Genomic DNA, 71,180 nt, shown 5'->3' on the forward strand with positions numbered 1-71,180 from the left:
TGACCGCTAGTGACACAGCTATGTTAGCATAATATATACAAGCTAACTTTTTTCCACTCGATAAAAGTTAACGTGAGTGTTCTCGGTGGTCAGGAACAAATGTAATCGCATGGCAGGATGCTGTAAAAGGACCAAACTTCAGCCAGGAGAACAACTGAGATAATCCATCCACAATACGAGGTTAGTCATTCATATACTGCTGCATGGGCTGGGCTGTAGATTAGCGGTAATAAAAGCCGAGGGAGGTCAACAGTGATCACTAACTGTTTTAGGAGCTTTTTGAGATTAAATAGAAGAAAATACAAAACATTAAACAAGTTAACAACACAAAAGCCATATTAAACGCAGACTACTTTAGGCCCAGAAGTAGAATTCGTCACGTCATCACTTAACGACCGGATATGTTTCCTGCAATAAAGTTACCAAGTTAGTCTGTTACAAACAAGCAATCCAACATTGTTAAATACGCTGCTATATGGCCAAAAGTATTGGGCCACACCTCTGACTCAATGAATTCAGGTGTTTCAGTTCCATGACTACAGGTGTATAAAATTAAGCATCCATGCAGTCTGCCTTTGCAAGTATTTGTGAAAGAATGGGTCTGAACAGTTCACTGCTCTCACAGTGTGGTACCGTAATACTATGTCAGACAACATAAGCTGAGATAAAAGCCACCAAGGCTCTGCACCAGTGTTGGTCAAGTTACTTGAAAAAAGTAATCAGTAACTAATTACTGATTACTTCCCCCCAAAATTAATCCCGTTACTTTACTGATTACTTATTTTCAAAAGTAATTAATTACTTAGTTACTTAGTTACTTTTTAAAAACACGATTTACAACCTGAATAGGTGATAAAGCGATAGATCTTTCAGCCCAATTCTACTTTTTCTACATAATCCATCATACAAAATGTAATCAAATGGAAAAGTCCCTTTTTAAAACTTGTTTTATTAGTTTTAATCTTTTAACTTTATGCATCAAGCAAAAATTTTATTATATGCAACATTCTCTGACTGGAAGAAATTTGTTTAATATTTAAACCTATTTTCTGCACATTCCCGCACATAAAATATATTTTTTTTGTGTTTACACTCAGTCTTTCAAATAGATGCAAGTGAAACACAGCAGAAAATAAATAAAATCAAAGACTCAGCGGCCCTTTTGCTCTATTTTCACCTGTAAAGCAAGAGTGGCGTAGGCGGAGGTTTGCCCTGGGGCAGGTTTTTGTCACTTTTTATGGAATCAAACTTAAAGTAAGGTCAGTACTTCCACGCTTTAAACGCTGCATGCTCATACTCTCTTCTGCACTCGATATATTATCCATTGTTGATCTGCACACAGCTGCTGTCACGAACGTCGCACTTGCTTACCTTACTGTCATGAGACATTCTCGCAAAAAAATCACGGTTTTAGTAACGCAGTAACGCAGCGTTCCTACGGGAAAGTAACGGTAATCAAATTACCGTTTTTGCAACAGTAATCCCTTACTTTACTCATTACTTGAAAAAAGTAATCGGATTACGCGTTACTGCCCATCTCTGCTCTGTACAGCTCCAAACCTCCTCTGCCACTGACATCAGGATAAAAAATGTGCACTGGAAGCTTCATGGTATGGATTTAAATCGCTCAATATGTATGTGGCCAAAAACTTTAGTCCATGTAGGGAAGTTTACCACAGTTTACCACAGTTTACACAGATTTACACAGTTTAGAGTCAGTCAGGTCAGCTAGTGTGATGGCAGAGAGGGCAGCCTTTACATTGTAGAAAGAGTCACATTATTTTATTCTGGGGTGACAGTATGAGCTTCTGAGCAGGCATAAATATTGATATAAATATATAAAAAACAAAAGTAAAATACATTCATGAAACTGTCAAAGTTGCTGAAAACTGAGCAGAAGAGAAAGAATTATGTGATGTCACATTTTCCTGAGAACTGACTGACTGTGATGACTCCTCCAAGTGCTACATGCTATGTTGTCCTGCTAGTTGATCCTGCTGTCTGTTCTCAGCCGTCCTCCTGTTTCACTGGCATATATCCATCACCAGAGGGCTCCACCGACCTGCCTGTTGACATCAGAGCAAACCCCTGTGTCATGTGACCTGGCTGGAGCTGCAACGCTGGACTCAGTCGTGGCCCAGGCAAGTTCAGAGGCAGTTGTGGAAAAGAGAGCAGGGAGCATGGTAAAGCACTGGAAGGATGAGGCGGAAACAGGAAGCGTGTAGATTCAGTGGACTTATCAACATCCTCCATGCCCTCATCCTGACTCAGCTGCTCCTCTCCCCCACTGCTAACACCTGAATCCAAGCTGGGAAGCTCCGGGCTGTCAGCCTGCTGTTTCTCCACTCGCTCATAATCAGAACAAACCTGGATAGACTTGCCAAACACACCTCCGCTGCTTCCAAACAACCTCTGAAAATCTGCCTTTTGTTTATTCCCTCCCTCCTTCTCTTCCTCACCCTCAGGTTCTTCATTATGGCTATCAGTCATATTGATGCTATCTGCCTCCATGCTCTCTTCACTGACCTCTTCACAACTGCACATGCCTGAATCTAGACTCTGGAGCCTAAATCGATCATTGTCGAGCCTCTCAGTTTTCTCGTAGTCTGAAATCACCTGCACTGGCTCACTGTTACTGCTGCCTTTGAGCAGCAACATTAACTTCTCCTTTTCTTTCTCTCTCGCTTCATCACTTTCCTGTTCTGCGCTTTTTCCTTCACCCTGAGTACCAACAGGACCATAAGGCGTGTCAACCGCACAGGGCTTCAGATTCCCAGCAGTGAGTGAGGAAATAGGAGGAGGGCTACAAAGCTCAGAGTAACTTGGGTTAGTGAAGCTGGAGCTGGTGGAGTCATAGCTGCCTTTGTTCAACACCATCTTCTCATCTGGCTTGTAGGCCACAGCAGCATCCACAGGTGAGATTAATTCTACAGTGATAATTTCCACTGGTTTCAAGAAGGAGTGAAAGTATTCACTGGAGAACCCACTCTGGAGGAGAGAAAGTCACAGAACAGAAGAGATTAGAAAGATTTGAAATATACTAGATATTCAGTCTGCACTTCAAGACCAGGATTAAAAAGACGAATGGATCGGTGATCAATTTTGTTTGTCTGGTTAGACTGTCTGCAGCACAACTTTCAGTAATTCTCTTTTTATGTTGCATGCTGTGTCTGTTTATGAGCTGCAGTTATCTCATTTTTATTTGTAGATGGTTATGACAAAGTATTGAACTGAAAACTAAAGAAGATTCAGTATTCGACTGTAAACGACCACGGCTGACCCAGTGGCATTTTAATCATTCTTTATTAATACTTGATGGTTGCTGTGCACACGCAGGACCCACTACAGTATTTAAGTAGGCGGGGCATGATTGCAGATGCCATGCAGGTGCGTCTGCCGTCCCTGCACGGCACCGCAAGCCACGGCCTGCCACATCGACTTACAGTCATATGTGGCTGACACACAGCTCAAAATAAATGCTAACGATAGCTGCTAGTCATGTACATTTACTGCAAACATGTTCACCATGATAGTACACAAATGTTATTTTTTACTGCCCTGAAATGGCAGCTTCAATTGTTTTTCATTTTAAACTGTAAACTGTAACCTGATTACATGATTTAACAGTAGAGAGTAAAGAGGACGCATCTACAGCCTGTATGCTTACCTTAAAATGTACATTCTGCAGGGAGGATTTTCCTGGGTCTGGTACGGGCTGACCTTTCATTGTCTTTACTACATAAACCCTGAGGCAACAAAATTACAATCAAAACCGAAGCTGTCAAAAAGAATCTTTTTGTTTTTAATACATCATACCAGAATAACTAATCATAATATACTGCACATTGAGATATTTTTGGAAAAGTTTGCTTACCAGTGTTTTTTAGTTGTGCAGAGAATGACTGCCATTAACACTACAACACCTGCTGTAATTATGCACACAACAAGTGTAGGAACATCTGAAAAATACAAAAAAACCAAAAAACAGAATAGAATAACTTTATCGTCCACACTAATGGAAAATTGTCTTTGGTTCACCAAGTCAAAAATCAACCAGGCAATAAAATCATAATAAAAATATTGGTAGGAATCAGACCACATTCAAACCTAAGCATAAATAACACTCCAATATACCTATAGAAATACTTCACAGTATATGATGGATTTTTTTAAAATATTAAATGCTTTTGACACAAAGGATCTCTTATAGACTTTTTTGCTAGCTAGAGGCATCTTGTAACGTCATCCTGACAGCATTAATTCAAAATCAGAGTGAAGAGGGTGTTTGGGGTCAGTAACAATAGACCAGGCTTTCCTTAAGACAGCTTGAAGATACTAGATTCCAATCAAGGCTGCTATCGACCAGTAATTGTTCTGGTAGTTCTAACAATCATGTTACAAAATAACAAAATATTCTCCAATTAGCTTTCCTGTAAATGGAATGAGCATAAAAAAAATAAATCTTGTCCTTAAAATGTGTTTCCAGATACTTAAAGATATTAATGACTCTCACAGACTGATCAGAAAGTGAAGCCGGTCATGGGGATTGGGTAATTCAAGACAAGCTTTTTCATTTTTAATAAGGAAATAATGAAATTTACACCCTTCTTTCAACCTGCATCCCTGAGCAAAACCATTAGGGCTCGAGTTCCTATAGAAGACCAACAATAGCCATATCATCAGCATATTTTCACATTTTCACTTTCCTATCTTGGAGCTGCACGTCATTTACATAAACAGAGAATAACAATGGTACTGACTGTACTGACTTCATCAGGTAAAACAAATACAGAATTTCTGTGGGCTTTAGTTGCTCTTATAAAATGTGTGTCCTTGTTGTACTGAAACAGAAGACAGAGCCGATCACGTTAGCTTAGAAAAATGAGAGAAGGCAGGACTGAATGTAAAAGAGAACTCTGCAGAGTTTCTTAAACTAAACTATTTGTCTTTGGAGCCATTTGGCAAAAAAAGTACCTGATGGTGGTTTTCTTTTTCCTACTGGTGACTCCCATGATGCAGTGGGGCTCCAGTCACTCCAGGCTCCCTTGGGTCGAGGTTTAACAGACCGCACACGAACTCGTACCTCGTACTTCTCGCCTTGTATCAGTTTGTCTGGGTCCAGCTCTGCCCTGCACTCATTCTCGCACTGAATGTCACCTTTTTTCTGAAAGGGGGGATCCTGACAGACAGAAAGATTTTTATATCACTTTATTTACTCTTGCTATGAATTCACACAAACACAGGGCAAGGATCATGTGTACACACTATTTAAACGTGCACTTTCAGGATCTCGACTTCATACCCAAACTCATTCACATTGTGATACAAAATCTAAACTTACACTCCATGACTGATCCTGCTGCTTCCACTGCACTTCACTTTCGTATGAGTTGATCATTTCATGTTCGGGGTCTTCGGACAACCAGGAAACAGAGGTGACGTTGACTTCTGGCTTCGAAGGAGGATTCACCTTTACTGTAAGAGTGTGCACATGAACACACACACACACACACACACACACACACACGAATCAGACAAATATGTTCTATGGGCTCCGTAAATAGGTCATATTGTAAGTAACAATGAGGTAGTATAGATTACACTCACTGTGACAGGACGGCATGTAGGAAGTGTTTAGACTCTGCTTCATATGAGCACAGCTCAGATTCATGGACAACACATGGAGAGACCGAAACTGAAATAAATTGTTTTGAAAAATTAATAAAATGATCCAAAACTAGTGAAGATCTAAATCGATTGGTAAATTTAAAATGTTTTGATTCAAATCTACAGATAATAGTTTCGATGTAAATCTAGAAGTGATGTATATATGCTTGAGGCTTGAGGTTTTCCTTGGTGTCACAGAGTGAAATTCACAAGGGTGGGACCAGTTATGCTTCTTCTTCATTTCTGACATATTATTATTTCATATGTGCAGGTATACCCGCACATATTAGAAAAAAAGGGGTCCAGAATGCTCTCTCAGTTTAGCTTCTACGTTTTGAGAAATTAGCATTTTCACACAGTAGTCTGTGTCTGCACAGAGGCCATAATTAGCTTTAATTTCACTTCATGTGCAAAAAAGTAAAAATAAAAAAGAAGCCTGATCCTGGAGTTGTACTTCCTGAAATTCATACATAGATACTCTAATATTAAATGGAAAGCAGTGTGCTTTAAATGTCCTGCTGGCCATATGCTCATCACAGGATTCTTCACAGCTGTCTATACCTTAAAAAGCAGATGATTCTTTTTTTCTCTCTTCTACAGATTTTAAACATATTTTTAATAAACAGGGTATCCACCAACAATGCTAGTTGTTTACACACTCACAGTGTATTCCATTTCAAAGATGAGGGAGCACTCCTTTAGGTCTGGTCTGGACATGTCAACAGACTTTAGGTGACAGGAAGTGCTGTAAGAGCTGAGAAGAAGAATATTCATTTGATTTTGCTGTAGATGATGTTACTGATGACATTTGTGACTCGTGTATTGTAAGTATTATGCATCTAGGTTTTCTTTTTGTGATTGAGGTCCTTACATGTAGGGACCTTTATACTGAGCATGTATGGTGCATGCAGTGTCATCAGACACGTATTTGCTGTTCCACAAACATGTGATGTTTCTATTGTAGTCAGTGTAGCAAGTGAGATCTGTGAGAATTAAAACAGGAGAGATTAAATGAAAATGAGTAAATATGTCAAACAACAGATCTTAAAATCAGTTAAACATGAATAAAGAGGAATAAAGACTAACTCTCTGGAAGCCTGGGACACTCATCACTTGTGCAGAGCAGCAGCAGAGGCAGCAGAATAAACAGGGAAAGTCTTTTCTTATTTCTCTCCATTTGTTAAGTCCTTTGAGGCCACTGGGATGGTTTGTTTCCAAAGCTCAGTGACTGGAAGATTTGAAGCATTGTAGTCGCTCCAGACTTTGGCTCACTGCTTCCCAATTTTTCTCATCCTGCCCAGATAAAAAATAAATAAATTTAAAGTGTTTATTAAATCATCTGGTTGACAAGATGCAACAATGTGACAGAGATACACATAGAAAAAAAACTGCTGCCTACAAACACATCAAGAATAAGTTGTAACATAAGCAGTCGATGGAAAAACAGAAATAGAAGTGTTTCAGATCCTGCCCCACTCCTCTGCGGTTCCACATCTGTACAAATGTGACATTTGTTCTCTTGCAGTAACAGGATAAATGAACAATGATGATTTGAGACAACAAAGTTCCAGTGTAAATCAGGCTTATGCATCAAAATCAACACCAAATACAATGTCATTGATATTTCCTTTTTCAGGGTAAAACAAGACCAGCTGTTTTTTCTGAAAGGCCACACTCATACAGCCATTAAAACAGGTAATGAAAAGAAATACTCTGGTCAAATTCTCATTTTACACTCAGCCACGCACACTCAAGACATGCAAAACCTTTCATCAGCTTCCTTTTTGGAACATACAACAGTCTGCCTTTTTCATCCCACCCACATTTGTGCAAAAATGTCAGCAGTTTCCATTCAATCTCCACTGGAATTCAGCACAACTATTTAATAAAATACAGTTTAAATATCAAACAGTTCTCTTAATAAAACAATAATAATAATTGTGTCAGCTACACAAACCCAAACAGATAAAAGGAAAAAAAAAAGGTTGAATTCGTTGCTTTTCAATTCAAGCAATTAACACTGTAGAGGATCTTACTTTGAATCGGCACTGCTCTCCAGACTAAAATGTGAACTTCTGATTAATTATTCTTCACTTCTGAGCATCTGAAGCATGTCAACACGTGTTTCTTACTTCCTATCATTTCTTTCAACTGACAGATAAGGTTAAATTTAGTACCTGATGACACATTTAAACATGCAGTCAAGTAAAAACTGGCAGCTTCTGCGTTAATGTTTCAGTTTTAAACTTCATCATCATTTATTAGTTTGTTGACTACAGCCTGTTGGATTTTTAACCGTGCACAGCAATGCACACAAAGGGCATGCTACAGCTAATACTTATAAATGTATTAGCTGCAGCTGCTTTTGCATGTGGACCGCAATGACATTTAAACTCTGTGAAAAACAGGATGAAAAAAAAATGTGTTTGTGTGGATTCGTGGTTCTTGTGGTTTTGCAGCCAAGTGCAAGCTGACCCACAAACACCCAGAGCCTGACCTAAAACTTTCACCTTTTTTTAAAAGCATTTTATCTCATTGATATTCAAGCGAACATTTCTTTTCATTGTGATTAACGCAAACATATTAAGTTTATACTGCACAGCGCTGACGTAGATTCTTTACATGTTTAGATTCACATTCATAACATAACATGTATTCTGCTTTGTAGCATGATAGAAAACCTAAACCTGAACCTGCAGCTAAAACCCTAAATATTATCTTCAGCCACAATCCATAGAATAACTGTCTAACAAACTACGTTCCAAGTGTCATGCAGAAGTCAACACTTGTGGCAGTTCGTGGCAAGTATACCATGAGTTGCTGCAGTTTAAAATGCAGTGGAACATTTTAAAAATCATTTACTGATAAATATTTGTGGTGCCAGTATCATTTCTTTAAAAAAAAGAAAAAAAAAAGAAGAAAAAGTGTTGTTCTCCTTTTTTTTTAGCCCAAACCGCTGCACACTACTGTTTTTCTTCCATTTCCGTGCACAGGGGAAAGCACATTATGTTGGTGCTTCTACGGTCACCTGTTTGCAAGGTTTAATAAAGGTCAAAATGTTTTTCTGAGAACTCAAATGTTCCATTATTCTGACAGGTTCACTTCCTGCTAACGGCACTTCTTAAAAAAAACTTAATCTGATTGCATGCAATGAGCTCAGACTTACATGATTTTAATAAATGGAGTATACAATTTCCAGTCATGCACATTACAAGAAAGTGCTTTAGTAGTCAGGAAGTTGATAAGCTTAACAGGAGGCACTTTGTGTAAAAATTAACAAGATGTCAGTTGATACAAAAGGTGAGGGGGGGAAGTTACACTAACTACATCCTCTTAAAATGTACTATTAGATTGAGTCATGTGCTGCAGCATAAAGCAAGATCAGTTCCATCCTGACATTGAGACTCTCTGATAAGAGCTCTTCTAGGGTGACAATGTTGCATGTAGTGATCCAAGAAGATAACAGCCTTGCAATCTTCCAGAATAAAAAAGAGAAACACCAGTATGGGATAGGAAATGAAGTAGATTACTTATTGTGTCAAATTATGATATGAGACTGCTTATATTTTATTCGTTATCTGATCTTCCGCATGCAAATGGTCTGACAACATACACCTACCTGACACCGCTAATGCACTGCTGCTCCTCAGTGTGAGGAATCTGTAGAAACTGACCTTTCACTCTACCAGATCTATAAAGGTCGCACTGCAGTCACATCAATCTGTAGCAGACGGCTCAAACAAGGCGCATGTTTGATGTGGGTGTTTTGGTTTAATCACAGCTAACTCTTTCTTCTTGCGTGGGTAGAAGTCCTCTGCAGTTAAAGCATTCAGACAGACTTTCAAAGAACGGTGAGTCTTTTAAATGCAAAAGATTCATCATGAAGTTCCATGAGCTTCTGTGCCCACACTTACCTTTATTCAACTTCAACAATATCACTAGTAAACACTGCACACATTTTCATAGCTATGATGACAGAGCCAAGCTATATTTATCTTTGAAGCCAGGTGAAACTGTCCATTTAGTCACATTTAAGCATTTCTTAAAGACATAAAGGTCTGGATTATGTAAAATTGTCTACTTGTAACCTCTGGTGTTGTGTATGGAATACAGAGCATGAAATGATTCACTGTAATTACTTTGGATAGGAATGCCTCAGCCTCAATTATTTCCACTCTGACAAACCATCTTTTTTACCCTTACAGTGTCATCAAAGCCAAGTCTTATGGACAGCCTTGTTTCAGCTGAGTAATATTGTCCAATTATGTCCAACGTTTCTGAGTTCAAGTATCTCGGGGTCTTGTTTGCGAGTGATGGGAGAAGGGATCGACAGACGGATTGGTGCTGCGGCTGCAGTGATGCCGACGCTGCACCGGTCCGTCGTGGTGAAGAGAGAGCTGAGTGTAAAAGCGAAGCTCTCAATTTACCGGTCGATCTACGTCCCTACCCTCACCTATGGCCACGAGCTGTGGGTAGTGACCGAAAGAACGAGATTGCGGATACAAGAGGCAGAAATGAGCTTCCTCCCTAGGGTGGCTGGCCTCTCCCTTAGAGATAGGGTGAGAAGTTCAGCCATCCGGGAGGGGCTCAGAGTAGAACCGCTGCTCCTCCACATCGAAAGGAGCCAGCTGAGGTGGTTCGGGCATCTGACAAGGATGCCTCCTGGGCGCCTCCTGGGTGAGGTGTTCCGGGCATGTCCCACTGGGAAGAGGCCCTGGAGCAGACCCAGGACACACTGGAGAGATTATATCTCTCGGCTGGCCTGGGAACGCCTTGGTGTTCCCCGGATAAGCTGGAGGAGGTGGCTGGGGAGAGGGAGGTCTGGGCCTCTCTGCTTAGGCTGCTGCCCCCGCGACTTCTTCCGCGATAAAGCGGAAGAAGATGGATGGATTGTTTGTTTTTGGTTAGACTTCAACAAGACTTTTTCTGTTATGGTGGATTTTTTATTTTAAAAAGTTCATAAGACTGAAATCACAAGTCTGTTTTTAATCAAACCTGAAGTCATGTGATTAATGATACGAGTCAAAGTCATACTGGACAATCCACAGACTTCCCCAGCTAACAGGAGATTTGAATGATTTGCGTCAGTTGACCACTTATCCAATTGTGGAAAACCCGCTTTGTTAATAACTTCAGAAAATCAAGATTCCTCTTCTTGCCTCTTCTTATCAGACACTATCTTAATACTTTACCTTCTAAGAACCATTTTTCATGTGTTAAGCACTAGTTCTCTTCATATCATTTGTCTACTGACTTTTGGACTTCCCCTACACTGGTCCGACAGCAAAGTGAAAAAGTTGACACTCTTTGATCTCTTTTTTTTCTCTTTCGTCTCTTTCTCTCTTTCCTTACTCACTTCACTGACACACGAGAAAAACAACCACAAACTGAATACAAATACACACTAAAAACTTAAACCACATCCTAACCCCTTTGTCTTCCCAGAAAGGTATGTTTGTTTCCAATAACAAAAAAAGCAACCATTCACAATCCAGAAAGTCTGCTCTTCATTTCTTGAACTACTTTTTTCTTGAAATTACTGGTGCAGCGGTTTCTGAAACCACAACTAGTGGTGAGCTGGAGTAACATGTTTTATTCATTTCTGTGGGCATACAGATCAGAACTGCTTCATAATAGTCATCATGTTAAGCTTCAGTCACATGGGCTTAAAGTCCGGTCCACCCTGTCAACCTACATGACTGACAAAAATGTCACTCATTAGATAGTTGGTGTCAGGAAATGCAGATTTTCCCTAAGCAACTGGTGGTTACCAGAAAGTTGCTGACCTGTCTGGGTATTTTTTCTTTCCTTCTTTTGTTTTTTGGCTGATGTTCAACCAAAAAGAGGCAGTAAAGATGTTTGTTGCTCTCTGACTATAAGTAGCTAAAATGAGCATGGTTGTCAGTTGGTGGAACCTTGTCTTGTTTACTGTAAGTGATTAATTGAAGTATCGTTATTATTATGATGTCAGAGACAAGAATCTGCCGAGTAGTTTTTATGTGATCAGATACTTGGAAATGAGATGGTTGGATTGATTATGCCGCTATGGCTTCAGTTCTTAACTGAAAGGGTTGAAGGTGGGATAAATTAGCATATCATAGCCGCAGTCTAGGAGTAGGCGTATCCTGAAACAACAGCGGCAGCAGCAGTATGACTGTTGAGCATGCAGGGACACATAATTTTGTAGACATACAATAAATCCCCTAAGCTGTTTCCTCTAATGCTGCTGGCAGGCAGAAATTTGGGTGTTTACAGCTTACCACGAGCTTTGTGAAATGTCTGAATTTCAATTTGTTTAATACTGTTTATGTGTAAAATCAACATGATAAACTTGCTTGTTAGCATGCTGACACATTTCAAACTGCAACCCCCAAAAAAGCTGTTGTGTGCATGGACAACTTTTGTTTATTTGACAAAACTATCCACATGTCCTTTTAGAAACCCTTTAACTCTGGCGTCCTTTCCTTCTCTCGCTCCTCCACACTATTTTGTGTCTTTGCTATTCTGCCACCTCCCCCTGCCTCACCCCCCCACCTATTTTCCTGTGCCATTTAAAGTGCACCTTTCCGAGTTAGCGTTTTTATTAAAAAGACAGCATTAGGTATCTTACTGGGACTAGTTTTTATATCTAAATATATTTCTGTCTACTTGGACCTTTTAGGTGATCTTTAGTGCAGAATATATTACAATTACAATATAACTGTGAAAAGTCTTGTTCACAATGATATTGTGGAAAATACAGTGAGAACTCTTGCATAAACACAATAGGTGAGCTTTAACTTGTTATGATTTTATGAATTAAATACAGAAAAAAGAAAGCCTTTTCCATTCATCACATGCACGTAACCAGCCACTTCTAATCTCGCTTCAGAGTAGACTTTATCACTTTCTCCATCACACTGCAACACCATCTTTCTTCACCGCAGGTTCATTCATTCATAGCAACTAAAAAATGTGTTTGATCTCTCTTAGAAAAGACCAAGTAAACCAAGTAAAAATTGAACTTACCGTTCCAGAGTTGTTCAGCGTGCTGTCATTTCCATGTCTGTAGGGTTATTCAGGCCGTGTACCCTAAACATTTCTTTGACTAAAGTTTTGCCGTCTTGCCTCTAGTGACGTATTGGAAAATTTTCTGAGAAAAGAAGAGGCTGCGGTGCTGTGGTTTCCCTTGGGGTTGTAACTCCTTGACATTCAATCAGCGTGTCAAGAAATGTGAAACATGGTGAAAACCCCTTTTTCTATGTTCGCATAAACACTTTCTGTTCCCTTTGCACTGAGTTTCTATTATTTGTTACAAATACTATGACTTGGTAAGAAGTAAAAGTAATATGCTAGTGCAGAAACTATAATTTCATGCCTCTGTTTTGTTTGCTTTGCTAACTGAAATTCAGAGTCAACTCTTTTTAGGGCCAGGTTAAATGATTAGTTGGGAAATGTGCTTTCTTACTGAGAGTTTGATGGAAAGTTCGATATCTCATATGTTTACATAAGAAATATGAAGGTTAGCTTAGCAAGTGAGAAAGGCTGAGAATGGGGGAAACAGCTGGCTTACTAAATAAGCTTATTGGTTAATTGTGAAAACCTCTATTTGTCATCCTACCTGGTTTTTCTGTGGGTAAAAAGCAGTGTTGGTGTTACTGTAATGCATTTACCCGTTACTGAGTAATACAACACATCACTGTCCTAAATTTAGTTTTGTTCTCGTGTGCATGCACTCACACGGCAATCATCCCTCTGCAGTTTCCTGGAGGCACGATATAAGTGGCAGAACAGTCTATACTACAAAAAAGTGACTGTGCCCAGTTAATACACAACTATCCACTGCTGGTGAAATGCTATCAGTTTGGGAAAGGACTTGAAATTAGAGGTGCTGAAGTGTGCACGTGTGCTAGAGTGTCTTACTTTTTTTTAATATGCCACCGTTGCAAGTACCACATCCAGCTGCACACAGCAGATGAAAATAGACAGCCTAAATCTGACCGAACTGGGCCTCACAGGTGAGAAAGTGTTAAAGACAATATTTTAACGCAGACACCAAAACAAATATTAATCACGTGCTGTGACACGTCAGGCACACACAAGCAGATCACCAAAAAGTAGGCCAGTCTCACGATTAGGGGGGCTTTTAAGCCACAGCACACAGGATATACAAGAAGCCAACTTGTGCATAACTTACTAGAACCTGGCCAGACATGTATAAAAGGTTTAGGCAATACATTTTGTTCATGAGGGGTTGAATATCCTGAAACCCTTAACCCCTCCAAAAATGATTTTCAACATGAGCTATACCTCTCATGTACTCATTTTCAATTCTGTCCATCCTGGTCACTCTTAGTAAAACATCTTGGTATTTTCAACTCTGCCACCTCCACGTCAGCCTCCTGCCTTTTTGTCAGTGCCACCGTCTCCAAACCATACATCATAGCAGGTTTCACCACCACACTGGAAATCTTTCCATTCACTCTTGTCACACATCAACCTTGACCCTCATCTCCACCCGCTGCACTCTCTTCTTCACCTCTGTTGTCTACTATACGAGGCTTTGGATGGTTGACCCCACCTTCACCACCTGTGCTAGTTGCATGTTTACCGTTCCACCTGTATCCCTCTCATTCTCACTCATGTATTCTATCTTCTACTGACTTTCATTCCTCTATTCTCCAGTGCAAACCTCCACATGTCCAGGCTCTCTGCTACCTTCTCGCCACTGCAAAATATCATCTGTAAGCATCGTTAGTCCACGTAGACCCTTGCCTGACTTCACCTGTCAGGCTGTCCATCACCATCAAAAACAGGAAAGGACTCAAAGTCAAACCCTGATGTAATCCCATCCCCACCTTGAACTTATCTGTCACTTCTACCACACACCTAACCCACTGTCTCGCTGGCGTCCTGCACATATTCAACTCTGTATATTTTATATATTTTATTATTATTATTATTATTATTATTATTTTTTTACTATTTAATTTGTAAAAATGTGTATACACACACACACACACACACACACACACACACACACACACACGTAGGAAAATATTTAGTATACACATCCAGAAATGCATACACTATTATATATTGTACATATATTTATTAGTTTCAGGTTGGCCATTCTTGTATTTTGCTCGTTTGTGTTGTTGTGTTTGCACATCTCTGTTGCTTGTGGGGCTCGCACACAAGAATTTCACTCGCATGTGCTGTGCCAGTGTGCCTGCACATGTGATGTGACAATAAAAGTGATTTGATTTTGATTTGATTTGATGTCTTGCGCCACACTCACATGCACTTCTGATTTCCTAACACACTACCTCAGGCGCCCTATCATATGTTTTCTCTGGATCCATGAAGACACTGCAACCCCTTTTTGATGTTCCAGCAACACTTTTTAAAAAAAAAAAAATTTGGGGCCTTTTTCTGGCTTTATTAGATGGAGACAGTGAAGACTGACAGGAACGCAAAAAGAGACAGAGGGGGAGACGTGCAGCACATGGTCGCCTGCTCATCCAACTATGCTAAACCAGTGCCCACCCAGCAACACTCTTAAAGCAAACATTACACCTGAAGTGCTCTTTCACAGCATGAAGCCATACCGCTACAGCTTTTCACATCATCTTTGTTCTTGGAAAGTAATGAAGAAGATGTGTACTTCTTCTCCATTACTCATGGGTCCTCTCAATCTCCAGGATTGTGTTAAACAATCTAGTTAAAAAGTCCACTGCCCTCTCTCCTAGAAACATCCAAACCTCCACTGTATGTCATCTGGATTAACTGCCTTTCCACTCTTCTAGAGCTGCCTCACTTCCTTGCTACTAATCCTCTGCACTTCCTCATTGGCTAACTATCCACTTTCCGTCCCCCTCTGGCTCTCGTTTTTTACATTCATTAGCTTCTTAAAGTATTCCTTTAATCTTCTCAGCACACTCTTCACTTCTTAGCACATTGCATATATTATAACTAATATTATAGTCGTATATATTATAATATTATACTAATATTTTGTACTGTTGTGACATCTTGTGGCGGGTATTAGCTGATTGCTCATTGCACCTTTTGTAACTACTGTTGACTGCTATGTAATGTCATTTGTCCATGATGCTTGACATTTTAAGGAAAAAAATACGATTATGTTGTATTTTTACTTTCTAAATCATGCATTTCTGAGACGGATGAAAAAAGGAACAGTTTGTAAAGTGTTTTTACAACTTTATCTTTTATATTATTTTTCTGTCTGTGATGTCTGCCTTTGCACTGCTGCGAACAGAACATTAGATCTCTCTAAGCATCAATAGCATGCTAAAAACAGCTAACAGCAAGAGACCAACCAGAGATGGAAATATCTCAAGACTCTAGTTTCAAAAAAGCCTTGAACTCTAAAGAAAAAAAGACCTGAGGAAACACTTTCCTGATGGGTCTTAATGACAAGTTCCAACATTTATTTAAAACGTGATTTATATAAGTTATGGTGCCCATTAGACTCATAAAGGACATTAAAGCCAAGTTAAGATCACCAACCGTACATTAATAGTTATGTATAGACAAATAAATGATCGTAATATGAATTTAATTATGTAACTAACCAAAAGATACTTAATAAATGTCAAAATGTTGGAGATGTTCTTGAAGAAAAACCTTCATTTACTGTTTGACGAGTAAATGCTTCACTGTTCCACAAGTTTTTTAACAATGTCAGTTTCAATTCTGTTCAATGTTATTTACATAGTACCAAATCAAAATAACAGTTCCCTCACAGCACTTTTTATTGTGATGTAAGGCCACTATAATGATAGAGCGAAGCCCCCAACAATAACATGACCCCCAAATAGCAAGCACTTGTCGACAGTGAGAAGGAAAAGCTCCCTTTTAACAGGAGGAAACCTCCAGCAGAACCAGATTCAGGGCGAGGCAGCCATCTGCTGCGACCGTTTGGGTGAGATTTACGACAACACTTTAACAAGAATTATTTAAGAATTAAAGCCATTTTTTATACAAAGTAACACATTTTTCAAGTGGATACAATCCTGAGACAACTCTGTGTGTAGATGCAGGTGCTCAGCAAAGCTGCTCAGAGAAACTAATTAAAAATACTCATGATTAAATGTTCAGACTATTTCACCTGAGCTCCTATTATACAACAGTGCTGAATGCCAAGGTTTAAAACTCTAGTGTAGTGCTGCCCTCGAGTGGAAGCTTTAGAAACACAAACTCAAATGGCATTTAATGTTGGTTATTATAAAGTGGAAAGGGATAAATATTAACTTCACAAAGATAACTTCACATCAAAGCCCTGAAAATATAATCAGTGTTAAAACAAGCGAGCTTTTTCTTATTGTTAGTATTTTTATTTGTTTTTAGTCTAACTAGAATTTATGTTGTGTTCTGAAATAAAATAAAATTAAACTTAAAATGTAAAAACCCCCAATTATTTATGACATAAAAAACAAACCAAGAGATTATCTTGGGACTTCACTGCTGTTCTAAGTTATCACCAACAACTTTCCCAAAGGAGCTCATGTTCACAGCAAGATAACAGAAATCTTTTATCAGAGCACCACACTCACCAGTTAAGAGCCAGGACAGGGTGACTACTCCCACACTGCAACAGCACAAATAATGAACATGTCCTCTCGGTGACACATGTACAACTATACTGCTCAGAAAAAGCAAAAGGCTTTTTTAATGCGAAAGAGGAAGAGAGGACATTTGAGTCTCACTTCCTTGTCACAGGTCAGCTTTAACATTTCAACTTATGTACAGCAACCCCTTTGCTATGCAGTGGAAAAATGCCTTACGTGTAATACGTGTGACTATCACTAAGTACGTCACAGCAAAGTGGGTTTTGATGCCACCTTTTTGTTTCCTTTAGTGCAAGTCTATTTTATATCTGTTCATGCTGAACTTTACTCAAGAAATGATTATTGTATATGGCAAAAGTGATTTACTTGTTATATTAAAAGCAATATTTTTAGCATCAACATTGCATCACTGAAATCATTTTAAGCCACCACAGAAAAAGAGTCTTCTAAAATGCTGTACAGTAATTGGCAATGTGTAACATGACATGAGACAGTAGCAATCATGATGATATATTAATTTATTTTTTCTTTAGACACAAACTTCTCAGGATATCTGACTTTGGAAGCGGAAAACCCCCCAAAAACAAACAGAAAAACATCACTATCCTTAGGCTCTAATCAGTCAACAAGTCAAAAGTCCATCGTTTAAACTGCATTATTGTAAGAACCTAACAAAGGAGACTCTGCTCTTTGTCTATTTTCAGTCCTTTTTAATCAGTTACTGCGTCGATAAACATGTTCATATTTATTTTACCAAAGATTACACAAGATTACAAAGTGTAGGTGTCTTTGAGTCCATGAGCTGCCAACAGGTGGAGACTTGAGGTGGTGGGACGGGGTTAAGAAGTTCAGTTTAGTGTCCACATATTGTTGACTTTAATCACAAATCATCTATCAGTATATAAAAGATGAACAAAAAAAAAAATCCCCAGTGGTGTATTATTAATACAGGAGCTTTTTGGACATTCTGGGAAATTTTGCTATCGTGCTGCTGGCTGTGGCTTCACAGGAGGAAGTCATACAAATCCCAAATGACCAAACTTCAATAGCAACAACAGCACAAGTGATCCAGCCTAAAACCATCGGTCACAGGTCCTTCCTGTTATCACAAATGTTTCCCTCTCCCATCTGATATGACGTGCTCGGGCACGGCGCGGGTGTACCACTCCGACCATCCACCGTCATACACCGACACCCCCGGGTGCCCGCACTCGTGGGCCGCCAGTGCCACGTGGCACGCGGTCACTGCAGAGCCGCATAAGACACAAAGCGGGCAGTCGAGATCCACACCAGCACGGGCAAACAGAGCCTGGAGTTGTTCCTTTGGCAGGAAGTGGCCAGAAGGTGACAGGAAGGCATGGAAAGGAATGCTGATGGAGCCAGGGATGTGGCCCGGCTCTGTGTCTGTCAATCAGAAAGAGCAGATACATTCAGAATATGATTAAATAATCTGAAATAGCAAATGTGTACTCTTAATTAATTAAGAAATGGGCAGTTACACAGAAACATGCAATTAAAAAGACCTTTAGAGATCTTGATTAGCCTTGGTGAGGCTTTTAAGTCATGCTAACCCTGTGTTGATCCCTTCTGTTTTTCTCAGTCTGGATTATGTTCTACACTTTGAATGTGGACTACAGTAAAATTCTTGAGCTGTTGCTCTGTATTCTAAATATTTTGCAGGGAAAATGGAAAATATGTGCAGCAATTTATTGAAACACATACAAAGATACATGGAAATACAGTATATGAGGCAAAAACAGTTTGTCATTATTTGGTTAGACAACCTTTATTCTTCAACACAGCCCAAACTCTCTTAGACAAGCTTTCTTGTCATTTCTTTAAGTAACAAGTAGTAACTATGACATCACCCATTGACTAGTAAGTGAAGTCTCGCTGTGACGCATTTTCATCATTGTGACTGTGGTGTTTTAAAACCACATGTGGCAAGCAACTGTGAAACCAATGACACTGCACAATCACTGGGTAAAGGCTTACTATTGAAGTTGTGCCAGCCATTAAAAAGAATTCATGTTTACGGCACTTCTGTTTTGGCTTTACTTTTTAGACCTTTCTAGCTACACCCCTCCTTGATGTAGTCTCTAATCCTGGAGTGACCTTTTACATCACAAATAATTTTACCACACATGTTTAGTGCCATTAGTAAAACTGTTATGATCCCCATTTCTGAATAACTTGTTATACAGTACACATGATTAGCAAATCATTATAATCTGCCTTTGTATTGACCGCCTCTTATTACGGCATTTCCATCTCCACTCTGCTAGCATCAGAAAGAGTAAGAGGCGTAAGTTATATTGGTCCAGCTCAGCTGCACTCGACTCTGAATAAATCAGTAGAGAGGCATGAGTCAGAGGACTGTTAAAGTCCATGACCGAAGATGACAGTCTTAAATATAAGATAAAAAAAACGGAACATAATGTGATCATTGATGACTCAACCCTGTGATCTTTTGGCTACAGAAGGACCATGTGGACGAAACCCCAGAAAGGGTTTTCTTCAGATCACATTTTAAATGTGAAAAAAAAAAATAGCCAGGTGTTAATAAACCACAACCACACTGGGACAGGCGGTATTTTAGTCTTGACTATATCAGTTATAGTGGGAAATTGGTTCAGTGTTTCAAAAGCAAAACTCTGAATTGAGGAAAAGAAAGCGAAACCCGCATTTGCTACGTTTTTACTACCACAGACAAATATGTGTGTTTGTATCGATGTTTGATATGAAAACAGACATTACAAAAACTGATGCTTATACTCCCAAGGGAGTCAATCAGAAGAGCAGATTTAGCATGTGAAAGTTTTATTTGTTTCCCCCAAAATTAAATCCAGGTTGGATTTACACATGCAATGAAAAGGGAAGTTTTTTTTGTTTTTTTTTAAGAGAGCAGTCAGAAAGGTCACTGCTCAAACTGCTTTCAGAAGTGTTCTGCCTGCAGAGGAGCCCTGTAACAGCACATCAGAGCTTTACCCTCAAACAGTGTGTGTACTGTGAGACGTATATGGATAAGACATCTATACCTTATCACTGTTTTGTCCATTCACTGAGTGCCGTCTTTAAAAACATCAGCAGATCAAAGGTTGGACTATTGCTGCATCTAAACGTTTAACCATTCACTTTGTCTGCTACTGTGGCACAGCAGTGTGTGTGTGTGTGTGTGTGTGTGTGTGTGTGTGTGTGTGTGTGTGTGTGTGTGTGTGTGTGTGTGTGTGTGTGTGTGTGTATGGTTCATTGACTATAGCTAAAATGTGGGCTATCCAAGTACGGCCTGTCTGCCTGACCTCTTTTCATGTTTGTGTTGTTCAGTCATCCAAGCCCAGAGCAAACTCCATAAAACTCTATGTACAAGGAACTAGCAAACCATTATCTTGTCCCCCCCCCATACCTGTGTCACCCTGACGTCACTGTCAGAGTCAAACTGTAATTGTGTTTTATAAGATACTAATTATTGTCCATGTTTGTTCATTAATTATCCCATCACTAGTAAAGAGAGGAGTGTCAGGGGTCAATAACATAAAATATCATGGGCCATGATATCCTCCCCTAATAACAATAATAACTTATTGTGACACGTTTGTGTGTCTATCCACCTCCACTGCCATGAGTTTGAAGTCTTTGCAGTGTACAACTGCCAGAAAAACAAATCTGCGCAGACAACAGGAAGACATTTGGAGAATTTCAAACTGGTAATTGATACCCGCCTCCAGGTGCAATCCTCGAACCAGTTTTTGATCAGTCATTCTTAAACACTCTTAAACAAGTTGACTGGTTCAATCATTCTGTTTATCTTAAAAACAGGCACAATAAGATCATCAATGTTGTCTATAAACCCTTTAATGAAAAAGTTACTATCAACAATGCACGTAATAAAAGCTACTGTGGGACGTTACTGTGAGTCACTCAGTCATCACTTTGACCAAGATAAAAATTCTATTAAAAAAATGCATGTCACCATCTTTTCCAAGAGAAAAGAGTGTAATGTTGGGTTCTTTAGAAGTATTTCAGTTACACACGGACATGAGTCAGGCCGGAAATCCTGGCACAAGTGTGTCCCAACAATAGCTGAGTTGTGAAGTTATCTTAATCATAATCAACGCATTTGTCATCAAGAGGCAATAAGAATAAAGATACAGTACACGCCCCCTCATGTCAGTGTGCCTGTAGTCTGAGGATGCTATTTGAAATAAGGGTGTCAGTAATCTGAAAATGTAATGAAGTTCTGAGAAGAATGGATCTCTTCAGCCTGAGTGGGGCATACAGGACTGTAACCATGTAACCATCATAAAGGCTCTAATGCAGACTACTCACTGTCTCTGGGTTCAGGGTCCAGTCCTTTGAACCTGCCTGTGGGCCTGGCATCCACCACCTGGAACTTTTTAGTCTCCAGGTTATCCAGGATATCCTCATAGGTTTTTATCCACGAGCGGTTCAGAGAGGCTTTGAACTCGGTCGCTGTGGGTCTGACGTACCGGTCACTCACAGGTCGACCCTCCAGCTCCCAGTTCCTGAGCCCCCCGTTGAGCATAGAGACCGCACTGTGCCCGAACACTCGGAACATCCACCACACGCGGGGCGCCGAGAACGCCCCGAACTCGCTGCCATCGTAGACCACGACGTGCGTGTCGTTTTCTATTCCCAATTTCCCGACGTATTCCGCAAAATAGTCCTCTGACGGCAACATATGGTCCAGAGGAGAGGTTTTATCACAGCACTGGTCAATGTCAAAGAAAGCTGCTCCCGGCACATGCTTCTTCTTGAACTCGGTCTTTGCGTTTCTCCGCAGTTTGGGCAAATACCACGAAGTGTCCAAGACCCGCATTTTCCCCTGGACCTTTACAGCCTGAGCCAGCCACTTAGAGGTGACCAGAGCGGTGGCTTGGAGAGCCATGGTGAACTGGAGATGCAGACAGGCTACAAAGTTTACCTAAGTTTCACAATATTTAACAAAACCGAGCCAAAAGTCGGGAGCGGTCGAGTGAGCAAAGGTACTAATGGTGGCGAGAGAGCGCATGCAAACCGTCACGCCCCTCGGCTCACCTGACACTGATAAAAGTGAAAGGGGGACACAGTAAAAATGGCATTAGCCTACATTTTAGACAAAGTCTGAACCGACACTCATTCATAAGTCTGCAGCGAGACATGCACATTTTTCCAACTCCAACAGAAAACGTAATCTATGAACCTATCTCCGTGTGAAGTGAAAATAACAGAGGATTGGAGCCACTTGTTCCATATTTGAACAAGATCAAATATTGTAGCATATTTGATTTGAGAGTTGGCAGTTCTGTTTTGATACTACTACTACTACTACTAAAATGGCCTGTATTTGTATAGCGCTTTACTTAGTCCCTAAGGACCCCAAAGCGCTTTACACTACATTCAGTCATCCACACATTCACACACACATTCACACATTGGTGATGGCAAGCTACGTTGTAGCCACAGCTGCCCTGGGGCGCACTGACTACTACTACTAATAATAATAATAATAATAAGAAGAAGAATAAGAAGAATAAAAATTTAAAACTAAAGTAATTGAAATAGCACAACAGGTCATCCAGGTAGGAACTTTGTTCATTTTACATCGTCAAGCCGACTGCTTTTAACCGACGCACGCGAGCTTGCCGGATGTTTATGGAACCACATGTTGTTACCCGGTTATAAAAGCACATTTCTGTGGATGTAGTTTGTGGAAAGTAGAAGAAAACGTTTGTAGCTTGAATCAGGATGTCGGCTTCGTTGATCAGGAGAGGACTGGAGCTGCTGAGCAATGACATTAAAGGTCAGTTTAGCCTCTTGAGCTTGCTGTGCCAGTTGGCTAACAGTATTGGATATTAGCGCTCTCGCTATTATAATTCTGACCATAACTTGTGACTGATCTGGGGTTTTTTTTACATTGTTATAGTTAGGCCGTAATAGAGGGGGTTTACAATGTTGCTTTAAGGTCTAAAATTGATTACTTGAATATTATTTCGGAGGTTTTCACGTTGTCGTCATTAAACCATAGCAACGTAGAGCCCGAAGAAGACGTATTTGAATAACGGTACTATGCTTAACCTCAACCTACATAACATTCCTGTGAGGAAAGCAATTCCTCATCCGGGTGAGCGGGTACTTGGTCTCAGCACAGCTGATGTCAGGAGGACCCTGAGAAGAACTGACGTACCCAAGCAGCGCCTCGGGACTGGTGCTCAAGGAATGTGCTGACCAGCTGGGTCATGTCCTCACAGACCTCTTCAATACCTCACTGAACCATGCAGTTGTACCATCATTCTTCAAGAATTTTACCATTATACTAGTTCCTAAAAACAGTCCACAGTTCCATGTCTTAATGATTATCACCTTTTAGGACTCACAATGTGCATTTCAGTTCCGCATTCAACACAAATCATCTCCCAGCATGAAAGCATGCGGCAAGTGGAGACAATTGATGGGGACTGGTGTACCACACACAGCTTCTCATCAATAACATTGTGGAGGAGGTGGACAGCAGCACTAAGTTTCTAGCTTTGTTCTCTTGTAATGGGAGCACAGCAATGTCTGCACTTCCTGTCTCAGATGAAGAGTGTGTATTTGGAGCAGAAGAGCCAGATTCTCCAAGTTTCTTTCTCATAGCCATCAGGCTTCTAAATTCTATTTTTTTTTAATACCCCTCCCATCTACACACACACACACACAGAGTGGACCACACTTGGACTGATCTCCCTGCTGCTGTGATACTCCATTGCTATCTATAAGTGTAATACACTGGTAATTTAACAATACTGCTGTTTTTTATGCATTTCACATTCATTTTTTTATAGCTCTGTTTGTTACTACAATTTTTATTAATGTTGTGAGCCAGTGCAACACGATTCCATTCAGATATGCTATAATTAGTGTATAGCTTTTGAATGACAAAAAGATCGATTCACACTCTTAAAAGAACATGTTTCCTTGTCTGCAGCTTACTTTGGGTTTTGTGCGTGTCTTTTTGCCATGTGTTTCCTGCCAGATGTCACTAAAGTGAAGAAGAAGCAGCAGCAGACCCCCAGCTCAGCCACAGTGATGGAGCTGGTGAGCACCAAGCGGCAGGGAGTTACCAAGCAGGTCAAAAGACTGCAAGGCCGTCTCGGGCCTGGCAAGAGCAAAGCCACTGTTAAAGACAAGAGGATCAAGTCTGCAGTGGGTCAGTCTGCTTGCTGTATTTCAGTCTTCTTCATGCTTAGAATAAAAGACATCTGTGAAAAAGTAAAAACAATTGGTACAGAGGCTTTTGTGTTTTTATGTAAGGACCAGTAGGTGGCAGCATTGGTCTTAAACTCAGTTGTAAAATGTACAGCCTTCCACTGAAAAAGACCTTAAACCTGAATAATTGTTCTGTTACTCTTTTACAGTCTAGTTGATGTTGCTCTAAATTTCTTGTTCTTTGGTTTGAATTGTAGAGGAGTTCAGGAAGAAGCAGGGGAAGAGCCATTTGAGTGAGAACCTCAAATACTTTATGGCAACTGGCTGTAAAGCAACAGATTCTGACACACTGAAGGTAACCAGGTCATCAGTCCCTCACATTTTACAAGTGCTGTCATTGTCTGTGACTTTTATCTCTTCTTGAAACACTGGAGTCCAAAATGTTAAGCAGGATTTAAAAAGAAGAGTCATATTTACATAAAAAAGCAGCTTGCTCACAGCCACAAAAACACTGGTGGCATCCGGTGGTATCTCTCAGCCTGCTCGTAGATTCAGCAGTGGTATCAATTTTAATGTCAGCAAAAAATAAACTGTACAGTAAAGATCCAAATCCCAGGATTTTATTTATTTATTTTTTGCATTATTGATAACCCAAATAGATTCATAGCCATCACTGGCTACTGATGAACTGCTTTTGTTGTCTACAGGTGGCCCTAACGTGCTGATTTGATTTCTGTCTGACATAGATCGTGAACCACAATAAAGGGAGGCAGTCAAGAAATCACCCGGACAGGCCTGTGAAGAAGGCCAAAGAGGCAAAGTCTTTGTTCACAGAGGAGGAGTTCCAGCAGTTTCAGAAGGAATACTTTGGCAGGACTGTGGAGGAAAAGAAATAAAACAGACACAAAGACACTGCGCCCACAGCAGAAGCTCCAGGGCTGCGTTTGGAGGATCGAAGTGGATTTCTGGACCAGATTTTGTTCTCATTAATGTTCATGTAGTGTCTGTATGGTTCAGGGTTTTTTTTTTTTTCTTTCTTTTTTTTCTTTCAAGGGTGTCTGTGTGAGTAATGTGTACATTTTGAACCAACCACAGGTTGAAGTTCATAGACAAAGTATGAAAAATCATTGACAAAGAGACAGGAAATGACTGAGATATGACTTGTGTCAGTCATAGCTCGCGAGTCCTTTGTTTCATTGTTTGTGAACTACAAACGTAATGAAGCTCACCTTTAATTCACAGCCAAGAAAAACACCATATTCATGGCTTAATAACCAGATAAGCTTAGCAAGAGCCATTACAGGGCGGTGTGAGAGAGCAAATTCCTGAAATTATGGGCTTATGGATGACTTATACAATACATTTCTGTTTCTCATCCCTTCTTCTTTGATAACTTCTTAGAATTTTTTATTTTTTTTTAAGATTATTGAATTATTTTTTCAATAAAAGCTGTAATTCTGGGAATAAAGCTGCATGACACACTCGATAGATATAAAGATATTAGTTGCTAATTAATCAATTATTAAATAATATCACAGTCAACACAAAGGTTTGTTATTTCTATTGCAACGACCTTGAATTAATAGCTTCCATCATTTTCATCATTCCTCCTATAAACACGTGTTTTGATATGGTCGTCCTCAAACTTGTTGCTTTATTAAAGTAATGAAATAATGACTCCTGTCATGGGTTTATTCTTGTTCAGTTCAGATTACAGTCTTTCTCTACTGGTTTGGCTCATTTCTTGAAACAGAAATTACATTTTCAAAACTCTAAGATCATTTGGCAAAACACTCTTACAGTTTAGCACAACACTATAGCTCACCTGCAAAAGCTCATATCTCTTCCAAAACTGTTCACTCGGGCTTCAATCTAAATCCCTTTCTCATTTAAACAGTCAGTGTCTCCAAAATGGCAAAGATCCTTCTCAATAGCTTTGGCTCATTTCTCGACACAGATTGGACATTCTCATCATTCTTGGTGCTTTTGTCAAACTAAACCTGGATGGTTGATCACAACAACATGGTCCACCTGCAAAAGCTCATATCTCCCCTAAAACAGTTCACTCATGTGTCAAAACTATATTTCTTTCTAATCTGAATAGTCAGTGCCCCCAAAATGCATCGTCCCTTTGGCATTGTGTGAGTACTGCCATACAAAATGTTTAGATGTTTTGTCACTATAGCAGAGGACCAACAATATACAACAGAAAAGAGTAGCCTCCAAGGTTTGACATCACAGATTGCACTCACACTACCAAGGAAATTATAACCATTTATTATTCACATGCAAAGAAAGTTTTATACATATGTAAAAAGAAAATGTACATTACAGTAGTAAATTGTATGAACACAAAATCGGCCACGTTTTCGGCCCTTGGCCAGGTTGAAGCCAGCTTTATCCACGAACACCAGGATGTGAGGGGTCTCATGTCCTTCCAATGCCATTATTTTCTAAAATAGAGTAAAGAACGTAAAATCAGTCATACAGAAGAATCATATACTACAGTTAGACAATTACATGTTCTCCCCCACAGGTTCAATATACTACAGGCCACTACTCCAGTGGTTCTAAACTAGTGATAGGCCTATGAGGAAGTACTGCAGGGGTATTTGATAGAAAGGGGAGTGGGAAATACTGATGACTTACTGAGATGTTACAGTAAAACCTACAATATTAGATAGATTTGATTGGGAGACAACAAAATAAGGATTATAATGAGAATTGTATCATACAGTAAACTGCAGTTTTCTGTTGAAATTGTTGAAGTCAGATGAAGCAAATACTGATTCTGAAATCAGGTAAAGGAGGTATTGAAACCAAATAAGTGTTTCAAGAAATGAGCCAAACCAATGGAGAAAAACTGTAATATTTTGCTTTTATTAGGTTAAAAGGTGAACTAATAAGGTTTGGAGGGGAAGAGCACAGACATTTTCACTCTTTACATTTTTTTTAAAGATTAACCAAAAAAAGCTCTTTCATTTAGTGAGCTCTTAACTGTTTCCCCTTCGAGATGGGCTTTTTTGTTTAAGGGAAAGAGTGCCACCATAGACCTAAAGGGTTTCCACCATTTTTCATGTTTTTTTAATTACTCATGTCGTCAAGGCAAATCAGAACACCACATCCTCTTTTCTCAGAAAAAAGGAGTCAAACTTGAGTCGAAGAAATGTTTAGGGTACAACGTGAACAACCCAGACATGGACATGATGGCACACTAAAGCACTGGTACGTTCTTAATGTGATTTTTCGCAGTGGCTGTTTGGCTAGTGTGCATAAGTGACTTTAGAACCCTAAATTTCATCATAGTTATATCATTAACATTTTTCTAACATTGTGTTTTAACGTTATATTAATATGGGACATAATGCTATGAATGCTACACATTTGTTGACAAAAACAATATTTTGGAGTAAATTAATCTGCAGGATTACATAATATTTCATAAGGAAGTCATGTCTTTATCATCTGTATCATCTTTAGCCTTTTAGACCCTCTAACCCCAAATAACATCAGCCTGTTTAATGCTCTGATGTAGTTTCCATCTTAAGAAAATTTTATTTTATAGTTCAATGTATATAAAGTATAATATCAGTATAATGCAGGACCTATCATTTGTACGGCCAAAGTGAGATTGACACTAGTCTTATCAGCTATGTTAGCAAACTAGTATACTAGCTAAAGTTAACAATACTGATGGCTAAAGGAACTCAGCCCACGGCCGTCGTATTCTCCCAGACACATTGCATGCCGACGAAACATCTTAACTTTCTACAACAAAAGTCAAACAAATGACATAAAATAACATTTTCTCTATTTCTGTCAAACATTTAGCTGCATGAGCCTTGCACCTGAACCCTGGGTGCACTGATAGCATAGTCTTTCTTCTTTTAAAACATCTCTAAAAAGTACATCTGTGCTTCTGTGCTGGTCCCAGACATACAGTCCTCCACAGAATCTGTATTTTTTGCAAACAAACTTTAAATATTTTACTCCATATCACAGACCAAATTTATTTATGGTTTAACTGGCGATTGTAAGACGTCACAGTATCTTTTCAAATACAGTTTAGTATTTTGGTCCATTATTCTACCATTATTTTGAATTTGAGTCCAAAACTTAACTTCAACCATTGTTACATCAGTTTGCAGAGATGTCTCTGTGGTCCATATCTTCCATTTTGGATGGTCAGATTTCCAGAAATCAGAATCTGCAAACTTTATTAATCCCTAAGAAAGTTACGTGGGTTACAGTTGCTCCAGTATAAATAACAGTAACAGAACCAGACTAGACTATATAACAATACTATATGTTACAGATTTAAGACATTTAAGAAATAGCACAATATATACAAATCACTCAAGAATAAATATCAAGGATTGACGGAGGTGATTATAAATAAATATCAAGAATGTTGACATGGTGCTCAGCATGCAACAACATAGAGGATAGCACTGACCACAAAAGACTCCGGAGCATTGTCTGACAGATGTTGAAGGACCTCAGAAAATAGAGACGACCTGCTGCTGCGGAGCCTGGGACGGTCTGCTTGCCTCCACCCCGGGGGGAAGGGTAACATCTCTTGGGTCTGGGTTCTGTTTCCCCCTCTGGGGGCGAGGGTACCTGGACCCGGGGTATAGAGTATGTTTGGGGAGTGTGATTGTGTGTACATGTCCATTTATGTCAATCCTTACGTTGGGTGAGTGCTGAGTGTTTGTATATGTGTGCATGAGGGTGGGAATGCATGTTTGTGTCTGTGTGTGCCTGTTTGTCTGTGTCTATATGTCAGGTCGGGTCTTAGACTCCACCTCTCTGGGAACTCCCAGGCCCTCCAAGGCCTATCTCCCCTTACCACACTCCCTGCCGGTGACTGATGCCCTCAGGGGTCGGTGCATTGGTGGTTCTTGGTGTCCGGGGCTGGGCACTCAGGTATGTACCGGCTCACTCCCGGTGGCTACCTGGGGTTTTTTTTTGCTTGTTTTCTATTCTTCTTCTCTCAACAGGTGATCCAGGAGATTTTTTTTCTCCCCCCCCCCCCTTTCTCACTGTCCCTCTCCCCTTCTGTTTTTCCTTTCCTTCCTCTTTCTTTCTCCCTTTCCTATCCCTCACTCATGTCTGTCCCGTCTGTAACATCTGAAAATAAAATATAATAAATAATAAAAACAAAGGTCGATCAAATGGACCAATACGGCAATGCCACGATGATCCATTTGGCAAAGTAAATCCATTGGGTATCCTTGTTGGTCTTCAGACAACAATTCTGATGGCTAAAGAACCAAATGGGACAGGCAAAAAAAAAAAAAAAAAAAAGACAGTTACGCAATGAAAACCTGGCTTTCAGCAATTTTTGTGATTTGGTGGTATATAAATAAAGTTGAATTGAACTGAAAAAAAAAATAGAGACGACTCTGGCCTTTCCTATAAAGTGCAGTGGTGTTTGTAACCCAGTCCAGTTTATTGTTCATGTGTACTCCAAGGTATTTATAGTCCTCCACAATGTCCACATCGACCCCTGGATTGAAACACGGGTCAAGGGTTTCCTGGTCTTCCTAAAGTCCACAATCAATTCCTTAGTTTTGCCACGTTGAGCTGCAGAGGATTCTGCTTGCACCACGTGACGAAGGAGTCAACCACAGCCCGGTACTCTATCTCATCACCCCTGCTGATGCATCCAGCTGATGCTGATATGGTCTGACTACGGGTCAGAGCTGGTCCAGGATGATTTTTCCAGGGTCTTCATGATGTGGGAGGTCAGTGCCACCGGCTTGGAATCCTGGGGGCCACTGGGACGTGGCGTCTTTGGTACAGGGACGAGGCATGATGTCTTCCTCAGAACTAGGACCCTCTGCAGACTCAGACTCAACATGAACAGTTTCTGAAAGACTCCACAAAGCTGGGGGGCACCTTGAAGACGTGGGGACTCACCCTGTCTGGTCCAGCAGACTTGCATGATTGGAGTCTCCTCATTTGCCTCTGAACCTGTTCGTGAGTGAAAGTGATAGGTAGGAGAAGGGTGTCAGGACATTCACCAGAGGCAACGGTGCAATGTGAAGAGAGAGCTGGAACAATGGAGTCGGTGCAGCAGGTTATGTAGTCAGTGATACACTCAGTGAGCCCATTGATGTCCTTGGTGTGAGGCTCACAGAGTGTCTCCCGGTCAGTCAAAAAAGCCCTGTAGACCTGCTAAGGCCTACTCTGACCACCTCCTAATGTTTCTCGTGGTCACAGGTCACAGAAAGCACCAAAGAGGAGCTTCCTGACAGAACCATAATTCAAAGTCTCTTTTGTTTGGCAGGGCAGCTGTCATGGATCTGGATCATTTGACCCAGCATTTTGACTTTCTTGTGTTTTGGTGATTGTTATGTATTATAATGATGATGATTTAAGGTTCATTAGGTAGTCCTGAATTTATTCTATGCTCTGAGTTCTTTGTATTCCCTGTTTAGTTTCTTGTCTGTTAGGTTCCCCTTGTGTTTTGGCCTCTCCTCTGTGTAGTTTAGTGGGTTATTGATACAATGATCACTGTTATTATCAGTCACACAGCAGCTTGTGTTATTCTACTGCTGTTACACATCCATCGTGTGATCACTTCTGTAAAACCTATTTTTCACGGGTTTTCACACCGTTTTCACATGATACTAGTTTCTCACATTGCCGTATCAAATGTGACATAATCACATAAGGGAATGAAAGATCAGCATTTTTAGTTATTACTTAGATCAAAATTAAATGTGAATTGAAAAGCCCAAGTATGTTGCATAGTTACTAAAAAAAGCTTAATAAGTAACACTGTTCAGCTTGTTATAAATATCATCTCAGTGAAGTGATTCAGGCAGATGGCTACATGAGGCCATATAAAGTTTTCATCACTAAATAAGTATTACCAGGCTGCACTGCGTTATCATTATAAAGTCCATCAGAACAGCTCCCTTAAGTCAAGAGAACAACTGAGACAATCCATCCACAATACGAGGTTAGTCATTTATATACTGCAACAACATGGGAATAGAGCAGCTGCCAGAGAATTCAACATTAATAAATCAATGGTACGGAAGTGGAGGAAGCAAGAAGAATTAGTTGAGTAAAATTTGACTTATCTGACTGTTTTGTTTTGCTTAATGTGCCTTATAATCCAGAGCGCCTTTATGCATGAAAACAGACCCATTTATTGACAGTGCACCCGGTGCGCTTTATGGTCTGAAAAATATGGTCGTAAAAGTCAGTTTGTTTACCAAGATATAGAAATGTCCATCAACAGCATGTTTTAATTAGTTAGTATTAGTTCATTTGATGAGGTGAGCTTCCCTCCCTCCAAGACATCTACAGGAAGCGCTGCCTGAGGAAAGCGGGGAGGATCATCAAGGACTCCAGTCACCCCAGCCATAAACTGTTCAGACTGCTTCCATCAGGAAGGAGGTTCTGCAGCATCCGGTCCCGTACCAGCAGACTGAGAGACAGCTTTTTCCATCAGGCCATCAGACTGCTGAACACGTCATAGACACCTCACCTCCACTACTGGAACTTCAACATTATGCACTCCACACTGTACAGTAATGCCACTGTTTTGCACATATTCAACTCTGTATATTTTATATATTTTATTTATTGTTGACTCTATTTAATTTGTAAAATATGTGTGTATACACACACACACACACACACACACACACACACACACACACACACACACACACACACACACACACACACACGTAGAAAAACATTTAGTATACACATCCAGAAATTATTATTTTTTGCATATACTATTATATATTGTACATATATTTATTAGTTTCAGATTTAGCCATTCGTATATTTTGCCTGTTTACATTATTGTATTTGCACAACTCTGTTGCTTGTGAAGCTCGCACACAAGAATTTCACTCGCATGTGCTGTACCAATGTACCTGCACATGTGATGTGACAATAAAAGTGATTTGATTTGTTAGAATGATGATTTAGATCGTTCCTGTCTGCATCGCCTCCAACTGGTGCAGAACGCTGCTGCTCGCATGCTGACCGGTTCCAAAAAGAGAGACCACATCGCTCCGGTCCTCTGCTCTCTCCACTGGCTCCCAGTTGCTTTTAGGATTGATTTTAAAATTTTACTGCTGGTTTTTAAGGTTCTTAACGGTACTGCACCTCCTTACCTGGCAGAGCTTCTTAGCATTTACCGCCCCAGGAGATCTTTGAGGTCAGCAGACCTGATGCTTTTAGATGTTCCCAGGTACAGATTAAAGACTAGGGGAGAGAGGGCTTTTGCTGTGGCTGCACCCAGACTGTGGAACAGTTTACCTCCTCACATCAGATTCTCCACAAGCCTAGGAACTTTTAAAACTGCTCTTAAAACTCACCTCTTCTCATTTGCTTTTAGCAAGGTTTAACTTATTGTTTTAATTTATTGTTTTATCAGTGAGATGTTTTATGTACTTGCGTTTTATTGTATTTTATATTTGTATTTTATTGTACAGCACTTTGGTCAGCCTTGGTTGTTTTTAAATGTGCTTTATAAATAAACTTGACTTGACTTGACTTGACTTGATGATGAGGTTGCTGATGCTCCAGAGCCTCCATGCTCAAGGAGAATATGAACTCGTTACCTTCAAAGAAACAGGTAACGTATTTCAGTTGATGTAGTTTGACACTGTAAATATTCTTAAAGAAATTAATTTGTAACCTAAATGAAACCACTTTCTCTTCCCAAGAAGTACTTCAAAAAAGGTCTACAAAAGGCGTGTAATGTTTGTGTGTGATGGATCATTGGTACTCCTCCAAACAATTTCAATTACGTTCTGCAAAACAAGTCTGGAGGATCTGCTGCAGAAGTACTTTTCAATAATCATTGGTCAGCATCCATCATAGATGTTCAACCTTCCTGGTCTTCATTGATGTTTGAGCCACATCATGAAAAATGCTAAGGATCTTTGTGTATATATTAAGAAATGTGTGTACATTTATATCAATAACTGTATGACAATTTAATATTTCTGGTTTAAAAGTACTACTAACAGTAGTTCCATGTACTTTTCCCTGCATTTCAGAAAACTGCAGGCTTGGAATGCATGTGTTTGGGCTCCTTAAATGTTGTTCTTCAATGAAAGACATGACATGGATGGGGTTGTCCATAGTGTAGCAGTAATGTTTTTGCAGGCCTTGTAGTGGCAGGAACGTAACAAAGCACTACAACTTGAAACTCCTCATGCAAAAAAGGGGACTCTGGATGTTGATGAAAAGTGATTGCCAAAGACGGGAAAGTAAGTTAGTAATATTACTTTGTCATTCCAAATGAATGTGTCTCATTGTCTCACAGAAACTGGGTGCAGGTTACATAAAAAAGATAAATTAACTGAATAAAATGCAATCTGTTCGTTTTTAAAAATAGAATTTTGAAATCATACTGTCATGTGTATCTAAACTACCAAAACCTTAATGAGAAATTTAAATAACACCACACATAACTGTGCATGAAAGTAAGAAATATTGTTAAAAATTGTTTCATACATCACTGAATATTCATTTACAGAAAGATGTTGGGGAAACCCCGCCAAAGACCCATTTCCTGGAAAGTGTTCATGCAGCATTACTGGACTGTGAGGGTCCAGGATGTCATGGTACTTGTCCTGCCTACTTAGCTCAGTAAACACAATCACAAACACAATCCAAGAACCAGGTATTTTGAAGATGATAAGTGCAGCAGGAGTTGTAGAGCAAATTGAGAATAACATATAATAAATTAACCAATGTACTATTAAATTTCAGAATTACACACAAGTAGAACCCAGGTGATTTTGGGGAAAAAAGCCATTGGGATCCAAACAGAACTTGTATCCAATGAAGAATGACAAAGCTCGTGCATGGGTGGCAAAGGTGTGAGAATTGGAGGGATGTATAGGAAGTTGAGATGAAAGCCTACATTGGAATTTTGATTCTAGCTGGCATCTACCACTCAAGGCATGAAGCAACACGTGATTTGTGGGATGACAAGACCAGATGGGCAATATTTCGTGCGACGATGTCCCACTACCGCTATTCTCAGATCAGTGCTAACATCCACTTTGATGACAGGCTCACCTGCCCGGGACGCTTCAGGGATGATAAGCTTGCTGCATTTCATATCCTGTGGGAAAAATGGGTTGCTTGTTTTCCCCTGTTGTTCAGTCCAGGGGTTGATGTGCGTGTTGATGAACAGCTTGTTGCATTCAAAGGCTGCTGTTGATTTCGACGGTATATGCTCAACAAGCCCGCAAAATATGGCATTAAAATCTGGGTCACCCGTGCTGCGGTAACCTCCTATGCCTGGAAGGTGCAAATTTACACGGGGGGGGAAAAAAATCACACTCCCCACCCGGTAGTTCCCAGGCAGTTGTGCTCCAACTGACAGAAGGGCTCCAAGGACACACTGTCACATGGGACAACTTTGCGTAATTCATCTTGGCAGAGTAACTCCTCAGAAGGAAGAGGGAGAAAAAAAAATTGGCTCTGGTTGGCACAATCACAAGAAACAAACCAGAGTTACGATAGATTTGTTTCGCTCCAACAGAGGAAGACTCTGTCATCCGTCTTTGCCTTCACCAAAATGACCATGGCGGAGTCCTACGTCCCCAGTTGAGGGGAGAATGCTTTTAAGCACAAAGCACAGGCAGTGATGGGGAAAATATGAAGCCTGCAGCAATCCTGTTCTACAATAGGTGCAAAGGCAGCGTAGATGACCTGGACAAGGTTGTTGGCATACGATTGACATACGATTTTTGATAAAGTCTCTTTTTAACATGAATTGCAATGTATAATAGTTGATGCAATACTCATTAAAAGGATACAAGCATTAACCCCATGGTGTGCTCTAGTCAACAAGAAATAGAGACTTGTCTCCTAAACTTCGAAGAAGAACTCCACATACTGCACAAAAAGTAATGATGCATAAAAATCATTTGAATAAATATAGTATAGTATATAGTTAATATAGCTTTGTTTTGCAGGAGTTTTCACAATATGAAAATACAGTGGGGCAAAAAAGTATTTAGTCAGCCACCGATTGTGCAAGTTCCCCCACTTAAAATGATGACAGAGGTCAGTAATTTGCACCAGAGGTACACTTCAACTGTGAGAGACAGAATGTGAAAAAAAAATCCATGAATCCACATGGTAGGATTTGTAAAGAATTTATTCGTAAATCAGGGTGGAAAATAAGTATTTGGTCACCTCAAACAAGGAAAATCTCTGGCTCTCACAGACCTGTAACGTCTTCTGTAAGAAGCTTTTCTGTCCCCCACTCGTTACCTGTATAAATGGCACCTGTTTGAACTCATCATCTGTATAAAAGACACCTGTCCACAGCCTCAAACAGTCAGACTCCAAACTCCGCCATGGCCAAGACCAAAGAGCTTTCGAAGGACACCAGGAAAAGTATTGTAGACCTGCACCAGACTGGGAAGAGTGAATCTACAATAGGCAAGCAGCTTGGTGTGAAAAAATCAACTGTGGGAGCAATCATCAGAAAATGGAAGACATACAAGACCACTGATAATCTCCCTCGATCTGGGACTCCACGCAAGATCTCATCCCGTGGGGTCAAAATGATCATGAGAACGGTGAGCAAAGATCCCAGAACCACACGGGGGGACCTGGTGAATGACCTGCAGAGAGCTGGGACCAAAGTAACAAAGGTCACCATCAGTAACACACTACAACGGCAGGGAATCAAATCCCGCAGTGCCAGACGTGTTCCGCTGCTGAAGCCAGTGCATGTCCAGGCCCGTCTGAAGTTTGCCAGAGAGCACATGGATGATACAGCAGAGGATTGGGAGAATGTCATGTGGTCAGATGAAACCAAAGTAGAACTTTTTGGTATAAACTCAACTCGTCGTGTTTGGAGGAAGAAGAATACTGAGTTGCATCCCAAGAACACCATACCTACTGTGAAGCATGGGGGTGGAAACATCATGCTATGGGGCTGTTTTTCTGCCAAGGGGACAGGACGACTGATCCGTGTTAAGGACAGAATGAATGGGGCCATGTATCGTGAGATTTTGAGCCAAAACCTCCTTCCATCAGTGAGAACTTTGAAGATGAAACGAGGCTGGGTCTTCCAACATGACAATGATCCAAAACACACCGCCCGGGCAACAAAGGAGTGGCTCCGTAAGAAGCATTTGAAAGTCCTGGAGTGGCCTAGCCAGTCTCCAGACCTCAACCCCATAGAAAATCTGTGGCGGGAGTTGAAAGTCCGTGTTGCTCGGCGACAGCCCCAAAACATCACTGCTCTCGAGAAGATCTGCATGGAGGAATGGGCCAAAATACCAGCTACTGTGTGTGCAAACCTGGTAAAGACCTATAGTAAACGTTTGACCTCTGTTATTGCCAACAAAGGTTATGTTACAAAGTATTGAGTTGTATTTTTGTTATTGACCAAATACTTATTTTCCACCCTGATTTACGAATAAATTCTTTACAAATCCTACCATGTGGATTCATGGATTTTTTTTTTTCACATTCTGTCTCTCACAGTTGAAGTGTACCTCTGGTGCAAATTACTGACCTCTGTCATCATTTTAGGTGGGGGAACTTGCACAATCGGTGGCTGACTAAATACTTTTTTGCCCCACTGTACATAATCAAAACACTTCCTATACAGATTCAATCCAAAAGTTTATCAAGTGTCACTGAGCAGTCTTTACCTTCAAATCTGACCCCCCCACCCTGTGAAGTAAAGCAGCTGGGCCTTTAGCAACACAATGTTGAATTTGAAATAACCTGCCACTTGAAAACACGTCTCTCTTCCTGCTTCCTCTTCTTCTGTAGAGCTAGCTAGATTTTGAAGTATTGCGACCACAAAATGCAGACACCTGCACTCCTTCCAGCCCACTTTAACCCCTGAATATAAACGCTATAAATAAACCTGGAGTAACGAATCTGGTTTAAAAATATGATGAGTAGAACCTACTGATCTTTGTTAAAAAATGTAGGTAGTAAAAGTAAAGAGAAAAACAAATAGCCGAGTATCGATTTAAGTACAGTTACCACCTCATACAGTATGAAATAGTGACGCAAGCCACTGAAGCCATTTTCCAACCCTCCTCATATTTTCTTTTTTCTGTTACGTGTATTATTATGACTAAAATCTGTCCATTCAGAACAAACCGCAGATTGACGTTCACATTTAATCAGTATCTGTTTCGAAACCTACCAGAAATTATGCAGATACATGCAGTCAGCAGTTATTTCTCTGACTAAAGTCATGAAACTAGTTCTCCAAATGATGAGCCTGTAAATGTCTTAAACATGTTTATTAGTCATATTTTCTTTGTAAGGATTTCGCCTGAGACTTTAGTCAGACTATTTAGTTAATATCACAATTAGAAGTCATATCATATATATCTGTATATACCAGATGTTACAGACGGGACAGACATGAGTGAGGGATAGGAAAGGGAGAAAGAAAGAGGAAGGAAAGGAAAAACAGAAGGGGAGAGGGACAGTGAGAAAGGGGGGGAGAAAAAAAATAAAAATCTCATGGATCACCTGTTGAGAGAAGAATAGAAAACAAGCAGAAAAAAAAACCAAAGCAACATACTAAACACAACACCATCGCATTAATCTAGCTAAGTGTAAACAGCAGTAAATACTAAATATTCAATGTTGTTGTGCAGCACGCAGGACAGATGTGCTTCGAAGTAGCAGCCAAGAAAGGTGTAATTTGGGTCTACGAGCAGTGAACACCCGTGTGCATACCTGTGTGGATCCGCGCGCTTGCATTCCAAAGGTTTCTCCATGTAATGATCTGCTAGGGAGTGTGGGGGGGGCCACAGCCCCGTCCTCCGGGGTGTGAAGCGGGTATGGAGGAGATCAAAACTCCAGACATCAGTAAGGCCCCCAGAACACAAGAGACCATGGAAGACCAAGGACTTTTTTTCGACAAATAGGGCTTTCACAAAGCTCTGGGAAAATGTACAGGTCGCAGAGGGGAGTTGTCTAGGGAGAAGGACACAGGATGAGTTAATCCCAAAGCTTCCCAAAAAATCCATAAAGACAAAAAAAGACTGATCCAGATTGCCTACTTGATTTATTAGAAGGCGACGTCCAGAAGGGGTTTGGGTCTGCAGGGTGGTGACTTGCTGAGGAGTTGTTTGAGCATAGGTAGGCAGGTGAAGCGGTAGGTAATCATTGAAGGGTCCATGTGATGAGATGGAAAAGGAGGAGTACTCCTGCAGTCAATGAGGAGATACTGGAAGAGGAGGGAAAGGACTGCTAGAACACAAAAGGTAAGTTTCACAAAATTAACTTGGTTTAGTCTGTTTACCATACAAAACTGGCAGATAATCTGATGAAGACTGGGAGGAAAGGAATTCAGTAAATTCTAATACAAAATTTTAAGAGTTAGTACACAAACCAACTGACAGACCACAACACAAACCTGGATAAGTGGCACAAAATGGATGAATGAATAAAGACAGGACCTTTTTAATGTAATGATGGATTTTGTTTTTTTACTTAGCTGATTGGTTCTTGCCATAATATGAATTCTAACAGTTGTGAAATCAGGCTGTCAGCAGGGTACCAACCTGGCCTGACAAGGCACACCTGTAAAGTGAAACAGGTGTGAGGTGACTAAATCATGAAGCTTATTAAGAGAAGGCCAGGGGTTTGCAGCACTTTCAACAAAGCAATGGGTGGCTACTTTCAGGAATCTATATTATAGGTTTTTTTTTTTCTTTGCTACATAATAGTGTGGATGCTGTAAAGCTAATTAGTTAACTAATTAAGGTTAAGTAACAAAGGTTGCTTGGTTTTTATTTATTTATTTTTGTTATTTTTAGGTTGGCTGTGGCTCAGGTGGTAGAGCAGATCAGCTACTGATTGGAAGGTTGGTGGTTCGATCCTAGGCTTCCCCAGTCTGCATGTCAAGTGTACTTGGGCAAGATACTAACCCCAAATTGACTTGCTCTTGATGAAGGCGGTCGCACTTTTCTCCTCTCCTCCTCCTCTCCCTTAGCTTCCCTGCTTAGTCCTTGTCTAGTCTCGTGTTTTTTGTATTACTTTTCCCTGGAACACTCTCTTACAGTCTGTTCTCTAAAACCTAAAAGAGAATTATGGATTTGATCAACTGGTCTCTGAATGCAATTGACACCCCTTCTCAACGAGAAGTCTGGGCTCGGGTGAGCCTGACTGCTGAAGATATCTACCTATTCGGAACCATGATAACAGGGTTCTGGTTGATCGAAGCTGGCTTGGCCCTGGCTTATCGCAGAATTAAGGAAGCGGAACCAGCTGTTCAAACCCCCACAAGGCTGCCCGCTGGGATTGAAATGGTGGAATGAGGCGTGAGTTTCTCAAAATGGGCTCGTCGAGTGCAGCACGGAGAAGATCTTGGAGAACGCACAGCTGCCGTGAATACTCAGAACAAGACCTCTGAGTGAAAAACTGGATTACATCTGGAGGGGCTAGCTCGAATAACACCTTTGAGCGCAAATTCGATCACATCTTGGGGAAGTGCACTGCGGTCGTGAGTTCTCAGAACCTGCTCTTTGAGCAAAAAGAACGACAACATCACGGAACGTAAGTTTGGATAACATCATCACAGCAAAAATGCCAGTGTTGATTTTTCAGTGTTAGTAGATTTCAACAGAGTTCCGAGTTAGTTCAACACTTAATTGAGTTAAAATAACACATCGGGAGTTGATTCCTGAAAAGTGTAAGTGTGGATTTTAGTCGTTACTGCATTTTAACACTGTGGGTGTTAAAACAAGACCAAGACTTCGCAATGCTGTTTGGGGAGGAAGTGTCTGGTAAATTCCTTGCAAAGTGGCCAACATTCTTTAAGCCAAGAATCATCAAAGATTGCAAAAATCTGTCTCAGAGTACAGAATTGGATGACCTGCTCGTCTCTGCACAGGGGGACTCTGACGAGGGTGGTAAGTTGGAGATGGTAGACTTCACATGTCTTTACAGCATTTTCACAATTCCCACAGCACAATATATTAGTGGACCATACTATTAAATCAAAACATGTTTTGGCACCTTTACAACAAATTGGAATACAGCTTTTGATTTTATAAATTCCGTTGGGTTTCTGTTCATTTCAGTATGGTATGAAAAGGAATTTACAAACTTTAATGGCATTTAAAGTTTGACAAAGTATTGTTATGACTCAATATTTACGTCACTTGGTGGCCAGAAGATTTTAAGTGTCTTGAAATGAATTTTCATACCATACTGATGACAGTGGAAAACTGCTTTATTTGAAAAATTATCAGTTATCTAAAACTGAATAACATTGAAAAAATGACTGCTGTGGACCTTAATCAGAATCAGAATCAGAAAGGGTTTTATTGCCAAATGTTGAGCGGGTTTACAACATTAGGAAATTGCTGCGGTGCTTCAGTGCAAACATACTGTTATAAATTAAGCTTAAATAGACATGAAAATAAAAATGAGAACAAGAATTAAAAGTGCTAAGTAGATAGATATATACATGATATATACATGAGTGCAGGTGGTGATCAGTGCCAAACATGGAATGATGCAGTGAACACAGCGTAGGGTCATGTGTTAGTGGCGGGGATAGTCATACGGTTATTGTTCATGTATTCAACAGCAGAGGGGAAGAAACTGTTCTTATGGCGAGAGGTTCTGGTGCGAATGGACCGGAGCCTCCTGCCTGAGGGGAGCAGGTCAAACAGACTGTGTGCAGGGTGAGAAGGGTAAAATGACAGTAATTGCGATTATCCTAATTCCTATTCTGTTGTTTGGGACTGCGAGTTGGCTGCCATTCTTTTGCTGCTTCACTTGTTACCTCCAACATCTAAAGGAAGGAAGTCTTCAAAGATTAGCACATCAGATGCTGCTCACCACCTAATGAAATTCATGAAGGTATGATTTTTAGAAATGTGTTAAAGTAGCTTTCTCTTTTGATGAGAAAAGATCCAGATTATCAGATGTTTTAAGAGGGCAAGGGGTTCCACTGTGCAGCAGATATATCTATGCCAGATAGGCTTGGTGTTGCAGCGCCGGCACATTATTATTTCCATTAAAACTAAAATTACACATTGGAACAAAAAACTGTGGGCCCGAAGTAAAACATTCTAATATTGTCTTAATTTTAGGCAGCACTGCCACTCAACATCCAATTACCAATTTTGTTTAATGTGAATCATTTGGTTTCTTTCACTCCCTCAGGTGGGAGGTAGCATGGAGACTTTTCTTAAGGCTGGCCCCACTCAGCCATTCCTCCTGTGTGTTGGAGAAAGAAAGAACATCATCCAGACTTTCTACATTGTCCTAGATCAAAAGGTCATCCCCTGTGTGACGCAGACGGGAGTTGCAGCTTTTGATGAGCTTTTCAAGGCACATTTTGTATTTGCTGTGTCCTATGACGAAGCATTGCACAACTTCTGCACATTCATCCAGACCACCGTGTATGGCATTGATGTTGGCAGCGTGAAAGAGAGTCCTCGGGTCAGGGAAATCAGAGCAAGAATCCTTCACAGTACAGTCTAAAGACATCGACTATACAGCACTTTGACTGGAAATATATCATGACCTATAGTGTCAAATGCCTTTGTCAAGTCTATGAATAACCCAGCCACATATTGCTTTTTGTCTATGGACTTTGTGATGTATTCTATTGAATCTAATAGTGCCAATGATGTTGATCTGAATCCGTACTGACTCTCGGTGAGTAGTTTATGTTTATCTATAAATTTTTCCAGTTGGTTGTTAAACAGTTTTTCAAGAATTTTTGAGAATTGAGGTAGTAAAGAGACTGTCTATCAGTGTATCCGGTTTTTCTGTGCTTCCCCAGGATCAGTGATTGTTCTTGCTAAATTTGGTCCAGCAGTTACAAAGAATTCATTGAGACTATTTGCCACAACATCCATATTGTATTCTTCATGGTCATTACAAATGAAATACTTGGGATAGTTCTTTTGTCCAGCCCCACGTTTTATAACACTGTTCAGTATTTCCCATCCATCCATCCATCCATCCATCCATCCATCTTCATCCGCTTTATCCGGGGCCGGGTCGCGGGGGCAGCAGCCTAAGCAAAGAGGCCCAGACCTCCCTCTCCCCAGCCACCTCCTCCAGCTTATCCGGGGGAATACCAAGGCGTTCCCAGGCCAGCCGAGAGATATAATCTCTCCAGCGTGTCCTGGGTCTGCCCCGGGGCCTCCTCCCGGTGGGACATGCCTGGAACACCTCACCCAGGAGGCGCCCAGGGGGCATCCTTGTCAGATGCCCGAACCACCTCAGCTGGCTCCTTTCGATGTGGAGCAGCAGCTGCTCTACTCTGAGCCCCTCCCGGATGGCCGAACTTCTCACCCTATCTCTAAGGGAGAGGCCAGCCACCCTAGGGAGGAAGCTCATTTCTGCCTCTTGTATCCGCAGTCTCGTTCTTTCGGTCACTACCCACAGCTCGTGGCCATAGGTGAGGGTAGGGACGTAGATCGACCGGTAAATTGAGAGCTTCGCTTTTACACTCAGCTCCCTCTTCACCACGACGGACCGGTGCAGCGTCCGCATTACTGCAGCTGCAGCCCCAATCCGTCTGTCGATCTCCGGCTCCCTTCTCCCATCACTCGCGAACAAGACCCCGAGATACTTGAACTCCTCCACTTGGGGCAGGAACTCATCCCCGACCCGGAGTGGGCACTCCACCCTTTTCCGGCTGAGAACCATGGCCTCAGATTTGGAGGTGCTGATCCTCATTCCCGCTGCTTCACACTCGGCTGCGAACCGTTCCAGTGCGAGCTGGAGGCCCTCACCCGATGAAGCCAACAGAACCACATCATCTGCAAAAATCAGAGATGAGATTCTGAGGCCACCAAAGCGAAAGCCCTCCGCCACTTGGCTGCGCCTAGAAATTCTGTCCATAAAAATTATGAACAGAACCGGAGACAAAGGGCAGCCCTGGCGGAGCCCATCACCCACCGGGAACGAGTCCGACTTATTGCCGGCAATGCGAACCAAGCTCTTGCAACGGTTGTATAGGGATCGAATGGCCCGTAGCAATGGGCCAGACACCCCATATTCCCGCAACACCTCCCACAGGACACCCCGAGGGACACGGTCGAATGCCTTCTCCAAGTCCACAAAACACATGTAGACTGGTTGGGCAAACTCCCATGCACCCTCAAGTATCCTGGAGAGGATAAAGAGCTGGTCCAGTGTTCCGCGACCAGGATGAAAACCGCATTGTTCCTCCTGTATCCGAGGTTCGACTAACGGACGAACTCTCCTTTCCAGCACCCTGGCATAGACTTTCCCAGGGAGGCTGAGGAGTGTGATCCCCCTGTAGTTGGAACACACCCTCCGGTCCCCCTTCTTAAAGATGGGGACCACCACCCCGGTCTGCCAGTCCACAGGTACTGCCCCTGATCTCCACGCAACATTGCAGAGGCGTGTCAACCAGGACAGCCCTACAACGTCCAGAGCCTTCAGGAACTCGGGGCGGACCTCATCAACACCAGGGGCTCTGCCACCAAGGAGTTGTTTAACTGCCTCAGTGACCTCGCCCCCGGAAATTGGCGGATCATTCCCCTCATCCCCAGACTCTGCTTCCTCCTCGGAAGACGTGTCAGTGGGATTAAGGAGGTCCTCAAAGTATTCCTTCCACCGCCTGACAATTATTTTATAACACTGTTCAGTATTTCCCATAATCTTTTAATATTATTTCTAGTTATATCTAATTGCTTCATATCCTTCATATCCTTTATCTATATCTAAGTATATTAGTTAACCTATTTTTATATCTTTTGTATCTGATTTCTGCATTTTTAGTTCTCTTTCTTAAGAAATGTCTGTATAGAGCATTTTTCTTTATACATGCATTTTGCAGACCTTTTGTTATCCATGGACAGTTCATATATTTATGTTTCCTACTATATTGCTTTATTGGACAGCTGGTATTGTACACTAATGTAAATATTCAAAGGAATTCATTATACGCACTATTAACGTCATGTTCCTGATACAGTGGGGCAAAAAAGTATTTAGTCAGCCACCGATTGTGCAAGTTCCCCCACCTAAAATGATGACAGAGGTCAGTAATTTGCACCAGAGGTACACTTCAACTGTGAGAGACAGAATGTGAAAAAAAAAAATCCATGAATCCACATGGTAGGATTTGTAAAGAATTTATTCGTAAATCAGGGTGGAAAATAAGTATTTGGTCAATAACAAAAATACAACTCAATACTTTGTAACATAACCTTTGTTGGCAATAACAGAGGTCAAACGTTTACTATAGGTCTTTACCAGGTTTGCACACACAGTAGCTGGTATTTTGGCCCATTCCTCCATGCAGATCTTCTCGAGAGCAGTGATGTTTTGGGGCTGTCGCCGAGCAACACGGACTTTCAACTCCCGCCACAGATTTTCTATGGGGTTGAGGTCTGGAGACTGGCTAGGCCACTCCAGGACTTTCAAATGCTTCTTACAGAGCCACTCCTTTGTTGCCCGGGCGGTGTGTTTTGGATCATTGTCATGTTGGAAGACCCAGCCTCGTTTCATCTTCAAAGTTCTCACTGATGGAAGGAGGTTTTGGCTCAAACTCTCACGATACATGGCCCCATTCATTCTGTCCTTAACACGGATCAGTCGTCCTGTCCCCTTGGCAGAAAAACAGCCCCATAGCATGATGTTTCCACCCCCTTGCTTCACAGTAGGTATGGTGTTCTTGGGATGCAACTCAGTATTCTTCTTCCTCCAAACACGACGAGTTGAGTTTATACCAAAAAGTTCTACTTTGGTTTCATCTGACCACATGACATTCTCCCAATCCTCTGCTGTATCATCCATGTGCTCTCTGGCAAACTTCAGACGGGCCTGGACATGTACTGGCTTCAGCAGCGGAACACGTCTGGCACTGCGGGATTTGATTCCCTGCCGTTGTAGTGTGTTACTGATGGTGACCTTTGTTACTTTGGTCCCAGCTCTCTGCAGGTCATTCACCAGGTCCCCCCGTGTGGTTCTGGGATCTTTGCTCACCGTTCTCATGATCATTTTGACCCCACGGGATGAGATCTTGCGTGGAGCCCCAGATCGAGGGAGATTATCAGTGGTCTTGTATGTCTTCCATTTTCTGATGATTGCTCCCACAGTTGATTTTTTCACACCAAGCTGCTTGCCTATTGTAGATTCACTCTTCCCAGTCTGGTGCAGGTCTACAATACTTTTCCTGGTGTCCTTCGAAAGCTCTTTGGTCTTGGCCATGGCGGAGTTTGGAGTCTGACTGTTTGAGGCTGTGGACAGGTGTCTTTTATACAGATGATGAGTTCAAACAGGTGCCATTCATACAGGTAACGAGTGGGGGACAGAAAAGCTTCTTACAGAAGACGTTACAGGTCTGTGAGAGCCAGAGATTTTCCTTGTTTGAGGTGACCAAATACTTATTTTCCACCCTGATTTACGAATAAATTCTTTACAAATCCTACCATGTGGATTCATGGATTTTTTTTTCACATTCTGTCTCTCACAGTTGAAGTGTACCTCTGGTGCAAATTACTGACCTCTGTCATCATTTTAAGTGGGGGAACTTGCACAATCGGTGGCTGACTAAATACTTTTTTGCCCCACTGTATACTTCACCCCAGTTCTGTTTCAATAAATCTTTTTTAAATGCATTCATTCTTTCTTCTGTTCTTACTCGCATGTACATTTTTTTTAAATTGTTCATTTTATTGATCTTGTAATTCCTATCATAGATTGTAAAAAAAATTGGAAGATGGTCACTTATGTCGTTAATCAGGAGTACACTTATTTTCAACTTCATTTGTAAAAATGTTGTCTATGAGAGTTGCACAATGTGATGTGATCCTGGTGGGTCTAGTAATTTTAGAGAATAGGTTTATAAAGTACATTGCGTTTATAAATTTGTCAGTGGTTTTATGTTTATTTGGGTTTAGCAAAGCAATATTGAGATCTCCACAAATGAGAACTTTTTTTGTGACCTATTTCAATAAATGTTTCTTCTATCCAGTCTTTAAATGTCTCAATACTACTACCTGGAGCTCTGTATATACAGCTAATTATTACATTTTTACTTTTCTTTACAAATTTCAACTGTAATGGTTTCCAGTACATTATCAATCACCATCGTCATCTTATCCACCACATTAAATTTCAAGGATTTGTCCACATACAATGCCACTCCTCCTCCAGTAATTTAGTTGTCAGTGGTCTTTCATGCCAAGTAATTAGCATGACAAAATCAGTAAATATATCTATGTGGTAGTTTAATTTTGCTTGGTCATCTTAATGTTGGGCTCCTCCATTTGCATTAGGATCTTTCATATGAAGAATTCCAGTAAACAGTTATCAAATATGGGTTTCAGTCAGCAATCAATGTGGTTATTAAGAATTATTAGCATTAATGTTCAGTTCGGTGTGTTTAGTATAAAATGTTAACAGGGCTGAGACTAGCTTCTTTACCACGTGTTAGAAGATGTAGCCTCAGATCCTCCTCAAATACTAATGTGAAGAAAAAAAGATGAAAGGTGAAAAGGACCGATTATTCTGAATACCAAATGGCTGTTTTTCTTAATAGAAACACACTCATTTTTGAGTTCGGATGTGGTTTGACATTTTGTGTGTATTTTTGCAGATTGTAGTCATTTTTTTGCAAAGAAATAAAGAGAAGAGGTGGGGTTTTTTTGTTTTTTTTGCCCGTGTACTGAGTTAGGGGAAGTCCAAAAGTCAGAAGATAGAAGGTGCCTCACGCCTCTGTGAAAATGATGAGAGGGGCTAAAACATCGATATCAGAGGGGCAAAAAAAGAAGAAAAGTCATTATTCAAAGTAATTATACTCCACTTAGAAAGTCTGTATTTTGTACAAATTGTCAAGTTTGTCAGTTTGCCTGACTCATCCAGACCTTTATGTCTTTAAGATATACTTATATTTGACTAAGTGAACAGTTTCATCTGTCCTATATCTAGATAAATATGGCTGGGCTCTGACATCGTAGTAATGCAGTGTTTTTAATAATTCTTAAACAGCACTTTGTTTAAGCAAAAACAAAGTGCTGTTGACTGCTGCACTTATTAGTCTGTAAAATTTCAGATCTGTGTCAGAGATTATCCCAAGGTTCCTAGCCTGTGTTTTAAGGAGTTATAAAACTCCCAGGTAATTCTTCAGCTTCTCAGTTAATAATTAATAGAGCTCTGTTTTAGCCTCCTTTAACTATAGTAAAATGCAGGCCATCCATTTTTCGACATGAATCCATATGAAATGGTGATTTCCAAAATTCAAAGTGTAAACCTAATGCATTGCAATTAAAAAGGATGATATGTTGGCAAATAATTTGACCTAGAGGGGGCATGTACAAAGAAAAAAAGACAAGGTAGAACCCCGTGGAAGTCCAGCAGTCATAATAGCTGATGTAGAAAAGTATTACCAGTGTTACCTGAAAAAGTCTAAGAGAAAGTTTAATTTAAGCCACTTAACATGAATCTGAATATGACTGGCTATATATAAATCACAACACCCAAATTATAACTTCTTTGACATGTTTTAGCCATCTGCTACAGATTATTGTTACTGCAGTTCGGCATTTATAGATCTGGTAGAACAAGTTATTGTTAAAATCAACTGTTTTAAATTGTGAAATAAATTTTAGCCAAAGATCATTTTCAGACTCTGGCCATATGTTTGAGATAAAGTCCGAATGCCACATGTGATTATATAATGCGAATGAGAATCTAAACACATAGAGAACCTAAAACTTCAGCATGGTCCATTTAAACTTAACATGTTTGTACTGATCACGATAAAAAGAAAAGCTTGCTTGAACTTTTCTAGGTTAGCTTGCACATGGATGCAAAACACTAAATCTGAACAAACATTTAATTTTTCATCCTGTTTTTAATACAGTTTAAATGTCAGTGTGGTTCACATGCAAATGCAGCTACTGCTAATGCATTAATATAGATAACACGCTGTGTCTTTGTGTGTGTTGCTGTGCGCGCTCAAAAATGGTACATCCTGGAGGAAATGACTTTGCCTTTTTGTTGTTGTTTGTTTTTGGGAGGTTTTCGGGTGGTTCAGGTGATACGCAAAGACTTCACATGATGCTCTTTGACAGTATATCAGGTGGAATCAAATCAGCAGTTGAGAGCAGATCAGTCGCAGGTCAACCAGCAGGTAAGTCACTGACTGAAGTCGTTGACTGTTTTCTTAGTCTGTGTAACAGAGGACAAAATGAGGCAGGATTTTCTGTTTTATCACCTGTTTATAGAACTTATTCTTGTTGTATTCGTATTAATGTATTTCTATATGTGTTTGTGTGTGACTGCATGAACAAAAAAGAGTGAGGAATCAGAATCATCTGTATCTTATCAGCCCCATGATTTTTTACTTTATTCATGTACACATGAATCTGTGCAGGAGAACCAAGAAGCACTCAGTACTGAAGTGAGTACAATCCTTCAACTCTTTGAGTGACTAAACTTTGGAAACAAACCATCCCAGCGGTCTCTAAGAAAACTGACTACCTGAAGAATGGAGAGAAACAAGAAAACCGTTTATTCACTGTTTATTCTGCTGCTACTGCTACTGGTCTGCAAAAGTGAGGAGTGTCCCAGGCTTCCAAAGAGTTAGTCGTCTTCTTTCCCCCCCTCTTGATTTATATCATATAACAAACTTTAAGATCTGTTGTTTGACATATTTACTCATTTTCATTTAATCTCTCCTGTTTTAATTCTCACAGATCTCACTTGCTACACTGACTACAATAGAAACATCACATGTTTGTGGAACAGCAAATACGTGTCTGATGACACTGCATGCACCATACATGCTCACTATACATCTCGACGCCTGTAAGGACCTCGGTCACAAAGAGAAATCCTCAACACATAAATACTCACAATACATAAATCACACCTGTTATCATGTGCACCAAAAAGAGATTAATACTGTTTTTTTTTTTCAGTTCTTACAGCGCTTCCTGTCACCTAAAGCCTTTTGATGTCTCCAGACCAGCTCTAAAGAAGTGCTCCCTGATCTTTGAAATTGAATACACTGTGAGTGTGTGGAAAAATCAAATTGTTTTCAAGCCCCAGATATACAATCATATGTCCTATATGTCAGTTTGTAGTCTAAGTAGTGATCGATGTTGGATTAATTTTAAAAACTGGTTAGCCAAATTTATCAAGCACATACCACAGTTAACGAAAGAGAGAGGGGTCAGTGAGCAGGGATCTTTAAAAATTGTTTTATGCCAGAATCATTCTCTTTGACTTTTCCATGTTCTGTATTTGAAGTGAAGTTTAAGGTAATTATAGCTTTTGTCCAGCTTCTTTTTAATGGCATGAAAGTGAAATTGCAATGAAATCTGAAAGTACAGAAAAATCCTTTTAAGTGAATCTATTATTTCTCATTTTCCGCTTCTGATATTTTAATTTCTATTTTACTAGACTTTTGCCTGTTGAACAGTTCAAACTGCACCGCTTTAGTCTTGTACTGAGTGATGATACATGTACTCGTTATCTGTCTAAAAGAAGCTTCATCTCTTCTCTCTTTATAGCTGCTCTCTGTTTATACCAACTCTGTTGTCTGATTGGCTATTTGTGACTCCAATCTTTGACTTTGGCAAACTTCAAATTTGATTTAAACATTTTTTTTTCCAGTTTCTGTCTTTCCATGAGTTGTCCCTTAATCTGAGCTGCAACCAAATGAAGCAGAGTTTAATCACTTCCTTCAAGCCATCCTGTCACAGTGAGTGTAATCTACAGTATAAATACTGGCTCTTTGTGATTTACAGTGCGAGCTATTCATGGTGACCTAAAACAACTGTGTGTGTGATCTTGCAGTAAAGGTGAATCCTCCTGCAGAGCCAAAAGTCAACTTCACGTCTGTTTCCTGGTTGTCCCAAGTCCACAAACATGAAAGGATCAGTTCATACAAAAGTAAAGTGCAGTGGAAGAAGCAGGATCAGTCATGGAGTGTAAGTTTAGATTTTGTGACACAATGTGAACAAGTTTAAGTGTAAAGTGATCTTAAAAGTGCACGTTTAAATGACAACCCTGTGGCTGTGTGAATCCAAGCAAGATTTATTCTCAACCCCGCACTGCTTTCTGTCTGTCAGGATCCCGCTGTGCGCAAAACACGTGGCATTCAATGTGGGCAGGAGTGCAAGGCAGAGCTGAAGCCACATTTGCTGATCCAAGGCGAGAGGTATGAGGCACGCGTTCGTGTGCGGTCTATTTTTCAGCACCGCAAGGGAGCCTGGAGTGACTGGAGCCCCACTGCATCATGGAAGTCACAAGCAGGAAAAAAGAAACAAACTTAGCATGTGTAATTGCTATAAACTTTCACAGCACACATTGCAACCTGTACCCAGATATTTAAAATCACAGATGTACGGGATGTATATAAAACTTAGGTTTTTGGTAGCACTTAATAATAATGTCACAATGTTAAGAATTATTAATGTTTTAGTAAGGTATTAGCAAGTGTTTAATTCATACTAACAGTGAGTTACTATCAGTGATAGCTGTACATGGTGTTGTAGTAACAGATGTATAAATATATGTGTATTTAAAAATGACATACTGAGGAGGAGTAATTATATATAAAACATGGAGTACACACTGTTAGGTTCATTTTTGAGAGAGAGAAGACAAACATGCTCAAAGTGCGTTGTCTTAAATGTATTAAGCATTTGAAGGCTCAAGTTAAAAAACAGCTGCCGAGTCTCTTTGCTCGCTCAGGAGAGCCAAACGAACAAAGAGCAGCACACCCAAATAGTATAGACTTTTATGGTGGGTCACAGAAACAGAATGTTAACATGATTGGTGGAATCAGTTGAGGGTGGCCTTCGGTCTGATACTGGTGCACGTTTCTTCTTCTGCACCTCTCTGGATATCAGCCTTATATGGAGATGACCCTTTCGCAGGCAACACTCCCATTACCATGGCAACCACCTGTCGTTCTCCAGCCTGGCCTGTAGAGTTCAAGAAGGGGGGTTGTCTTGTAGCTATCACAACCTCCATCCACATTCCTGTGAAGGATCTTCCCCCTGTTTGTCTGCCAGCATCAGAGTGAATCCAGACCATTCTTCAATACATTGTGTGCAGTAAAGGATAAACAAATGTGTGTTGCTAATCATCAAGTGTTAGCCTTAAAGATAATAAATCCCATCAACACTTATTACCTCAATAATGCTTAAAAGTGTAATATTATTATAAAGTTCTACCAAGTTTTTTAACTGTGACATGATTTATTTATTTATTTTTTTTGCGAGGAGGGTTTGTTCTCCACCACAGTACGTTCATAATAAAAGAATCAAAAGAATAAAAGAATACATTTTTATAGTCACACAACGCATGCTTCTTATTAAGTGAAGACAAAACAGAAGAAAGACCTCCAAACAAACAGTAACTGAATGATGCTGCAGTAAAGGAATGGGGCTGTCTTATGCAAAAGATTTGAATTCAGACATTAATAATAATAGTAATTAAATGAAGGGTAAATATGTAAACTAAATAAGATAAGATAAAACTTTATTAATCCCTCGGGTGGGTTCCTCTGGGAAATTCGGTTTACAAAAAAAAGCACAGCACCATATATATATATGTATGTATATGTGTATATATATATATATATATGCCTTCCAGTTCCAGTAGCCCACTTTTCGTCAGGGTGCTCTGGTTCCTCAACACCTGACGCGGACCTTGTTGATCCGGGCGACGTCCGAGCCGGCATGCCTTCATATTTATCTGTCTCGCTCATGTCTGCGGTAGGCTTGCTTAGCATAGGGAGTCTAGCCTTAGGACCCTTACTGGATACAGACGCCCCAGGCAGGAATCGAACTTGCGATCCTCTGTTCCAAAGGCGTGTAGTCTAACCACTACGCTATCCAGCTGTATATATATATATATATACAGCTGGATAGCGTAGTGGTTAGACTACACGCCTTTGGAACAGAGGATCGCAAGTATATATATGTATGTATATATATATATATATATATATATATATATATATATATATATATATATATGCGCAGTATCAGTCAGTCATTTTTTAGGTTATTTGATAGAAAAAAAGGATCATGTGCTCATAAACATACATAGAACAGTGGATAACAGTGACACATTGTTAAACACGGCATTGGTCACTGTTTAATTCCTCATTCTTTAAGCATTACTCGTCCTTAGTTTGTAATTCATAAATACAGATATACATGCTTAGAAAGAACCACTTCTGAACCTGATCTCCTTACTCCAAGGAGCTTTTCTGAGTCGTCATTGTTCCAGGAGGAGGGCATTCATACTTTCATTTCACCTGAGTTCACCTGTGGGAGAAAACAGCACCAAACATCCTGAATATTTCTTTTAATTCAGAAGTACTTGGGAACTAATCTTGAGTGATTACTGACTAAACGGACTAAAGATAATGAACCAGAGAAATTCTAAACTCTTAAACAACTCAGGGATATCTGAATTTGTGTCTGGACCTTCAGACTCAAGATATAAAGGATCATACCTGCTTTACCTCCAGTGTTGTGCCAAAAAGAGATCGTCTGCCAAAAACTGATTTCCAATGTTTCCATGTGTTTTTCTGTGTAACGTCTTTACTTGTATTGGTAAATAGAATATAGTGAACATGATTTTCAAAGGGTTTATATATACAATTTAGAAATTACCTGTTTTTTCCAAGTATCTTTATGGCAGACATTACTTTTTGGCACAACACTGGCTAACCAACAACAGCTAGATACAAGCTAATATTACAGTTGAATATTATGCAACCTACCTTTAGGCTCCAGTATTCTAAAACTCACACTTCCCCTCTGATAAACAATATGATTACGTAACCAATACACCAGCTTACCAAAGAATAACTGAAACAATCTATAACAACAGAGGATAATTAATTCAGGGTCTGAAAGCAGTTTACCACCTGAGTCCAATATCACGCACAAAATTCTGGACTGGAGCACGTTCGTCCATAAGAACTTGAAAGGTGCTCCTTGAGATGTTCAAAGCTTGGGATATTAAGGTTGCCAGGGACTGGCAGATGCAAGTGGACTTGGATCAGAGGCGGGGAGGTGTGGGAAGCCTGATCGGGCTCCCCCCTTCAGTCTCTCCTCTCTGCTCTCTCCTATCTTGTCCCTTTTGTCTTACTTCTCTCCATCATCTTTTCTGTCCCTTTGATGAAGTGAGGCTCCATAAATGCTAAAGAGGTGAGTAGTATTTCTCAGTTACAATGAATAGATAGGAGAAAATAAACTGTAGAAGACTAAAGAGAAGAAAGAATGAGAGAAATAACAGTTTAACATAAACCAGTGACACACTCCGGGGCCTGATCAACCCTGGCAGGGCCTCCTTGGATGAAGGTGTCTAATGATAATGGCCGAAACACCTGATGAATCCAAGGTCCACTACTGACGATCAGAGATGGGTTACTGTAATCTGATTACTTTTTTCAGGTAACGAGTAAAGTAAGGGATTACTATTGCAAAAACGGTAATTAGATTACTGTTACTTTCCCGTAGGAACGCTGCGTTACTGCATTACTAAAACCGTGATTTTTTTGCCAGAATGTCTCATGACAGTGACGTAAGCAAGTGCGACGTTCGTGACAACAGCTGTGTGCAGATCAACAATGGATCATATATCGAGTGCAGGAGAGAGTATGAGCGTGCAGCGTTTAAAGCGTGGAAGTACTGACCTTACTTTGAGTTTAATTCCATAAAAAGTGACAAAAACATTAGTGTACGTTGTGCGTGGGAAGAAAACTTCTCTTTACAGTGAAAAAAACCCCTAATAACATGGACTGAACCACCACTCACAACCACTAGCACTTTATATAGCCTCTGTAGAAATTATCCACATATCTCACTTATCTTAACTGCACTACTGTATAGCTCTGTAAATAATCATTCTGTACATACGATAATTTTTAACCCTACAACTGTTTACAACTTGCATAGTTCCCATTTCTGTATAGCTGTATATCTCAGATTTCTGTAAAGTTATTTATTTCATATTCTGTATAGTTTTTCATATTTATATCCTGTTCATATCCTGTACAGAGCTTGTACTCACTACAGCCTGTACATACCTATAGTTATAGAATATTCACAACATACTTCATACCGTGTACATTATAACATACCATAATAGACCCATTTCTGTAATATACTCACATATCTATATTATTGCTAATATATATTGTAATATATCTATATCACTAAAGCACTTCTGGATGGATGCAAACTGCATTTCGTTGCCCTGTACCTGTGCATGTGCAATGACAATAAAGTTGAATTCTATTCTATTCTATTCTATTCTATTCTATTCTAAACTTCCAAGCAAGCACCAAGTGCGCTGAGAAACTCGTGGATTCTTCCACTGACCGCTGCGGCACACCTGCACCAGGGCAAACCTCCGCCTACTCTACTCCTGCTTTACATGTGAAAATAGAGCAACAGGACCGCTGAGTCTTTGATGTTATTTATTTTCTGCTGTGTTTTACTTGCATCTATTTGAAAGAGTGAGTGTAAACACAAAAAAAAATATTTTATGTGCTGGAATGTGCAGAAAATGGGTTTAAATATTAAACAAATTTCTTCCAGTCAGAGAATGTTGCATATAATTAAATTTTTGCTTGATGCATAAAGTTAAAAGATTAAAACTAATAAAACAAGTTTTAAAAAGGGACCTTTCCATTTGATTACATTTTGTATGATGGATTATGCAGAAAAAGTAGAATTGGGCTGAAAGATCTATCGCTTTATCACCTATTCAGGTTGTAAATCGTATTTTTAAAAAGTAACTAAGTAATTAAGTACTTTTGGAAATAAGTAATCAGTAAAGTAACAGGATTACGTTTTGGGGGAAGTAATCGGTAATTAGTTACTGATTACTTTTTTCAAGTAACTTGACCAACACTGCTGACGATGTGTCCCAAATCTTAATACGACAACCTAGATCAGATCTCTAATCTCCCCAAAAAATGGCAGGTTAGCCTGGGTAAAAAACCGAAAGTTGAGGCACACAACGATGTGTGCTGCTGTGAACGTTTCTGGGCTGCTTCTCCTCAATGTTCTGTAACAACCTACTGAAGCTTTCAGGTGTATTTATAATAAGAATAAAATTTCACACTGGTGAACTCGATTATCTAGTTAGGTGACTTCTAAAGGCAACTGATATCACTGGATTCCTGCTCTTGTTTCCATTCTCTGCCATATTCAGCTAAAACCACATCACCTTGTGTTTATAGCTGTAAAATAAAAAGTCCATATGACATATGATTTTGATTTCATTTATACTTTTGTAGCAGCTGTTTCAAGGCCATACAAGTGAAGGCATTTACTGACTACATTAAGTTGTTTTAGATGATGTCATGTTAACTACTTTAACATGAAAATGAAAGTGATTAAATGCTTGTTTTTTAAATATATTTTGTTTGGATTAAAACAAACAAGCAATAAGAACTTTAGTTTTCGACACAAATATAGGGAATATAGGAAATTAATAAAACAAAAAATCTAGAACTCTGTATGTCTCTGTGCAGGATAGGTTGAGCCTTTGCAGTGGCATTTAATAGAAAGTTACTGTGCCAGTCGCTCACTTATCTTTGCTGCTACTGCCATCTACTGGTCAATAGTTGCTGAATTTCACTGTACACAAAGACACAAAAGTCTTTTAACAATAACAAAAAACTATTAACTAACAATAAATAAATAAATAGAATTAAATATCAGTATTTTCTTTAACTAAATACGCCCAGATTAATAACTGTGCCAGTATAAAAAACCCTTTGGTGTTAAAAACCTGTTGGTATCTACCAAAGTGGAGCTATGCCAACTTTGTGATCAAAAGGTGTGGACATGGAGAATTGTGATACAAGACACATCCAAATATGCTCCTTGTACTGGTTGTTACAGGCAGCCCGACTGGTTTTCATAGTGAGTGACTTTCAGCCACAACTTTCAGCCACAACACACAGAGTGATGTTTTTTTTTAACTTGCAGTGACAGATTGTCATGAATAGCTGTGTGATACAGGGAGGAATGGAGAACCAAACAGAGAAACCAAACAGCAGGGAATGAGGGAGATTACAACAACAGACAAAGGGAAACAGAGGGTTAGAATACACAAGGAATGATGAAGGAACGGGAAACACAGCTGAGACAAATTAGACACAACAAGAAACACTGAGCATGGAATGCAAGACTGTCCAAATAAAACAGGAAACTGTGAGACGTGGACCGAGACACGAGCTTGACACAGGAGTGGAGGAAAGGTAGACGAGAGAGGGAGTGAGAGGACACGAGAGAGAGGAGAAGAGAGGGAGCGAGGACGCAGAAAAGGGAAACAAGACACACCTGCACATAAACATGAAAACACAGAGAGCGACACATGACAGAGACACAAGGGGAACCTAATGGCCAAGGAACAAAACAGCGAATACAAGAATTTGAAACATAGAATAAACTCAAGACTACTAAATGAACCTAAACTACACCATGATACATAATAGACACCAAAACACAAGAAACTCAAAACACTGGGTCAAATGACCGAGAACCATGACACAGATCTGTTACCAACATACTGAAATGTCATCAAAATGAATGTAATTAATAAAACTCAGAAAGATCTAAAAAGTCTGTCAGATTAATGCCTGAATGTCACTGTAACGGTGGACCCAAGAAATACCAGCCGGAGCGACTTTGACAATGCAGAACTTTTTATTAAACTCGGGGTTGTACGTGGACACATATACTCCCGCGCTCTCTTTCTCTGCTGTCACGTCCGTCTCCTCTCCGTCTGTCACTGCCAACATATAAAGAGACACAATCACTGTCAGATCCCAGCACACCTGTCCCCTCCTCTGCAGCTGGCCAAGGACCACACCCACGCCACACATCCCCACCGCCCGACTGAGGCCGGGGCCCATCCGGCCGAACCTACTCCCCCCCCCGCGAGCGAGAGAGGAAATCGGCCACGACCATCTGCGCGCCCGGCCTATGGATCACCTTGAACTTAAAGGGCTGCATGGCCAGATACCACCGAGTGATCCGGGCGTTGGCATCCTTCATGCGGTGGAGCCACTGCAGTGGGGCGTGGTCCGAGCAGAGGGTGAACGGGCGGCCCAGGAGGTAGTAGCGAAGGGAGTCGACCGCCCACCGGATTGCCAGGCACTCCTTCTCCACTCCGTATGGGTTGTACCAATTCGTGACGCTTCCGTTCGGCCCCTGCGCCGCCCCGGGAGCTCACCCCTCCTCTGCAGCTGGCCAAGGACCACACCCACGCCACAGTCACAATATGGTTTACTGACATTAACAGTTCCTTCATTAATATGTGTATGCATCATGGATCTGACACTAAATAATGTTTCATTTTCTTCCTTTGTACATCCCCAAACTGTTATTCTTACATTTGTATTGTAAAAATAGAAAGATCCTGCCTCAGAGTTATATTGAAAAGCTTGTTTGTGCATTTATTACTTAATGTTTAAATTACTTTTATTGTAATTTATTATAATCAGGTTTTCCTAAAAACGCCTTCAGTTGATTTAATCACTAAAAATGATCAATCACAAGTTCTAAACCCTTTCTAACTTCATCAGCATACATACATCATATCCTGTCACTTTTCAATCAGTTGGACACGTCTGTTCATTCACGCTTTCCGTGTCTGGGAACAGCAGTACTGAGTAAAATTGCATTTGTCACGGCGGGGTGCGCCGGTGTGTGTGTGGAAAGAGGACCCAAAAGCAGATGACGATGAGGAGTAGTAAGGTTTTAACAGAAGGTGAAGCTTTATTGTGATGCCGGCAGGAAATAAACCAAGAGACCAAAACAAGCTGGCAAAAACACTAAGAAACAAAAAACACTAAACTGGCAAGACACTAAGAAACAAAACACTAAAGGTACTAAGACCAAAAAAAACTATAACTATGACTGAGGTGAGATTAAACAGACGAAAACTATAACCATGACTGCGGTGATGTAAACAGACGAACCGACAATGGCATGGAGAAAACAAAAGGCTTAAATACAGACATGAGGTGATCAGGGGAAGTGGCGACACATGGGGGAAAACAGCTGACAGACATAAACCTAATGACAGGACCAGGAGAGAAAGCTAAATACAATGAACAAAGAACACATGACATTGTCAAAATAAAACAGGAAATACTAACAACTAAACATGACAACACAACAGACCCAACACGTGATGAATAAATACCAAACCCCAAAACATAGAAAACCCAGGAACAATAACCAATAACTGCCTAAACTAAAGGCAAAATAGGAAATAACAAACTAATAACATATCAAAAAATACAAAGAAAACTCAGAGTGCTGGGTCGGAGACCCAGCCTGTGACAGCATTTTTGGGGACGAGTTGTATTAAGTTTGTTTTGATTACTTAGCAAACATTCAGCAGCACAGCAGTAGTTGTTAACAATGCCTTCCATGTTTAATGAGACACTAACTCCCACAATACTTTGCTAGTTTTATTTATGTAGTATCAGGTGCAGCTGTAGTTCCCAGCCATGGTATAACCTCCTTCAGCGATGTCAAACTCAATTTCGGGCCATGCACAGTTCACTTTGATCTAGTGGGCTAAACCAGTGAAAGTGCCCTTTCTTTTGGTGTAAAGATGTTTAAATACACATTTAACCCCAATGAATATGAGATAAAGAAGTGCAATTTTGGGTCATATGAGCTCTGGTTAGTTAGTTAGTTCAGTTTTCTGCCAAAGCTCTGTCTCTTTGTCAGTGTGAAGCCAAGCGTACTTAAATGTTTTAGCATAAACCGAGCAGATGTTCACCAAACGTCTGGCCCGTGAACTGTGGTGAGAACACGGACTCAACCATGCTGTGCTGAAGTTTGTAGTTAAAAGAGCTCTCATCCTGTATAGACAACATTGATGATCTTATTGTGCCTGTTTTTAAGATAAACAGAATGATTGAACCAGTCAACTTGTTTAAGAGTGTTTAAGAATGACTGATCAAAAACTGGTTCGAGGATTGCACCTGGAGGCGGGTATCAATTACCAGTTTGAAATTCTCCAAATGTCTTCCTGTTGTCTGTGCAGATTTGTTTTTCTGGCAGTTGTACACTTCAGACTTCAAACTGATGGCAGTGGAGGTGGATAGACACACAAACGTGTCACAATAAGTTATTATTGGGGAGGATATCATGGCTCATGATATTTTATGTTATTGACCCCTGATACTCCTCTCTTTACTAGTGATGGGATAATTAATGAACAAACATGGACAATAATTAGTATCTTATAAAACACAATTACAGTTTGACTCTGACAGTGACGTCAGGGTGACACGGGTATGCAATGGGGGGGGGCAAGATAATGGTTTGCTAGTTCCTTGTACATAGTTTTATGGAGTTTGCTCTGTGCAAACCAGCAGGCTGGGCTTGGATGACTGAACAACACAAACATGAAAAGAGGTCAGGCAGACAGGCCGTACTTAGCCCACATTTTAGCTATAGTCAATGAACCACACACACACACACACACACACACACACACACACACACACACACACACACACACACACACACACACACACACACACACACACTGCTGTACCACAGTAGCAGACAAAGTGAATGGTTAAACGTTTAGATGCAGCACTCAGAGCACTTCAGGTGTAATGTTTGCTTTAAGAGTGTTGCTGGGTGGGCACTGGTTTAGCATAGTTGGATGAGCAGGCGACCATGTGCTGCACGTCTCCCCCTCTGTCTCTTTTTGCGTTCCTGTCAGTCTTCACTGTCTCCATCTAATAAAGCCAGAAAAAGGCCCCAAATTTTTTTTTTTTTAAAAAGTGTTGCTGGAACATCAAAAAGGGGTTGCAGTGTCTTCATGGATCCAGAGAAAACATATGATAGGGCGCCTGAGGTAGTGTGTTAGGAAATCAGAAGTGCATGTGAGTGTGGCGCAAGACATCAAATCAAATCAAAATCAAATCACTTTTATTGTCACATCACATGTGCAGGCACACTGGCACAGCACATGCGAGTGAAATTCTTGTGTGCGAGCCCCACAAGCAACAGAGATGTGCAAACACAACAACACAAACGAGCAAAATACAAGAATGGCCAACCTGAAACTAATAAATATATGTACAATATATAATAGTGTATGCATTTCTGGATGTGTATACTAAATATTTTCCTACGTGTGTGTGTGTGTGTGTGTGTGTGTGTGTGTGTGTGTGTGTGTGTGTGTGTGTGTGTGTGTATACACATTTTTACAAATTAAATAGTAAAAAAAAAAAATAATAATAATAATAATAATAATAATAAAATATATAAAATATACAGAGTTGAATATGTGCAGGACGCCAGCGAGACAGTGGGTTAGGTGTGTGGTAGAAGTGACAGATAAGTTCAAGGTGGGTATGGGATTACATCAGGGTTTGACTTTGAGTCCTTTCCTGTTTTTGATGGTGATGGACAGCCTGACAGGTGAAGTCAGGCAAGGGTCTACGTGGACTAACGATGCTTACAGATGATATTTTGCAGTGGCGAGAAGGTAGCAGAGAGCCTGGACATGTGGAGGTTTGCACTGGAGAATAGAGGAATGAAAGTCAGTAGAAGATAGAATACATGAGTGAGAATGAGAGGGATACAGGTGGAACGGTAAACATGCAACTAGCACAGGTGGTGAAGGTGGGGTCAACCATCCAAAGCCTCATATAGTAGACAACAGAGGTGAAGAAGAGAGTGCAGCGGGTGGAGATGAGGGTCAAGGTTGATGTGTGACAAGAGTGAATGGAAAGATTTCCAGTGTGGTGGTGAAACCTGCTATGATGTATGGTTTGGAGACGGTGGCACTGACAAAAAGGCAGGAGGCTGACGTGGAGGTGGCAGAGTTGAAAATACCAAGATGTTTTACTAAGAGTGACCAGGATGGACAGAATTGAAAATGAGTACATGAGAGGTATAGCTCATGTTGAAAATCATTTTTGGAGGGGTTAAGGGTTTCAGGATATTCAACCCCTCATGAACAAAATGTATTGCCTAAACCTTTTATACATGTCTGGCCAGGTTCTAGTAAGTTATGCACAAGTTGGCTTCTTGTATATCCTGTGTGCTGTGGCTTAAAAGCCCCCCTAATCGTGAGACTGGCCTACTTTTTGGTGATCTGCTTGTGTGTGCCTGACGTGTCACAGCATGTGATTAATATTTGTTTTGGTGTCTGCGTTAAAATATTGTCTTTAACACTTTCTCACCTGTGAGGCCCAGTTCGGTCAGATTTAGGCTGTCTATTTTCATCTGCTGTGTGCAGCTGGATGTGATACTTGCAACGGTGGCATATTAAAAAAAAGTAAGACACTCTAGCACACGTGCACACTTCAGCACCTCTAATTTCAAGTCCTTTCCCAAACTGATAGCATTTCACCAGCAGTGGATAGTTGTGTATTAACTGGGCACAGTCACTTTTTTGTAGTATAGACTGTTCTGCCACTTATATCGTGCCTCCAGGAAACTGCAGAGGGATGATTGCCGTGTGAGTGCATGCACACGAGAACAAAACTAAATTTAGGACAGTGATGTGTTGTATTACTCAGTAACGGGTAATCATGTGTACTGTATAACAAGTTATTCAGAAATGGGGATCATAACAGTTTTACTAATGGCACTAAACATGTGTGGTAAAATTATTTGTGATGTAAAAGGTCACTCCAGGATTAGAGACTACATCAAGGAGGGGTGTAGCTAGAAAGGTCTAAAAAGTAAAGCCAAAACAGAAGTGCCGTAAACATGAATTCTTTTTAATGGCTGGCACAACTTCAATAGTAAGCCTTTACCCAGTGATTGTGCAGTGTCATTGGTTTCACAGTTGCTTGCCACATGTGGTTTTAAAACACCACAGTCACAATGATGAAAATGCGTCACAGCGAGACTTCACTTACTAGTCAATGGGTGATGTCATAGTTACTACTTGTTACTTAAAGAAATGACAAGAAAGCTTGTCTAAGAGAGTTTGGGCTGTGTTGAAGAATAAAGGTTGTCTAACCAAATAATGACAAACTGTTTTTGCCTCATATACTGTATTTCCATGTATCTTTGTATGTGTTTCAATAAATTGCTGCACATATTTTCCATTTTCCCTGCAAAATATTTAGAATACAGAGCAACAGCTCAAGAATTTTACTGTAGTCCACATTCAAAGTGTAGAACATAATCCAGACTGAGAAAAACAGAAGGGATCAACACAGGGTTAGCATGACTTAAAAGCCTCACCAAGGCTAATCAAGATCTCTAAAGGTCTTTTTAATTGCATGTTTCTGTGTAACTGCCCATTTCTTAATTAATTAAGAGTACACATTTGCTATTTCAGATTATTTAATCATATTCTGAATGTATCTGCTCTTTCTGATTGACAGACACAGAGCCGGGCCACATCCCTGGCTCCATCAGCATTCCTTTCCACGCCTTCCTGTCACCTTCTGGCCACTTCCTGCCAAAGGAACAACTCCAGGCTCTGTTTGCCCGTGCTGGTGTGGATCTCGACTGCCCGCTTTGTGTCTTATGCGGCTCTGCAGTGACCGCGTGCCACGTGGCACTGGCGGCCCACGAGTGCGGGCACCCGGGGGTGTCGGTGTATGACGGTGGATGGTCGGAGTGGTACACCCGCGCCGTGCCCGAGCACGTCATATCAGATGGGAGAGGGAAACATTTGTGATAACAGGAAGGACCTGTGACCGATGGTTTTAGGCTGGATCACTTGTGCTGTTGTTGCTATTGAAGTTTGGTCATTTGGGATTTGTATGACTTCCTCCTGTGAAGCCACAGCCAGCAGCACGATAGCAAAATTTCCCAGAATGTCCAAAAAGCTCCTGTATTAATAATACACCACTGGGGATTTTTTTTTTTGTTCATCTTTTATATACTGATAGATGATTTGTGATTAAAGTCAACAATATGTGGACACTAAACTGAACTTCTTAACCCCGTCCCACCACCTCAAGTCTCCACCTGTTGGCAGCTCATGGACTCAAAGACACCTACACTTTGTAATCTTGTGTAATCTTTGGTAAAATAAATATGAACATGTTTATCGACGCAGTAACTGATTAAAAAGGACTGAAAATAGACAAAGAGCAGAGTCTCCTTTGTTAGGTTCTTACAATAATGCAGTTTAAACGATGGACTTTTGACTTGTTGACTGATTAGAGCCTAAGGATAGTGATGTTTTTCTGTTTGTTTTTGGGGGGTTTTCCGCTTCCAAAGTCAGATATCCTGAGAAGTTTGTGTCTAAAGAAAAAATAAATTAATATATCATCATGATTGCTACTGTCTCATGTCATGTTACACATTGCCAATTACTGTACAGCATTTTAGAAGACTCTTTTTCTGTGGTGGCTTAAAATGATTTCAGTGATGCAATGTTGATGCTAAAAATATTGCTTTTAATATAACAAGTAAATCACTTTTGCCATATACAATAATCATTTCTTGAGTAAAGTTCAGCATGAACAGATATAAAATAGACTTGCACTAAAGGAAACAAAAAGGTGGCATCAAAACCCACTTTGCTGTGACGTACTTAGTGATAGTCACACGTATTACACGTAAGGCATTTTTCCACTGCATAGCAAAGGGGTTGCTGTACATAAGTTGAAATGTTAAAGCTGACCTGTGACAAGGAAGTGAGACTCAAATGTCCTCTCTTCCTCTTTCGCATTAAAAAAGCCTTTTGCTTTTTCTGAGCAGTATAGTTGTACATGTGTCACCGAGAGGACATGTTCATTATTTGTGCTGTTGCAGTGTGGGAGTAGTCACCCTGTCCTGGCTCTTAACTGGTGAGTGTGGTGCTCTGATAAAAGATTTCTGTTATCTTGCTGTGAACATGAGCTCCTTTGGGAAAGTTGTTGGTGATAACTTAGAACAGCAGTGAAGTCCCAAGATAATCTCTTGGTTTGTTTTTTATGTCATAAATAATTGGGGGTTTTTACATTTTAAGTTTAATTTTATTTTATTTCAGAACACAACATAAATTCTAGTTAGACTAAAAACAAATAAAAATACTAACAATAAGAAAAAGCTCGCTTGTTTTAACACTGATTATATTTTCAGGGCTTTGATGTGAAGTTATCTTTGTGAAGTTAATATTTATCCCTTTCCACTTTATAATAACCAACATTAAATGCCATTTGAGTTTGTGTTTCTAAAGCTTCCACTCGAGGGCAGCACTACACTAGAGTTTTAAACCTTGGCATTCAGCACTGTTGTATAATAGGAGCTCAGGTGAAATAGTCTGAACATTTAATCATGAGTATTTTTAATTAGTTTCTCTGAGCAGCTTTGCTGAGCACCTGCATCTACACACAGAGTTGTCTCAGGATTGTATCCACTTGAAAAATGTGTTACTTTGTATAAAAAATGGCTTTAATTCTTAAATAATTCTTGTTAAAGTGTTGTCGTAAATCTCACCCAAACGGTCGCAGCAGATGGCTGCCTCGCCCTGAATCTGGTTCTGCTGGAGGTTTCCTCCTGTTAAAAGGGAGCTTTTCCTTCTCACTGTCGACAAGTGCTTGCTATTTGGGGGTCATGTTATTGTTGGGGGCTTCGCTCTATCATTATAGTGGCCTTACATCACAATAAAAAGTGCTGTGAGGGAACTGTTATTTTGATTTGGTACTATGTAAATAACATTGAACAGAATTGAAACTGACATTGTTAAAAAACTTGTGGAACAGTGAAGCATTTACTCGTCAAACAGTAAATGAAGGTTTTTCTTCAAGAACATCTCCAACATTTTGACATTTATTAAGTATCTTTTGGTTAGTTACATAATTAAATTCATATTACGATCATTTATTTGTCTATACATAACTATTAATGTACAGTTGGTGATCTTAACTTGGCTTTAATGTCCTTTATGAGTCTAATGGGCACCATAACTTATATAAATCACGTTTTAAATAAATGTTGGAACTTGTCATTAAGACCCATCAGGAAAGTGTTTCCTCAGGTCTTTTTTTCTTTAGAGTTCAAGGCTTTTTTGAAACTAGAGTCTTGAGATATTTCCATCTCTGGTTGGTCTCTTGCTGTTAGCTGTTTTTAGCATGCTATTGATGCTTAGAGAGATCTAATGTTCTGTTCGCAGCAGTGCAAAGGCAGACATCACAGACAGAAAAATAATATAAAAGATAAAGTTGTAAAAACACTTTACAAACTGTTCCTTTTTTCATCCGTCTCAGAAATGCATGATTTAGAAAGTAAAAATACAACATAATCGTATTTTTTTCCTTAAAATGTCAAGCATCATGGACAAATGACATTACATAGCAGTCAACAGTAGTTACAAAAGGTGCAATGAGCAATCAGCTAATACCCGCCACAAGATGTCACAACAGTACAAAATATTAGTATAATATTATAATATATACGACTATAATATTAGTTATAATATATGCAATGTGCTAAGAAGTGAAGAGTGTGCTGAGAAGATTAAAGGAATACTTTAAGAAGCTAATGAATGTAAAAAACGAGAGCCAGAGGGGGACGGAAAGTGGATAGTTAGCCAATGAGGAAGTGCAGAGGATTAGTAGCAAGGAAGTGAGGCAGCTCTAGAAGAGTGGAAAGGCAGTTAATCCAGATGACATACAGTGGAGGTTTGGATGTTTCTAGGAGAGAGGGCAGTGGACTTTTTAACTAGATTGTTTAACACAATCCTGGAGATTGAGAGGACCCATGAGTAATGGAGAAGAAGTACACATCTTCTTCATTACTTTCCAAGAACAAAGATGATGTGAAAAGCTGTAGCGGTATGGCTTCATGCTGTGAAAGAGCACTTCAGGTGTAATGTTTGCTTTAAGAGTGTTGCTGGGTGGGCACTGGTTTAGCATAGTTGGATGAGCAGGCGACCATGTGCTGCACGTCTCCCCCTCTGTCTCTTTTTGCGTTCCTGTCAGTCTTCACTGTCTCCATCTAATAAAGCCAGAAAAAGGCCCCAAATTTTTTTTTTTTTAAAAAGTGTTGCTGGAACATCAAAAAGGGGTTGCAGTGTCTTCATGGATCCAGAGAAAACATATGATAGGGCGCCTGAGGTAGTGTGTTAGGAAATCAGAAGTGCATGTGAGTGTGGCGCAAGACATCAAATCAAATCAAAATCAAATCACTTTTATTGTCACATCACATGTGCAGGCACACTGGCACAGCACATGCGAGTGAAATTCTTGTGTGCGAGCCCCACAAGCAACAGAGATGTGCAAACACAACAACACAAACGAGCAAAATACAAGAATGGCCAACCTGAAACTAATAAATATATGTACAATATATAATAGTGTATGCATTTCTGGATGTGTATACTAAATATTTTCCTACGTGTGTGTGTGTGTGTGTGTGTGTGTGTGTGTGTATACACATTTTTACAAATTAAATAGTAAAAAAAAAAATAAAATAATAATAATAATAATAAAATATATAAAATATACAGAGTTGAATATGTGCAGGACGCCAGCGAGACAGTGGGTTAGGTGTGTGGTAGAAGTGACAGATAAGTTCAAGGTGGGGATGGGATTACATCAGGGTTTGACTTTGAGTCCTTTCCTGTTTTTGATGGTGATGGACAGCCTGACAGGTGAAGTCAGGCAAGGGTCTACGTGGACTAACGATGCTTACAGATGATATTTTGCAGTGGCGAGAAGGTAGCAGAGAGCCTGGACATGTGGAGGTTTGCACTGGAGAATAGAGGAATGAAAGTCAGTAGAAGATAGAATACATGAGTGAGAATGAGAGGGATACAGGTGGAACGGTAAACATGCAACTAGCACAGGTGGTGAAGGTGGGGTCAACCATCCAAAGCCTCGTATAGTAGACAACAGAGGTGAAGAAGAGAGTGCAGCGGGTGGAGATGAGGGTCAAGGTTGATGTGTGACAAGAGTGAATGGAAAGATTTCCAGTGTGGTGGTGAAACCTGCTATGATGTATGGTTTGGAGACGGTGGCACTGACAAAAAGGCAGGAGGCTGACGTGGAGGTGGCAGAGTTGAAAATACCAAGATGTTTTACTAAGAGTGACCAGGATGGACAGAATTGAAAATGAGTACATGAGAGGTATAGCTCATGTTGAAAATCATTTTTGGAGGGGTTAAAGGTTTTATTCAACCCCTCATGAACAAAATGTATTGCCTAAACCTTTTATACGTGTCTGGCCAGGTTCTAGTAAGTTATGCACAAGTTGGCTTCTTGTATATCCTGTGTGCTGTGGCTTAAAAGCCCCCCTAATCGTGAGACTGGCCTACTTTTTGGTGATCTGCTTGTGTGTGCCTGACGTGTCACAGCACGTGATTAATATTTGTTTTGGTGTCTGCGTTAAAATATTGTCTTTAACACTTTCTCACCTGTGAGGCCCAGTTCGGTCAGATTTAGGCTGTCTATTTTCATCTGCTGTGTGCAGCTGGATGTGGTACTTGCAACGGTGGCATATTAAAAAAAAGTAAGACACTCTAGCACACGTGCACACTTCAGCACCTCTAATTTCAAGTCCTTTCCCAAACTGATAGCATTTCACCAGCAGTGGATAGTTGTGTATTAACTGGGCACAGTCACTTTTTTGTAGTATAGACTGTTCTGCCACTTATATCGTGCCTCCAGGAAACTGCAGAGGGATGATTGCCGTGTGAGTGCATGCACACGAGAACAAAACTAAATTTAGGACAGTGATGTGTTGTATTACTCAGTAACGGGTAAATGCATTACAGTAACACCAACACTGCTTTTTACCCACAGAAAAACCAGGTAGGATGACAAATAGAGGTTTTCACAATTAACCAATAAGCTTATTTAGTAAGCCAGCTGTTTCCCCCATTCTCAGCCTTTCTCACTTGCTAAGCTAACCTTCATATTTCTTATGTAAACATATGAGATATCGAACTTTCCATCAAACTCTCAGTAAGAAAGCACATTTCCCAACTAATCATTTAACCTGGCCCTAAAAAGAGTTGACTCTGAATTTCAGTTAGCAAAGCAAACAAAACAGAGGCATGAAATTATAGTTTCTGCACTAGCATATTACTTTTACTTCTTACCAAGTCATAGTATTTGTAACAAATAATAGAAACTCAGTGCAAAGGGAACAGAAAGTGTTTATGCGAACATAGAAAAAGGGGTTTTCACCATGTTTCACATTTCTTGACACGCTGATTGAATGTCAAGGAGTTACAACCCCAAGGGAAACCACAGCACCGCAGCCTCTTCTTTTCTCAGAAAATTTTCCAATACGTCACTAGAGGCAAGACGGCAAAACTTTAGTCAAAGAAATGTTTAGGGTACACGGCCTGAATAACCCTACAGACATGGAAATGACAGCACGCTGAACAACTCTGGAACGGTAAGTTCAATTTTTACTTGGTTTACTTGGTCTTTTCTAAGAGAGATCAAACACATTTTTTAGTTGCTATGAATGAATGAACCTGCGGTGAAGAAAGATGGTGTTGCAGTGTGATGGAGAAAGTGATAAAGTCTACTCTGAAGCGAGATTAGAAGTGGCTGGTTACGTGCATGTGATGAATGGAAAAGGCTTTCTTTTTTCTGTATTTAATTCATAAAATCATAACAAGTTAAAGCTCACCTATTGTGTTTATGCAAGAGTTCTCACTGTATTTTCCACAATATAATTGTGAACAAGACTTTTCACAGTTATATTGTAATTGTAATATATTCTGCACTAAAGATCACCTAAAAGGTCCAAGTAGACAGAAATATATTTAGATATAAAAACTAGTCCCAGTAAGATACCTAATGCTGTCTTTTTAATAAAAATGCTAACTCGGAAAGGTGCACTTTAAAAGGACGCCAGAGTTAAAGGGTTTCTAAAAGGACATGTGGATAGTTTTGTCAAATAAACAAAAGGCGTCCATGCACACAACAGCTTTTTTGGGGGTTGCAGTTTGAAATGTGTCAGCATGCTAACAAGCAAGTTTATCATGTTGATTTTACACATAGACAGTATTAAACAAATTGAAAGACATGCAGTAGACTTGTAGTCAAGACCGCCTAATCCGAGACCAAGACAAGACCAAGACCAAGTTGAGACGAGACCAAGACCGAGACCGAGACAAAAAAAGTCTTTAAACTGCACTCATGACATCAGATTTGAAAGGATGACTAGTGGTGTTACAAATGTGATCAAATGTGAGTTTTGTACTGAGAGATTTGAAAATGCACACTTTAGTAGTGGAAATAGTACTATACCAATTAAAAAAAACTGTATTGTTACTGCAGTTCGGCATTTATAGATCTGGTAGAACAAGTTATTGTTAAAATCAACTGCTTTAAATTGTGAAATAAATTTTAGCCAAAGATCATTTCCAGACTCTGGCCATATGTTTGAGATAAAGTCCGAATACCACATGTGATTATATAATGCGAATGAGAATCTAAACACATAGAGAACCTAAAACTTCAGCATGGTCCATTTAAACTTAACATGTTTGTACTGATCACGATAAAAAGAAAAGCTTGCGTGAACTTTTCTAGGTTAGCTTGCACATGGATGCAAAACACTAAATCTGAACAAACATTTAATTTTTCATCCTGTTTTTAATACAGTTTAAATGTCAGTGTGGTTCACATGCAAATGCAGCTACTGCTAATGCATTAATATAGATAACACGCTGTGTTTTTGTGTGTTTTTGCTGCGCACGCTCCAATGCTACATCCTGGAGGAAATGAGTCTGTACTTAAGTCAAAGAAGAAAAAGAATGAATAAACACAAATAAAACTGAAGGAAAAACCCAGGAGGAAGTGGTTTCCACCAAACTGTATGTTTAAAGGTATACTATTAAATACAACCTTATTAATCAGCTGAATAATTGGATTAGAGGAAAGTAAAACCTTAATGTTAAACATTTAGAAAGGAAGATCAACTTTCAGGAGTTCATGTTCGTCAGAAGAGTTTTGTGTATTCAAGAGCTCGTCTCGACTTCTGGCAGTGACGTTTACAGTGACTTTGCTTTTTTTGTTGTTGTTTGTTTTTGGGGGGTTTTCGGGGTGGTTCAGGTGATACGCAAAGACGTCACATGATGCTCTTTGACGGTATATCAGGTGGAATCAAATCAGCAGTTGAGAGCAGATCAGTCGCAGGTCAACCAGCAGGTAAGTCACTGACTGAAGTCGTTGACTGTTTTCTTAGTCTGTGTAAGTGGAAGCACAGAGGACAAAATGAGGCAGGATTTTCTGTTTTATCACCTGTTTATAGAACTTATTCTTGTTGTATTCGTATTAATGTATTTCTATATGTGTTTGTGTGTGACTGCATGCACAAAAAAGAGTGAGGAATCAGAATCATCTGTATCTTATCAGCCCCATGATTTTTTACTTTATTCATGTACACATGAATCTGTGCAGGAGAATCAAGGAGCACTCAGTACTGAAGTGAGTACAATCCTTCAACTCTTTGAGTGACTAAACTTTGGAAACAAACCATCCCAGCAGTCTCCAAGTAGGAAAACTGACTACCTGAAGAATGGAGAGAAACAAGAAAACCCTTTCACTGTTTATTCTGCTGCTACTGCTACTGGTCTGCAAAAGTGCGGAGTGTCCCAGGCTTCCAAAGAGTTAGTCGTCTTCTTTCCCCCCCTCTTGATTTATATCATATAACAAACTTTAAGATCTGTTGTTTAACATATTTACTCATTTTCATTTAATCTCTCCTGTTTTAATTCTCACAGATCTCACTTGCTACACTGACTACAATAGAAACATCACATGTTTGTGGAACAGCAAATACGTGTCTGATGACACTGCATGCACCATAC

The 71,180-nt window shown here is 40.1% G+C and overlaps 5 protein-coding genes across 8 annotated transcripts in view; 3 read left to right on the forward strand and 2 right to left on the reverse strand.

The window, feature by feature from the left end:
- Positions 1-929: 929 nt before the first annotated feature.
- LOC113024623 (uncharacterized) lies at positions 930-17,594 on the reverse strand. Of its 2 annotated transcripts, none has more exons than XM_026171817.2 (10): positions 17,226-17,594; positions 6,754-6,960; positions 6,539-6,650; positions 6,331-6,421; positions 5,608-5,695; positions 5,342-5,475; positions 4,975-5,179; positions 3,875-3,959; positions 3,668-3,746; positions 930-2,988 (listed from the first exon to the last, which is right to left on the reverse strand). In XM_026171817.2, the coding sequence occupies exons 2-10, from the start codon at positions 6,842-6,844 to the stop codon at positions 2,008-2,010; spliced, it is 1,866 nt and encodes a 621-aa protein (XP_026027602.2). In that variant the 5' UTR covers positions 6,845-6,960; positions 17,226-17,594; the 3' UTR covers positions 930-2,007. The 2 variants fall into 2 exon arrangements, with proteins under 2 accessions (XP_026027602.2, XP_026027600.2); XM_026171815.2 differs by lacking the exon at positions 17,226-17,594 and adding an exon at positions 12,676-12,840.
- A 146-nt stretch (positions 17,595-17,740) lies between these two features.
- On the reverse strand, positions 17,741-22,543 carry LOC113024624 (3-mercaptopyruvate sulfurtransferase). The gene is made up of 2 exons (XM_026171818.2): positions 21,567-22,543; positions 17,741-18,644 (listed from the first exon to the last, which is right to left on the reverse strand). Exons 1-2 carry the CDS (start codon positions 22,144-22,146, stop codon positions 18,346-18,348), a joined length of 879 nt encoding a protein of 292 aa, XP_026027603.2. The 5' UTR covers positions 22,147-22,543; the 3' UTR covers positions 17,741-18,345.
- Positions 22,544-22,672: 129 nt separating this feature from the next.
- Positions 22,673-26,102, forward strand: rps19bp1 (ribosomal protein S19 binding protein 1). Its single transcript, XM_026169359.2, has 4 exons — positions 22,673-23,040; positions 24,253-24,426; positions 24,683-24,780; positions 25,172-26,102. Exons 1-4 carry the CDS (start codon positions 22,986-22,988, stop codon positions 25,319-25,321), a joined length of 477 nt encoding a protein of 158 aa, XP_026025144.1. The 5' UTR covers positions 22,673-22,985; the 3' UTR covers positions 25,322-26,102.
- A 22,340-nt stretch (positions 26,103-48,442) lies between these two features.
- On the forward strand, positions 48,443-51,737 carry LOC113023344 (uncharacterized). The gene is made up of 7 exons (XM_026169360.2): positions 48,443-48,555; positions 48,799-49,006; positions 49,121-49,232; positions 49,346-49,436; positions 50,043-50,130; positions 50,226-50,359; positions 50,501-51,737. Exons 2-7 carry the CDS (start codon positions 48,913-48,915, stop codon positions 50,702-50,704), a joined length of 723 nt encoding a protein of 240 aa, XP_026025145.2. The 5' UTR covers positions 48,443-48,555; positions 48,799-48,912; the 3' UTR covers positions 50,705-51,737.
- Positions 51,738-68,399: 16,662 nt separating this feature from the next.
- LOC113023345 (uncharacterized) overlaps positions 68,400-71,180 on the forward strand; it is a 5,310-nt gene continuing 2,529 nt past the window's right edge. The window contains exons 1-4 of one of the 3 annotated variants that reach the window (XM_026169362.2): positions 68,402-68,752; positions 70,423-70,518; positions 70,771-70,979; positions 71,094-71,180. The exon at positions 71,094-71,180 is cut by the window's right edge and continues 25 nt beyond it. In XM_026169362.2, the coding sequence (XP_026025147.1) occupies positions 70,889-70,979; positions 71,094-71,180 (178 nt within the window). In that variant the 5' untranslated portion in view covers positions 68,402-68,752; positions 70,423-70,518; positions 70,771-70,888. Of the gene's footprint in view, positions 68,753-68,779; positions 70,197-70,422; positions 70,519-70,770; positions 70,980-71,093 lie in introns of those variants that run through there. The other 2 variants (XM_026169361.2, XM_026169363.2) reach the window with 2 other exon arrangements.

The sequence above is a fragment of the Astatotilapia calliptera genome, chromosome 6 (assembly GCF_964374335.1).
Source record: "Astatotilapia calliptera chromosome 6, fAstCal68.1, whole genome shotgun sequence".
Lineage (NCBI taxonomy): Eukaryota > Metazoa > Chordata > Actinopteri > Cichliformes > Cichlidae > Astatotilapia > Astatotilapia calliptera.

What these genes read in the sequence shown, in the direction of transcription:
- LOC113024624 (XM_026171818.2), bottom strand. Translation starts at nt 22,146, where the DNA reads ATGGCTCTCCAAGCCACCGCTCTGGTCACCTCTAAGTGGCTGGCTCAG. An exon ending in GGACCCTGAACCCAGAGACA is followed by an intron (nt 18,645 to 21,566) that starts GTGAGTAGTCTG and finishes TCTGATTGACAG; the next exon opens with ACACAGAGCCGGGCCACATC.
- LOC113023344 (XM_026169360.2), top strand. Translation starts at nt 48,913, where the DNA reads ATGGAGAGAAACAAGAAAACCGTTTATTCACTGTTTATTCTGCTGCTA. An exon ending in GTGTCCCAGGCTTCCAAAGA is followed by an intron (nt 49,007 to 49,120) that starts GTTAGTCGTCTT and finishes TAATTCTCACAG; the next exon opens with ATCTCACTTGCTACACTGAC. An exon ending in CACTATACATCTCGACGCCT is followed by an intron (nt 49,233 to 49,345) that starts GTAAGGACCTCG and finishes TTTTTTTTTCAG; the next exon opens with TTCTTACAGCGCTTCCTGTC.
- LOC113024623 (XM_026171817.2), bottom strand. Translation starts at nt 6,844, where the DNA reads ATGGAGAGAAATAAGAAAAGACTTTCCCTGTTTATTCTGCTGCCTCTG. An exon ending in GTGTCCCAGGCTTCCAGAGA is followed by an intron (nt 6,651 to 6,753) that starts GTTAGTCTTTAT and finishes TAATTCTCACAG; the next exon opens with ATCTCACTTGCTACACTGAC. An exon ending in TGCAGAATGTACATTTTAAG is followed by an intron (nt 2,989 to 3,667) that starts GTAAGCATACAG and finishes TCTCTCCTCCAG; the next exon opens with AGTGGGTTCTCCAGTGAATA.
- rps19bp1 (XM_026169359.2), top strand. Translation starts at nt 22,986, where the DNA reads ATGTCGGCTTCGTTGATCAGGAGAGGACTGGAGCTGCTGAGCAATGAC. An exon ending in GAGGATCAAGTCTGCAGTGG is followed by an intron (nt 24,427 to 24,682) that starts GTCAGTCTGCTT and finishes TTTGAATTGTAG; the next exon opens with AGGAGTTCAGGAAGAAGCAG. An exon ending in CAGATTCTGACACACTGAAG is followed by an intron (nt 24,781 to 25,171) that starts GTAACCAGGTCA and finishes TGTCTGACATAG; the next exon opens with ATCGTGAACCACAATAAAGG.